General features: G+C 34.3%; 2 protein-coding genes across 5 annotated transcripts; both read left to right on the top strand.

The window, feature by feature from the left end:
• Positions 1-39376: 39376 nt before the first annotated feature.
• Positions 39377-56301, top strand: Jafrac1 (thiol peroxiredoxin). 4 transcript variants are annotated; one of them, XM_073079413.1, is made up of 7 exons: positions 39404-39535; positions 42307-42433; positions 47455-47625; positions 49032-49172; positions 52047-52186; positions 53233-53401; positions 55387-56301. In XM_073079413.1, the coding sequence occupies exons 2-7, from the start codon at positions 42330-42332 to the stop codon at positions 55532-55534; spliced, it is 873 nt and encodes a 290-aa protein (XP_072935514.1). In that variant the 5' UTR covers positions 39404-39535; positions 42307-42329; the 3' UTR covers positions 55535-56301. The 4 variants fall into 4 exon arrangements, with proteins under 4 accessions (XP_072935515.1, XP_072935514.1, XP_072935516.1 ...); XM_073079415.1 differs by lacking the exon at positions 47455-47625; XM_073079416.1 differs by lacking the exons at positions 42307-42433; positions 47455-47625 and adding an exon at positions 40003-40091 and having other exon boundaries at positions 39490-39535.
• Positions 56302-59036: 2735 nt separating this feature from the next.
• Positions 59037-64930, top strand: Nanoso (zinc finger protein NANOS-O). Its single transcript, XM_073079412.1, has 7 exons — positions 59037-59198; positions 59889-59988; positions 60218-60316; positions 60414-60566; positions 61043-61191; positions 61889-62069; positions 63215-64930. The coding sequence occupies exons 1-7, from the start codon at positions 59142-59144 to the stop codon at positions 63418-63420; spliced, it is 945 nt and encodes a 314-aa protein (XP_072935513.1). The 5' UTR covers positions 59037-59141; the 3' UTR covers positions 63421-64930.
• Positions 64931-72089: the final 7159 nt, after the last annotated feature.

The raw sequence follows: 72089 nt of genomic DNA, 5'->3' as shown, positions 1-72089 counted from the left end.
GCCTCATGCACAAATACCTGTGTCACAGAAAGGCTTGATCGAAGTTTCCTTTGGAATAAATCTTCAATCACAACAGATTTTTAGGTGAGTGGTTAATAATGTGGTCGATTATAATTATAATTTTAAAGACCAGTTGTAACAAATAACTATTAAACCAAGCTTTGCAAGTGGTTAGCTTTAAGAGTCTAATTGTATAAACACTTAAACTCATTATTCTCAAGGAATGAAGATTTTTTCAAAATATACTCGGTATGTGTGTAGAAAGACTTCTCACATCAGTGGTAACATATTGTTTACTCTTAACCAATTTTTTACAATATTATTACTTTACCATCACCTGATGATGGTGATGTTGGTTTATATTGAATATCTTGGTCTTAATCTTGAGCTTTAAATAAAGCCTGGCATTCCACTCACTACTTACTATTGTTTTCAAGAATGCATATTTGGATACTAATTCATGATTACCTTAAACAGTGTTTACATGTCTATGGTTAAATGGAAATTCTATGCATTTCAAGTTCTTTCCTTTGGTTTGAGCAGAACACTATATTAATGTTTTTACTAACCTTTTAAAAGATACAAGACCATACATAACTGATTAAGATCTAGGGACATTGTGTCAGTTATATATTTATATAACATAGTTCCTATTTGAAATGTCATAATAATGGACAAGGAACAATAACGACACTTAGTAATTTAGGATCATAGACATAATAAGCTATATCATTCTTTAGGATTTATTGGTTACTTAAAAGATAGTTTGATAATTGGAAATAATACAACTGTTAAGGTTGTTCATTGTATTATACAAGCAATGAATAAATAAAAAATGAAATTGTTTTACCATTAGATAAAAGATTAAAAATCAACACAAGGGTGAAATAAAAAGAAAAAAATATATATATATATATATAATAATAATATTAAAAAATAAAAATTATAATAAATGCAAAGATATGTATATATATATAACAATTTTAATAATGTTTATTAAAATACTATCCCTCTTACAGATAGATATAATTACAGGTGGTAGTTGTCATATTATTTTTATTATCAGGACACAATCAGTTATGTAACATATGGTCATTATTCTCGGTATTTTTGTTATTTGATTTAAATAACAAATCCGATCAACTATTTAAGGTTAAATGCAGAATTACTTGTGCTTAAAGATATTTTTTCAATAATCATCTTCAACACGGTGAAACCCTAATACGTGTAGGCAACTCCACAGTTATTTCATATAGAAACAGCATGGTGTTTAATACCCACATTTAACCGTAATATCAAGGCACATATTGGATTTATTGAGTACCCAAAAGATGTTTTTATTTCTCTAATACATTCAATAATTTCAGAATGAATTTGCTATCACTAAATCAAGATTATACATTTGGAATTAATACTTTAAAGGTTTTTAAATAGATTTATTTACTAGGAAACCTACAAGAAGTATGACTTACATGTCATGACTAAGGTTATACTATTTAAATGGAAATATTCATTTTATTTCAAATAAAATAATTGTTGTTAAAGATTATCTCTGAACGGTTGGGGAGTTTGTGGTAGTACCAGACTGGTCCAGACAGTCCTAAAAAATAGTATTAAAAGAAAAAAAAAAAATTAATAAATAAATAAACCTTTCATTTTGGAAGGGTTGCATTTTGGGTCTCATATGAATTTAAAATAAAAAAAAAAAAAAAAAAAAGATCTAAATCCATTTGTTTTTCGTCAACGCTTTACCCTGTATGTTACTCGCTTCCTCGAGGAGCGTTTCGTTTCTATACACGAATCTCAAGATTTTGTTGCTCTACAAGCAATGTTAGACGCAATAATGAAAACGTAATGCTGGTGCTTATAATATTTTGGCCTAAACAGTGTAAATAACTAGATCTATCTGTAGACTAGTTACAATATTCTTTTCATTTTGATATATATATATCTAGAATTATTTTTGTTCTTAAAATGCATATTTAGGTTTTCTATCCTCCATATCCCAAGTATGCTATTACTTGGGATAGTTACATCTGATGTATAAATATTTTTAGCGAGTTAAGTGTAAAATATTTTATATTATTTAATGGAGATGAAGAAAAAATACTATTTACTTTTTTTTGGTTATTGTAATTACTCATATAGTAAAAAAAAAATACAATAATAATATATAAGTAATATATAAAAACAATAGATATCGTATATTTTATGACGTTCACTTGGTGTAAGCCCGTGAATGCCATTATTACTACCGATTCGCCTACATCTGAGTCGAGACTTCTAAAAATTATACATAAACATAATAATAACATTATTGTATATTAACCAAATTGCTTGGCGGAAGATATTGTATATTAAATTGCCACATGAATTTAAACCTTACTATAACCAGTGTTCAAACAATCTAGTATTACCATTATTTCATAGTAATCATAGTATTTGTCCAGCACATCCTTAATAAAATTACCTAGATAGGCCTAGTAACACTTGAGAGTTACAAGAATAAGTTTATTTCTTTTATGTAATCTTATAATACAGTGACCTCCCAGACGACAGTTTCCAGATTTTATCAACCACGGAGGATGATGGCATTGATATATCATTTTTACAATACATACCATTAGAGAGCACGCATTACCACGCTACTACGCTGACGTCTAAACATATGAGTGTCAGTTAAGACCCTCTTAGAAGGATAGCTGAATGGATCAGATCTAAGTTCAATTTTGTAGTAGAGACGTTACATCAAACGTATACTTGATAACTGTAATTAATATTTAAATAGATATATTAAATTAGGAATTTTAAAAATAATAGGATTTAAATGTTTTTGTATTTTGTTTAATAGGCTCGTTATTTTACAAATCTCTAAACATCTACATGTCAACATTATCATTGAAGAGACTATGCAGTGAAGTACAATTAGAAATTAAACGAACTTACCTAAGTGAAGTTCCATTTCAATTGTACGAACTGCATAGTCTCGAAATGATATTATAACCCACCCACCCATACTTATATACGATAAGTATTACCCATAATATCATCTATGTTGTAAAATAATCGAGCTAATGAACTTACATCTTGACCCCAGGATCTCTAAACTTAATGACATTTACCGGTAGGGGGCGCTATAAGTAGGTTGGATATTGTTTTAAATTATTTGAATTCGAGGTTTTTAGCTCTGAATATACGTGACACAAGGCTGACGACTGGCGGTGTACTACATGTCAACATTATCATTTCGAGACTATGCAGTTCGTACAATTGAAATTGGAACTTCACTTAGGTAAGTTCGTTTAATTTCTAAGAATAATGCATACATGCGTACATATATACTTAAATACATAATGCTCGAAGAACGTCCCTCCGTCGGTCCGAGTACCGATAAATCATAAATGTTTATATGTAACAGTTATATTTTTTCCAAATTATCACATAATGGGTTGCACAAACACATTACGTGATAATTTAACATTCGCATGTTCTTAAAAACAGCTAATAAGTGAAATGAAAACTTGAAAACTTTTGAGTAACTTTCGGAAGCGCGGGTAAAGCTGAGAAGAGGCTGCCTTTATTAGGGAAGTTTGAACGAAACTCTCACCCCGAGGGCAGTTAAAGAAAACACTAAGTTACACCCTCAGTATCTTGCTTAACGAGATCTGACCTTAAACACTGTTTATGAAAAAATGTGGGGCAATAGTGGCAGTGGGTGACAGTGGTTTATACCAAAAGTACCACATCGCCGTAATATAGTATAAAGTATTTCTAAAATACTATATATTTTATTGTACACCACACCTGCCGGTTCGTTGTCTAAATTTTAAAAATATTTCATCTATGTTACGACGTATACATGTTGCAAATAAAAACTTCAAGCAGAGCGGCTATTTTTAATTTGTTTACTTAGTCTGTTTCATTTAAAATTACTTATAAATTGAATATGACATGTTCTTAAATTTTATTTTCATATTTTATTCTATTAATTCTTCTACCTTTCGTATTTGCATTTTTGCAACCGACAATTCTAGTTCGGCTATAATATTTTTTTTAAACGAGTATAAAATATTAATCAAAAAATATTATAAACAATTCGTCATAAGTTAATCCAATGTTCAGCATTCTATACGAAATATATTCGCAACATTTTTCGAACCGACAATTCAGGTTCGGTTGTAGCAAAATACCGTCGGCGCGTCACCGGCAGCCGGAAGTTCGCAACAAGCGGAAACGTCACGTTTCGGTGCGTCAGTCGCACGGGACATTCGGGGACACACCTGCGGGACACCTGGATACAGCGGTTAATGAATTACCTCAACGAGAATAAAATAAACAAATACGAATGGGCAATAGTCGATTTATTTAGGAATTAAAAATAACGTAAGTCAGGCCCTATGAGGACTTCTGTTTTGAATGGAATTCCTGTTAAAATAGGAATAATGATTTTCAAGATTCTCTTTTTTCATTCGTCACAAAAATAGCGGATATTTTGAAAATTTAAAACGAATTCTAAATTTAAAATAGATGGCCATTTCATTCGACTAAAGTTATTTTTATAAACGAGTGTTAAATATTAATCAAGCAATATGAACAATTCGACATAAATTAATACAATATTCAGCAATCTATACAGCAATATATTAGAAAGAATTTTCCAACCGACAATTCAGGTTCGGTTGTAGCAGAATACCGTCGGTGCGTCACAGGCAGCCGGAAGCTCGCTACGAGCGGAAAAGTCACGTTCCGGTGCGTCAGTCGCACGGGACATTCGGGGACACACCTGCGGGACACCTGGATACGGCGGTTAATGAATTACCTCAACGAAAATGAAATTGACAAATGGAAATTTAAAGGTTATTTAAAGAATTATCAATTGTAAATTATTATTGGTGAAAAATAACTTGATAACATTTCTTACGAAGACCTTCGCCGTTGAATGGAATTCTCTAGACCTTACAATCAAGATCAACGTAATACGATACGATATACGTAAGTAAATGGTAGCCATTTTTGCAGAAACTAAGAAACAACTAGTAAATATCACAAATCTTATAGGATAAGATTTTTAGAGTACAACTGTAATTGGTCAAAAAAATAATGCAACAAATGGGCATGCAGTCCACCTAATTGTACACAAACACTGCTGAGCGTGACCATCTGCAATCAACCTTAATAGAATTGCACATCTATCTGAGCTCGGTCACGGGTGCATTATTGTTTAAGATAACTAAGTTGGAATGCCTCATATGTTGCACAGCACCTTGCAACACTGCAGCTATGATACGAGTACATGCTTACGTATAAGTATACTCAGTATTGTCGCTACTCGTGTAAGGTTTATTAACATTTTAAGGTAGCCTGTAACGGCTCATGAAATGAGTGTGATTTTATTTTACCAATAAAAATATGGGAATAAACAATTCCGATTTAAAATGTACAAACATATTTTAAATATCTGAATAGGCAGTTAAATTCATTCAAATATCAAGCATTTTTGCTTTCAATTGCCGCCGGCAGTCGGATGTTTGTGAACGATCGGAAACGTGTCACGTGACGAAATTGCGCAATGGGGAGTATTGCGAATATTGCAATATTATTTTGATTTTTTTATTGGTTACAGTTAGATACGTTTTCATAACGAAGCATCATGGATCACTGGCTACTAGATTTTTTTGAGAATCCTGTAAAAAGAACATTTTTGTACAAGTCTTGATTGTCTTGTTGATTTAAAGAAATTGTGTTTTATAATTCAAATGTAATGGTAGAACTTATTGTGGTTACCTTAAAACAACAGTTGAACTCTCTTGCAGGAACTCTCGTGCAGGATTTAGTTTTTGCATCAGATGGACGTCATACCCGTCTATTAGTTTATTTTCATTAAAAAATCAAACAGGGAAATTTTAAGATAAAAACATTGCATTGAATTATACTATTTGCATGGTACACACATATATAAAAGTTGATCAAATGTTTGCCTGCACAAAAATCGAAGAGCAAACACTATAGATCGTATCTATCAGTATCTACCATTCATCTTGTCATAATACTGTAGCTACTTGAATACAGTCTGGTTGCACCACGACATTTGCGCATAAATTGGACATGAAATCAATCAGTACACAGTCAAACTAATTCCAATTCACTTGCATGGCTTGCATAATGGATGACTGGCAAACGTGCGAACAGACAACGAGTTGTGTAAGTTATGTCCTTATTCACTGACACTCTGGGGTTTTATTCCCGGACATCTGCGATTTTTTAAATTATTTGCGAATCAAAAAATAATCCCAAGTCTTATTACATAGTATTACCCTTACCTAATCTAGGTTTCAATTATAATTCATGAATATTTTTATACATTTTAACTTTTTCCACACACGCAGCACACACTAGTATAGGATATATCATAACCCAGGCGCAAAATAGAAATCTAAATTCATCATTATCTAAGTGTCTGTCTACAACGAAAATCGAACTTAGCTCCTCACCTCGACCTCATGATTAACATTACGTGATGATTGTGGTAATAACATTCTATAATCATGTAGGTACGTTACTCATATTTTCAATAAAACTACTTTTAGTACCGATAACCAGCAACTATATTATCAGCAAATATTCTTAACATGCCATCTTCTTAGCATAAAAGACATGCAAAGTAGAAACTAATCTAATTTATACTTCGTAGTAAAGTTTTTAACTACATCGCTCGGTATGCGCGGATCGACTTATCTAACTTGTTCTACCTGACGCGTCATGCTAGTTATATGCCACTTGGTGCCTGTATCTGTTTAACCATCCATGCGTAAAACATGAGGTTAAGGGAGAATGGTCCGACTTTAGCGACAACTTTAACTGCCCAATGGTAGACTTTAAAGCACTGCTGTCTTTTATTTTGAAGGTGTGCTCCATTCCAAGCATTCGTCAGCAACGCATCACTATATTGACCTATATATTTAAACCTTTTACAACTCTAATCCAGTCTGAAGTCTAACGAACTTAATTGAAACATCTCAGATAATGTTTCCATTACCGCACTCTTCAAACCAGACCACATCAGCGTTACTGCTGTTAGGCAAAAGAAGTATGGTGGTTGTTTCCGGAGTGAAACCGCACTTTTTGCTTATCGCGCACATTAATCAGTACCAAGAGGAGTCCAGCAATCTATCTATATCAGTATATTCATGTCGCAGTTAGGAGCATCTCAGTATTATCTCGACAAGCTGCGCCGATGTTGATCAAACATTCAGCACGCTGTGGAGATCAATAACCGGTTGAATTGATCAAATCTTAGTTCGAGACTTGTGTCTACTATTAGTACATCTGTTCCAAGTAGGTATACGGCAGTGATTCTGAACCTTGATTAGGGACTATAAAGATTTTACATTTATTAATATTTTGAGATACTTAGAAAATCATTGATATTAGAAACTATCGTTGATATTAGCACTTGTCACAGTGAAGAATCACCTCGTGAGGAAAACTATACACGTGAGAGTTTTTATAAAATCTCAAAGGCGTGTGTGAATTCTACCAATTCGCACTTGGCCCGCGCGATGGACTTTAGCCTAAGTCTCTCTCACTCTGGCAAGAGACCCACGACCAGCAGTGGGATAATAATGGATTGGCGACGCCGACAATTTTTGTTACTATTTATGAATATATGTATGTTGCGTATTTTAAAACAAAAAACTAAAAATAGAATCATTCGATTATAAAATAGGAGCTTAGTAGATAATAACATAAAGACTACACATTAATCCGATCGAACGCTTAAAGTAACACCACGGTGTTAAGATGTTTATCTTCGCTTATCGGAAAGCGTATCGGAAGTTACTTAGCGTAAGAACAACGTATTTTTCATTAAATTTTATTGTATGTTGTATTGAGAAAACATTTGTTTTGAGGCATAACGTAGATAAAAGTTCATTACTTGTTTCCAAATTTAAAACTTCAGGAAGATATAAAATAATCCGATGTTGCTATCTTTTACATTTTCTGTCACTATTTAAATGAAAATTTCAAGTTGTGTTTTTTTTTATAATGTAAGAGTAGCAGACGAGCATGCAGTCCACCTGATGGTAAGTGGCTACTGCCGCCCATGGACATCTGTAATCAACCCCAGATAAGATAAGATATTCCTACCTGAGGACGGCCACAGATGCGCCGCTACCCCTGAGGTCTAAGCTGGAACGCCTCGGAAAAGTCTGTCTCCCTTACCACACCATTCAAACTGGAACACAGCAGCTCCTAACACTGCTGTTATTAGGTAAAAATAGGTGTGGCGGTGGTGCCGCCGGAGTCTAACCACAAAGGGTTCTACCACCTTCAATAGATAGGAGATGGGAGAACTCAAAGAAATTCATCAACATTATTTGGTAATAATAATAATCTAATAAAAGTATTTTATATATTAAAAACCTGTACTTTAGCTTCCTAATTTCCTATCGCGTATTGTAAGACAATTAAATAGTAAAAAGTGAATAACATTAAAACTTAATTTGGTAGTCCACTTTAGAATGTTTCGTAAGCCAATGCATTCCTTTAGCCACGTTAAGGACCCAAACAACACAGCCTTATTGCGTAGAGCCAGCTCGTGAGCTTAATTTACGATTCAGCCTAACCTTCTATGCCTACAAGTAACTCTATCCTAAGTAATTAATTACTCCGCAGGTTGCGCCAGCGTCAAATTATTAAATTTATGGAGCAGTGTGTGTGTGTGTCTTTCTCTCCCATATACGCACGTACGTACATGAAGTACGTATATGTGTTTGTGACCTAAATAATGTACTTTATAATGACTATTATGAAAACGCTCAGAAGGGATTCCAGAAATACAATATATTCTTCCATAATGAACATTTACAATAATACATCTTTATCCACTACTTTATCACACTTCCATTATAAAAGACATTGAAAAAATCTGTTGACAATTAATATCTCAAAGCAAGACTGACTATTACAAATATAGGTAAAATATTTTATAAGTGACACATATTTTACATAACCAGTACTTTTGTGATCTATACATGAATCAGTGTATTGTGTAACACTATCAAAAAGCAAACGAGTGTGGTCACCAGGTGGTATGTGACCATCGACGCACATAAACATGTATGATATGCTAAGTCGATCACAATATGCCATATTACAGTTTAAAACTAGGAAACCTCGAATACATGTCTCTGCCTTACCACCAGAACACAACAGCAGTTAACTGCTGTATAAGGCAGAAATAGCTGTGGTGGTTAAGCTTGGTAAGAACTAAGGAGCACATTCCAAAATATACTATTACTATTATCATTCAGAAATGGGTTGTATATGAAGTTTTTACTAAAAGTTATTTAAAATTAAAAATTATAAAGGAGACTCTACATAATATAACTTTATTCATATATCAGGAGCAATCCCTCAGGCATAGATTATGTTTCTATTCCATCCAATAATAGAGCCATGAGTAATAAATTACGGTTATCAAGTAACACGACTCTATCACTCCGCAGGTAGAGTCTGCGTAACAAAGCAATTTAGCCTCAATTTATTTAGCCTGAAAATTATTATGAAACTTACCTACTGTACACGATAATTTATGTAACGAGACCTGAATATATCTTCTCCGTGAATGCAATCTATATTATTGTTAGGTATTCTATGAACGTTATGTATTAAAGAAACTGACAGACACGAAGGACTTGAAGGACACGTTGTCCCATGAGTTATAAAAAGTCTTGAAACATGAAAACTGTCATGAAAAATGAAAATAAATTTGAACATGGTATGGTATGAAGGTGAAGAACCCTTTGTGTTTCGACTCCGGCGGCAACACCGCCACACCTATTTCTGACTAATAACAGCAGTGTGAGGCGCTGTTGTGTTCCGATTTGAAGGGTGTGGTAAGGGAGACATACTTTTCCGAGGCTTTCTAGCTTAGTCCTCAGGGGTAGTGACGCATTTGTGGCCGACCTCAGGTAGGAATATCTAATCCTATCTGGGGTTGATTACACATGTCCATGGGCGGCAGTAGCCACTTACCATCAGGTGGACTGCATGCTCGTCTGCTACTCTTATATCATAAAATTAAGTAAACAGCGTATTTTTACGTGACAGGTATCCTGTATTTTTGAGGATATAAAAAAGTGTATAGAACTCGGGAATAATTTAGCAACATGAACAAGTAGCAAGCTAAATATGGATTTTCTTGCAACGCTTTTTCTCCGCCTTCTGGGGGCGATGGTAGTTTGTTGACGTCCAAAAAGAGTTCTTTAAGAATCAATTTTGAATAAATGCGATTCCAGGTACCCTACACCACACTACGCTATTAAAGTATAGATAGTGGTCGTAAGGCCTCTAACAAGGGTTAACAATTACAATCTCATAATAACAACCAGAGTTGGCTATATATGATTAATAATATGGTCATTTACAATTCCATTACAAAATAATGTCACGATATTGACGATATTTACATAATGTTTTAATTAACGTAACAAATTATTAGTAGCCAATTTAAATCAACCGTATAATAATATGCAACTGAATAACGATGAGTATTAAATTTCACATTAAAATAATAACACTTAATGCTAATAACTGTTTATTGTTAAATCAAAACAAAGCAGCCCGCCCTATTCAGAAAACATTCAGACTGAAAACTAACAATGAGTTTTGTTTTTCTTTCAGCCCCTGAACTAATTAGTAATTCAGGGCACAACACAAGCCGAAAATAATACAAGAGTTGTCAACGAGACTGCGAGTTGCGACGTACGTTACGTGACGTGTTTTGTCAAAACTATTTATTTGTTTACGGTACACAAAGTTGTAAACATCTTTCTGTTTTGCGCTTTCTCACAGTAAACTTCCGTCTGATAGTACGAGAGTTGATAACAACGCGCTTTGAAGAGTGATACGACGAGCAGAATGTACTCGTAATAGAGTTTATGAAAGTTACTAACATTTTAGCAATTGTAATTAAATGTAACAACTTTTTTGGATTGTCGAAAATATTACTTTGTGTTTTTTTTTTCATTTATTAACCAATTAAATAACTTTGACAAAACCCGTCTAAGGTAGGAATACCCGTAAGGGAATACACATAAATCAAAGATCTTGCCTTTTTACATTGACAGATTTTGTCAAAATTATTTATTTACACGTACCCCTGGGACTTTCTCCACTTTCAATAAACTTATTCGTTCTTTACGTAGTTGAAAGCATGCTCTGATATCTATCTGATAGATCAATCTTTTAACGCCCGAAACAGATCTTTTCTCAATTCAGGTAAATAAAAATTCTACACATATATACAACTTTGGTTGAGAAAAACTGGTTAAAATTGCTTATTAGTAACGGCCATTCATATATCCTCTAAAAATAATTCACCTAATATTTTCTTTGATTCTGTTTCATCTTCATTCGTCGTCTTAGAAACAGGAGCAAAATAATATGTCTTTCGCGGTCCATATCAAGATAATAACTGAACGATGGTTTCCCGCGGTGCACCGCACAAGGCACCGTGTCGCGTCACGACGCCGTGCCGCCACCCGGTAGCGGCACCGTATCGTTACACGGTAGCCGGTGTCACACCGTAGACATGTGCCCAAGCCCCAATGTTTTAAGTCTTTTAATCAAAACAAACACCATTCAAATTAAAAACTAACAATCACTGTTGTTTTTTGTTCAATCTCAGAAATAAACAATTAATGATTCGAAGCACAACACGAAAATAACGAAAATAGTTGACAACAACGTCTTGCGAGCTGCGAGTTGCGTCGTGACGTACGGAACGTGACGTGTGTCGTCAAACGTTTGTTTCAGATTTACCTACGCTTAGATGGATGGAGGTGTCAATCATGTGTCAGGACCAAAAAGCTACGCTTTCACTTGTACTGGTAATAAAATCGTCCGTGCAGCATTACAGTGTGAAATAAATGTTCTTACTTCAGAAATAAGTGTTCCCGTATAAGTTTCTACATAGCAATCACAGGAAAATAACGCGAACATTTTATATAGCGCTGCACGTTGTCAAACAAGTGTCTTTTCAGTCAGTTCTATATTTAAAGTCATACATACAAACTTTATTCTAATAGCTTATCACAAGGAGATAGCTGAAATGTGTACTTTATCAGTACATTATTCAGTAAAGAAATTATTTTAAGTAATGTATTAAACAGGCTGCAGCCTGCTTGTGCAATTGTCGACCTAATAATAACTGGTAACTTTTGTGCAAAAACAACCTCTTGATGGGATTGAAGTCCTGACTGAGAACAGCGATAGAGGCTTTGTTGCCCTTTAAGAATCACTTGGAACGCCCCATGTAATCCTCCAAAACTCGCTAACATTAATAATACTCGTAAGTGTCGCGGTGCCGTGAAACGCAAACCACGAGGGGCTATCACCTCTAGATTTTAATTAAAACACATGGATATACAAATCACACCTCCGGTTGAACAAATATATTTTCCGGCGATAACAAAATGGCGAGTGTCAACTGCCGCCATCCATCATGGCGCTCCCGCCAAATGAAATGCGCTTTGTACGTTAAAACGACTATGTTTCTAAACAGGCATAATGACGAGGGTACGTACATAATGACGTCATATTTCGTGACCAATTGTTTCATGTGAAAATAATAAATTCAGTCCTTTACTAAAAGTTAAATTCTGCAGGTGTGGTCTCACGGCAGGGGCATAAACAGTTTTTGTTTTGTTAGCTAAAGGATATTTACGGAATATCCCAATAGAACAGTATTACAGATGTGTTAACCTCTGAGGACTAACTTTATGTACCACATATAAAGCATTTCACTAAACTTACTACAGGTTTCATGCCAGAGTACAATAATAAATAAACCACAACGAGTTCTATCATTTGTTTTAATTAAAATATATTTTCTTATAATTCTGTTACTGAAAATTAGAAAACTCAGATAATTAATTATGAACTTGAATACTTTTTAGGATCAAAATATCTGGAGTTCTTGGGCCAAAATCAAAAAATGTGCGAGAGAATGCACGTGTGCGGAGAGTTGCGATGAGTCTTTTAAATACAAATAACAAAATTACTCAAATCTTTTAAAACATTAACATTAATTCAAATATGATAAATAAAAAAAAAACAACGGGAAAGATAAAAGATATTAGCGTATAAACAGAACTATATTATAACTTATGTGAGATACGGCGAAGTTTGTCGTTTTACGGCACATATTCCTCCTCTTTTGAGAAACGGAGAAACGGGCTAATAAGTGCAGCGTGAAAGTAGCTCGAGCGGAAGTTTATTGCAGCTTTTAATTAATTTACACATCCCTCAGCCAACTCGCATCCAAGTTTTGCCACAGTTCATTTGTTCAAACATCTGTTTATATATACGCGGAGCCTAATTATGTTTATGTGGCGTGGAATTTCGGTTTTCGTACTTTAGTAAATAATTTATTAAGTATAACTTTCATACTTGCGAGCGGTTTTAAGATTTTCGTAGTTATTTTAAATTTTGTAAGTCAGAACAAAGGACATTTTTTGCTACGCTTCGAAATATGTTCCATTTAATTTTCTGCTATTGTTGAAGTCACTAAGTATAGATAGAGACAAAGTACATTTTTTATCGGATTTATATTTTTGTTAGCTTACAAATTAGTTAATGAAATTTGTATAAAAAACTTGTTTTCAATCTTAACAAACAATTAGTTATAAGCTCTACATTATTTTTGTTCCATCAAAATCTGAGCCTAAAAAAACTTTTAATGAAAATCTCGCAATTGCTGAAACTAACGCCAAACTTGCCCGCCCTGCTTGATGCCTTCGGCCCTTCTTGATTTCTCCAAATCATTAACATAATTTGTTATAAACAAATCCATATTCAGCTTATACCCATAAACTATCGTAGTATTCAAATAAGAAGCTCTAAACGCAACTTACCAACACTAATTCGGCCTAAAACACTTGAAAGTTGTTACAATCGCACTACTTAGTTGTCGGGCGGAATAACCGCAAAGTGGCACTTCAGCTATATTGACTGGCGACAGGGAAAATCCATTTGCTGGCGCGTGGGCGACAGACCGAATTACGTCCTCGGCTCTCTTAAAACAGTGTACGATACGAAATAAAACTAAACAGCTGAAGCTTAAGCACCTTGGAACAACACTTAAGATGTTGATATTCCCATAACAACTTGAGGCTTTTTTTACGAAATTTTAGTAGCTAAAGAACATGACTGTTGACTCCGCCGTAAATACGAGTACCTATACCATTGGACACAAAAGTAAAAAGAAATATTACAATAACTTAAACTTATGCAGTCAAGAAGTTGTTGTCATTTTAATTTAGATAATAAAACATTAGGTTTTTTTTACAATATAGAATTAGCAGACGAGCAGTCCATCTAATGATAAGTGGCTACTGTCGCTTATGAACATCTGTAATTAACCCCAGATAGGATTACATATACCTGAGGTCGGCGTCAATGCGCCGGTATCCCTGAGGACTAAGCTTGAACGCCTCGGAAAAGTATATTAGGGTTGGATTGCGTTGCTACGTAAGCACTGAGACACATCCTCTGAACAAAAACAAGTTTTGAAAAAAATACTCAAGGATAAAACAATAGTCTCAGTGGCCAAAATTACGTTAAAACCAATTCTATTTCCCTCGTCATTATGTCGCCTCAGATACATGGTCCATTTCAGCGAACAAAGCGCATTTCGCGCGGGCGCCATGATGGATGGCCACGGTTGACAGGTGACGTTGCCCGCCATTTTGTAATGCCGTGTCGCCGGAAAAATTATGTTTGTAAATACGGGAAACGGTACAGTGCCTTGTTTTCTTATTACAATTGAGTTGGGCATTTTTTTAAGCAAAAAATGTCATCCGTGCTTTTAGCTAATGTTAAAAATAGGCCTCGTGCATAAATATGTTTTAAAAACAGTTGTTGTTGGTGTTGTACAGTTTAAAAGTTATATTTAAGTATGTAATAAATATAAATAAATACAAGAATAGATGTATCAAGTCTCATTGTTACTATTGTCCATCTAAGAATATGATATTATATTTATGCTCTACATCAATCAAATTATTATAGGTATACTTCTTAAGCGTTACACTCTTGTCAGAGCGGTTGTGGTCATTATTTGGTCTTCGTGGCACGCTTAACAAGACGCCGCCACTCGTTTCTTGTCGCCGCCTTCCTGTTACATTCATGTAGTAGGGCGTTCACCATAGTCTTGATTTGGTCAGTCCATCGCATAGGTGATCTGCCTCGAGGTCTTGTACCCTGGATTTTGCCTTGCACTACAAGTCTTTCAATGGACACACTACCCCGTCGTGAAACGTGACCAAAGAAAGTAAAAATGCGAGCTTGTACGGTACTGGATAAGCGCTCGTCGATCCTCAGTTTCTTGAGAATAGACTTGTTGGTGCGGAAGAAGTTCCAGGATATTCCCAGCATTCTCCGCCGACACCACATTTCAAAAGCGTCTATTTTCCGCTTATTAGTTTCTCGCAAGGTCCACGTTTCCGCTGCGTAGAGGAATATGGGGAATATTAGCGTTTGGACTAAACGAGTCTTTGTAGCTTTAGTTATGTTGCGATTCCTCCATATTCTCCTTATCCTGACCATTGCAAACCGACTAATCGCCATGCGGCGCTTAATTTCTTCCACACATCCAGCAGTCGTGATCAGTGTGCCCAGGTAAACGTAAGATTGAACTACCTGACAGTTAGCAATTTGTGTAACTTCGGGCCAGTTTTCATTTGCACGGGCTACAATAATTACCTTTGTCTTGGCGCGGTTGATCTGGAGACCAAACCGAAGGCTGATGTTCTCTAACTTGCATAAAAGGTCTTCCAGATTGCGAGGACTTGTTGCGAATAAGGTGGTATCATCCGCGTATCGCAAGTTTGATATTTTTATGCCACCAATCGAAATCCACTTTGTTACAAATTGTGTGAAACATGCGTTATATATAGGTATACATGCGTCTATAAAAGCAAAAACACATTTTCATTAAATACTATTCTTGCATAAATTTCAATTTCGAGCGCCAGCGCCCCAAGTTATATGATTTTAATTTAAATTCTAATTCTTAGCGAACAACTTTTATTAATTAAAGTGAATTTTTAAAAGTTCGTAGTCAGGATCTACTTGTACTTTAGAAATATTCACTCCACTTAGTCTAAAAGCTACGTGTCCATAAATAGTGTAGTTAATTATTTTATTATTTTATTTTATTTTATTCGGAAAACATACAGTGCTTAAAAACTAAGTTACTTACATACTACACCATTTAATAGTTTTAGCATATTACAGCTAATGTGCTTGTTTGCTTCAAAGTTTATTCTAACGTTTTCAAAATTGAAATATTTCAAAGCTCATGAGAATAAAATTTAGGTTCGTTTAGCTACAAAATAATAACCGTGGAGTAAATATCCATAAAATTTTAGTCTATCTTTAATTTCAAAATTACAGGTATTTTCTAACCTCTTAATAAAATTTACTGTCACGATATAAAATATAAAAAATAATACGTTAAGTGAGAAGAGAACTGGCCAATTTAAACAACAGTATGTATTAGTTCCTTAAACAGTGCGTAATTTAAACTATTAGCGTTTGCTATGACCATCTATCCCAAAATTATGTGGGTTTTCTGCGCAACAATCGAAATAACGTGAAGCAAGGACGCACACGAAACCTCCCGGAGATACACGTATTACACATGGAAATTATTGTTGAAACATTAAAATATAATACTTGCTGATCCGTCACACATTCATCTTTCCGGTCGATGGCGTGATGGATTTATTTCTTTACCTACTTACATTTTAGTCTCGTTTATGTCTTTCGCAATTGGAAAGAATTTAAATTTGGAATTTATTCATTAGTGAACCACAGTCCAAGTCGCTCGATACATTTCGTTGGATAACGATGTAAACAGCGTGTCTAATATGAGCGCCGACTTCAGAAATATGTACTAAACCAAGATTTATTTGAATTATTTTTTACTTTGTAGTGACATAGAAGTCGGTTGTATTTTTTGTTAAAAAATTTATTTCACCCTTTTTAGTGATGACATAATAAAATTTATATTAATACAGCTACCGCGCCGTGCTCGCTTAGTTTTATATTGTCTTATATGTTCCAACCTAACCTAACTAAATAGTCAATGATGAACTGGCTTTGCAATTTCATTAAAACCTACACCAAATATCTTCAAACACAACTCAATTATTCCCATAGGTTGAGGAGTTACATATTTTGTCTCCGAGCCACATTATCAGACCCTTAAATAGTCAATGATGAACTGGCTTTGCAATTTCATTAGAATCTACACCAAATATCTTCAAACACAACTCAATTATTCCCATAGGTTGAGGAGTTACATATTTTGTCTCCGAGCCACATTATCAGACCCTTAAATAGTCAATGATGAACTGGCTTTGCAATTTCATTAGAATCTACACCAAATATCTTCAAACACAACTCAATTATTCCCATCGGTTGAGGAGTTACATATTTTGTCTCCGAGCCACATTATCAGACCCTTAAATAGTCAATGATGAACTGGCTTTGTAATTTCATTAGAACCTACATCAAATATCTTCAAACACAACTCAACTATTCGCATCGGTTGAGGAGTTACATATTTTGTCTCCGAGCCACATTATCAGACCCTTAAATAGTCAATGATAAACTGGTTTTGCAATTTCATTAGAACCTACACCAAATATCTTCAAACAAAACTCAATTATACCCATCGGTTGAGGAGTTAGATATTTAGTCTCCAGAACCCACTCCGATCCTCATCATATTTAAATGGGACCAACTTCCAGCTCGTCTTTACACAATAAAAAAAGAAATATTAAAATCGGTTTACTAACGGCGGAGTAATACATACATAATATATATATATATATATATATATATATATATATATATATATATATATATATATATATATACCGGCCGAATTGATAACCACCTCCTTTTTGAAGTCGGTTAATAATATCTGATTTCGCTGATTCCAAGGTGAGGGTGCTTTAGGAATGTATAAAAATACTCGTGTAGACCTAGGCCTAGATAAAATATAGACCAAGGATAACTTAAAAGAAATTGGCTAAAGGGACTTAACCATGCCGCAGTGGTATGACTGGACGGTGTTCTGTCGTAATTCGATATAATTAGAAATTAAACCAACTTACCTAAGTGAAGTTCCATTTCAATTGTACGAACTGCATAGTCTCGAAATGATAATGTTGACATGTAGTACACCGCCAGTCGCCAGCCTTGTGTCACGTATATTCAGAGCTAAAAACCTCGAATTCAAATAATTTAAAACAATATCCAACCTACTTATAGCGCCCCCTACCGGTAAATGTCATTAAGTTTAGAGATCCTGGGGTCAAGATGTAAGTTCATTAGCTCGATTATTTTACAACATAGATGATATTATGGGTAATACTTATCGTATATAAGTATGGGTGGGTGGGTTATAATATCATTTCGAGACTATGCAGTTCGTACAATTGAAATGGAACTTCACTTAGGTAAGTTCGTTTAATTTCTAATTGTACTTCACTGCATAGTCTCTTCAATGATAATGTTGACATGTAGATGTTTAGAGATTTGTAAAATAACGAGCATATTAAACAAAATACAAAAACATTTAAATCCTACTATTTTTAAAATTCCTAATTTAATTTATCTATTTAAATATTAATTACAGTCATCAAGTATACGTTTGATGTAACGTCTCTACTACAAAATTGAACTTAGATCTGATCCATTCAGCTATCCTTCTAAGAGGGTCTTAACTGACACTCATATGTTTAGACGTCAGCGTAGCAGCGTGGTAATGCGTGCTCTCTAATGGTATGTATTGTAAAAAATGATATATCAATGCCATCATCTTCCGTGGTTGATAAAATCTAGAAACTGTCGTCTGGAAGGTCACTGTATTATAAGATTACATAAAAGAAATAAACTTATTCTTGCAACTCTCAAGTGTTACTAGGCCTATCTAGGTAATATAATTATTAAGGATGTGCTGGACAAATACTATGATTACTATGAAATAATGGTAATACTAGATTGCTTGAACACTGGTTATAGAAAGGTTTAAATTCATGTGGCAATTTAATATACAATATCTTCCGACAAGCAATTTGGTTAATATACAATAATGTTATTATTATGTTTATGTATACTTTTTAGAAGTCTCGACTCAGATAGGCGAATCGGTAGTAATAATGGCATTCACGGGCTTACACCAAGTGAACGTCATAATATATACGATATCTATTGTTTTTATATATTACTTATATATATATATATATTACTTATTATTGTTTTTTTTTCTTTTTTTTTTCTTTTTACTCTATGAGTAATTACAATAACCAAAAAAAGTAAATAGTATTTTTTCTTCATCTCCACTAAATAATATATAATATTTTACACTTAACTCGCTAAAAATATTTATACATCAGATGTAACTATCCCAAGTAATAGCATACTTGGGATATGGAGGATAGAAAACCTAAATATGCATTTTAAGAACAAAAATAATTCTAGATACATATATATATATCAAAATGAAAAGAATATTGTAACCAGTCTACAGATAGATCTAGTTATTTACACTGTTTAGGCCAAAATATTATAAGCACCAGCATCACGTTTTCATTATTGCGTCTAACATTGCTTGTAGAGCAACAAAATCTTGAGATTCGTGTATAGAAACGAAACGCTCCTCGAGGAAGCGAGTAACATACAGGGTAAAGCGTTGACGAAAAACAATTGGATTTAGATCTTTTTTTATTTTTTATTTTTATTTATTTATTTTTTCTTAAATTCATATGAGACCCAAAATGCAACCCTTCCAAAATGAAAGGTTTATTTATTTATTTATTTTTTTTTTTTTTTTAATACTATTTTTTAGGACTGTCTGGACCAGTCTGGTACTACCACAAACTCCCCAACCGTTCAGAGATATTCTTTAACAACAATTATTTTATTAGAAATAAAATGAATATTTCCATTTAAAGTATAACCTTAGTCATGACATGTAAGTCATACTTCTTGTAGGTTTCCTAGTAAATAAATCTATTTAAAAAACCTTCAAAGTGTTAATTCGCAATGTATAATCTTGATTTAGTGATAGCAAATTCATTCTGAAATTATTGAATGTATTATGGAAATAAAAACATTTTTTGGGTATTCAATAAATCCAATATGTGCCTTGATATTACGGTTAAATGTGGGTATTAAACACCATGCTGTATCTATATGAAATAACTGTGGAGTTGCCTACAGGTATTAGGGTTTCACCGTGTTGAAGATGATTATTGAAAAAATATCTTTAAGCACAAGTAACGCTGCATTTAACTTTAAATAGTTGATCGGATTTGTTATTTAAATCAAATAACAAAAATACCGAGAATAATGACCATATGTTACATAACTGATTGTGTCCCGATAGTAAAAATAATATGACAACTACCACCTGTAATTATATCTATCTGTAAGAGGGATAGTATTTTAATAAACATTATTAAAATTGTTATATATATATATACATATCTTTGCATTTATTATAATTTTTATTTTTTAATATTATTATTATATATATTTTTTTATTTTTTTTTCTTTTTATTTCACCCTTGTGTTGATTTTTAATCTTTTATCTAATGGTAAAGCAATTTGATTTTTTATTTATTTATTGCTTGTATAATACAACCTTAACAGTTGTATTATTTCCAATTATCAAACTATCTTTTAAGTAACCAATAAATCCTAAAGAATGATATAGCTTTTTATGTCTATGATCCTAAATTACTAAGTGTCGTTATTGTTCCTTGTCCATTATTATGACATTTCAAATAGGAACTATGTTATATAAATATATAACTGACACAATGTCCCTAGATCTTAATCAGTTATGTATGGTCTTGTATCTTTTAAAAGGTTAGTAAAAACATAAATATAGTGTTCTGCTCAAACCAAAGGAAAGAACTTGAAATGCATAGAATTTCCATTTAACCATAGACATGTAAACACTGTTTAAGGTAATCATGAATTAGTATCCAAATATGCTTTCTTGAAAACAATAGTAAGTAGTGAGTGGAATGCCAGGCTTTATTTAAAGCTCAAGATTAAGACCAAGATATTCAATATAAACCAACATCACCATCATCAGGTGTTGGTAAAGTAAAAATATTGTAAAAAATTGGTTAAGAGTAAACAATATGTTACCACTGATGTGAGAAGTCTTTCTACACACATACCGAGTATATTTTGAAAAAATCTACATTCCTTGAGAATAATGAGATTAAGTGTTTATACAAATAGACTCTTAAAGCTAACCACTTGCAAAGCTTGGGTCAATAGTTATTTGTTACAACTGGTCTTTAAAATTATAATTATAATCGACCACATTATTAACCACTCACCTAAAAATCTGTTGTGATTGAAGATTTATTCCAAAGGAAACTTCGATCAAGCCTTTCTGTGACACAGGTATTTGTGCATGAGGCTTGTTGTAAGTCAGATAATGACCCTATTTGGTATGAGTATCTCAAACTTTTGGATGAAGTTTATCATAGGATGAAGTGTAAATATCTTCGTTATATTTGTTATTATAAAATATTGTACTATATATATATGAATTGAACAATCATTGTTTCTTAAACCATTTTTCCGATCATTTGTTCCAGTACTTGTACTATGAAATTTCTTCTTATTATTTATTATACATAATAAATGACCAGCACCAGTAATAAGATAATTGATAGCAAATTATCTTTATAAAGGCATATAATTTAAAATTATTAAGAAACAATCATGTCCAATGCTCGAGAGCAGTAAGCATTCGCCTGATGTGGCATGGCTTTTGACTCTTTACAGTAATAGTAACTGCGACTTGTGCAACTTTTAAAGTCTAATCATGTGTTATCCGTCCCACAGTTTCCTAGAGGCTAGTGTTCTTCCTTTAAACTATTTTTTCCTTTAGTCTATCTATCACCATCTAGATAGATAGATAGTTCCTTTAGTAAATTACTCTTTAATATGCTGATCTACCTAGATACCAAATTCTTATGAATGGTTAAACCAAATTTAGGTTCTTCTAGAGTATTACAAAAGGATATAAATTGTCATCTCTATATCCTGTATCATGTACATTATTAATCTGAATGATTCTTCAATAAAATGTTCATTCATTAAAATCATTACATCCACTCGATGGTAATAGTTGTGTCTATCTACTGATTATTAGTATTTTGTTATATGGGTTATTTACCCAATGTAAAGGACATAATACCCTATTAGAATGGGTGAATATCCGTTGTATCCGTCTACTTAATAGTAGTATCTTGTTATACTTGTTATATAGGTAAATATCCAATATGTAAGGGTCCCTTATTTGAACGGATGAATATCCATTAGGTATATTCTACTCAATAGTAGATTATTTTATGTGAGTAAATACTCAATATAAATAGGTTAGTATCCACGAACGGGGCTAAATAGCACCCTATTTCTTGTAATGTAGATAAATATCCAATATGTAAGGGTCATAACCTTATTTGAACGGGTGAATACCCATTAGGTATATTCTACTCAATAGTAGATTCTTTTATGTGAGTAAATACTCAGTATAAACGGGTTAGTACCCATGCACGGGGCTAAATAGCACCCTATTTCTATGTTCATAGCTTTATGTAAGCGAGATTTATATAAGGATTTAAATAAGCGAGATCACCTAAATAGGTGACAAGCTTAGTTAATGAACATAAGACGTCAAATTCCTTGCTACAGAACAATATGGTAATCTAAAAATCCTTTGCTTGGAAAAATATATATGTAAAAATTTACCTTGTCATTCCTCATTAATATATAAGATTATCATCTTATCTTTAATAAATGAAAATAATACATTTTCAATTTGCGACGGCATTCGTAATGGCCGCCTAGTACAAATCTTCAGAATAATTTCGTCAAAATTCTTTATTTTCCATTGTAACTTTTCTGCACAATATATCACACCTACGTCTTTTATAAATTATTAATTGAAATATTTGTTATAAATTAACAATTTTTACTATAAATTACTTATTTTATTTCTTATTTTGAAAAATCATAAATGTACACAGGCTGCACGAAAAACGATAATGACATTTACCGGTAGGGGGCGCTATAAGTAGGTTGGATATTGTTTTAAATTATTTGAATTCGAGGTTTTTAGCTCTGAATATACGTGACACAAGGCTGGCGACTGGCGGTGTACTACATGTCAACATTATCATTGAAGAGACTATGCAGTGAAGTACAATTTGGAGTAGTCAATATTTCACTTCACTATCACTATCAATCACACTATATCACATATCACAATCAAAATGTTCACATAAATCACTTGGTTTTATTAACTTTTCGACGAGGGTGAAGAGTTAAAGACAATAGTCGTTGGCGCCGTTGGCACCGTCGCCGGGGTGGCGCCGCGTACGCGTTGGTGTTGAGCAGGGCAATCATATACGAAGGAAAGGGACAGGAATAGTGCATCTTCGCACCGTAAAGATCGCTTACTAAATATGTTACTTATTTATATTAATTTTATTATTTCATACTTGGATGTTTCAGTAAAAGTGGCTACTGCCGCCCATGGACATCTATAATCAACTCCAGATAGGATAAAATATTTCTACCTGAGATCGGCCACAGATGCGCCGCTACCCTTGAGGACTAACTAAGTTGGAACGTTGGTGTGGCGGTGGTGCCGCTGGAGTCGAACCCCAAAGGGTTCTACCACCTTCAAATAAAGCAATATCCCTGCGAAACAAATATTTTGTATGAATATGCTATCAATCGATCAAGTTTTACAAATTACCGAATTACCTACTAACATAGGTACCTATATACAAATCACATAAACATACACAAATATATAAAGATAGTTATGTACACACATGTATCACGTCAAATTAAAGTTAGTTCAAACCTAGATGTAACAACACATAGTTGCACAACTATATCAAAGTTGGTCACGGCGTCCGCGGACCACATATGAACGAAGTTTGCAACAGCGGAACTTTCTTGGACAAATACTTCCTTGAATTCTAGTCTTTGTGCACCACAAGTATGTGTTAACCTCAAGGTTTTCCCACCTTTGTTAGTAATTCGGACAGGTGGTCTTAAGTTATGTCATTTGTTGGTACAAAGCTAAATTAAAGATTTTATATAGGTTTAATTATATAATAGTATGTTTCAGTAAAGAAACTAATGAAATATTTATGTTCTAAAAATTTCTACAATTTCACCATAAGGAATTGGTCGTTTTTTACTTCGAAACAATATTTAAATTATGATATTATTTGAAAATGTCTGTTACGAGGTATCGTTTCAGTACCTTTCAGCTACGATTAAATGGAAACTAAATGTGTTTTCGTTTACTTGAAGGTTGTAGAACCTTGTGTGAGTCAACCCCGTGTGCCCGGGGGCACCACCACCACGCCTATTGCCGCTAAATAAAAGTCTTCAACGTTACTGTATTCTTGATTGAACGGTGTGGTAAAGGAGACATACATCATGAAGGCACATATAACTTATGTAAGGATATATTTTCAAACCAATACTTTTTAGTTAATTAATGTTAACAAGAGTCTATTTAATTGCTGGTGAGAAGCAATGTAGCGGGAAACTATATAAAAAGAAAGAAGCATATTTTTGTTTTTTGAAACATAAGATGTTTTTAGAGAATAAGATGTCATGAAATGAATTACGAGTATCAGAGAAAATAAATAATGGAGTTGTAATTGAATCCTTTATTATATAAAATATTATTTCAGGAATACTTAAGTGTAACTTAAGTATCATAATAAAATTAATGTTTATACCCACAAGGTTCTCTAGGTACATGGAAAACCTTTTGAATAATAATTTTGTAGTTAGCAAATAGTGACGTCATGCACACGGCCAATAAATCAAATTCCCAACAAATTAGAACATACCTAGCAGCACTGAAAGCAATTTGCGATTTTGTAAACTAGTTATTTTGTTGTTCTGTCGAATGTACGGTTTAGTGTCCAACTTTATACTATTGTCTCACTACGTACCAGTAAACTATAAGCGATGAACAGTTTTTTATTTAGAAGAATTAATAAATATATTATTTCAAATATTCTATTTTTTTGGCAAATTTACGGTAACGTAAAGAATTGTTGTTGTCACTGAAATATTTAATGTATTCGTATTTGTCTTGCTAAATATACATTTACGTATTGTTATTATTGTTAGTTAAAGAATTTATAACATAAATAGCGAAATGATCGCTACTGACCTTACACTCATAAGAATTTAATCATTTAATGGCAACCTTGTGGCAATGTGGCAATGAGTTGTGGCAACAATGTGGCAATGAGTTGTCTGGTGCAAAAATGTGAACTTGCATCGATCCAACTATACTTCATCATCAGACCAGTTGTATGTACTAGATTACTGCTAATTTTAAATTTATTAAATTATTTCTATATTACTCGTATTATTTAGAGTTTCATATTTTTTTAACTTTACTCTAGATCTAAACTACATATCGATACCTTAATTCGCAAATCAGCCAACTTCACTTTTTGTCAAAATGTTTTTTTTTATTTATTTTGATTTCGTTTAACGCCATTTACTATTAAAATAAATAAAAAAAACATTTTGACAAAAAGTGGAATTGGCTGGTTTGCGAATTAAGGTTTCGGTATATCGAATGTCCTAATTGTACCTTGTTATGCTATCAAGTGAAAGTTTTACTCTTTAAACGTTTGCGGTGAAACAGTTCCTACAGCATCCAACTTTAATCTATTTTCATACCAGCCATGCAAAATAAACTTCCTAGCGAAATATAATAGTTTCCGAAAGTTCCCACGGGATAATACTGCTCAGTAATTAGTTGCTAAAATCCCTGCTATTATACAAGCTCAAATAACAATGGCTTAAATATTAATTTATTATTACTGAACTATAAATTTATAACAAAAGCGAAAAACTCGAAAAATAAATTGTGATATGTTATAATGCCACAATTAAGATAAATCACCTATTTCTACCTAATAACAGCAGTGTTGTGCGCTGCTGTGTTCTGGTTTGAAGGGTGTGGTAAGGGAGACAGGCTTTTCCGAGGCGTTCCAGCTTAGTCCTCAGGGGTAGCGGCGCATCTGTGGCCGACCTCAGGTAGGAGTATCTAATCCTATCTGAGGTTGATTACAGATGTCCATGGGCGGCAGAACCCACTTACCATCAGGTGGACAGCATGCTCGTTTGCTACCCTTATATTATAAAAAAAAAAATCCAACTACTCGTCATGTGTCAAAATCGGTCGAGCTGTGTGGGCTGCAGGGATTGCTAAAGAATTAGACAAACATAGATATGTGCGCTCGAAAAACATTACTCTTCCCAGTTATTAAGTTAGGTAAAACCAACCTATATAATAATATGTACTAACAAAAGGAACAGAAAAAGCAGTGATAGCGTAGTGGTTAAGAAACTCGGCCTCTCGATCGAGGGGTCTGAGGTTCAAATCCCAGGCACGTCTGATTTTTCAAAATTATGTGCGTATTAGAAAACGAGCTTTGAAATAAATTGTAATTGGAAATAATTATTTTTCATGTACCTAGTATTGAAAAAATCCTCGCTAGTATTAGACAAATCCACATTGAAATATATACAGACCTATTAATAGGGATCACTTTTTGACAGGGTTCTAAAGAAAAAACATTTCCCAGCGTTGATTTTTACATTTTTTAAGATACCGTACGCAGCGCGCGTACGTGCCGTAAATAAATTGGACTTATCAGCCAGGTATCTTACCGAGACGTCTGACAGCAGACGAAAAGATATAAACGATAAGCTATAAACAATATGTATGTAGCTATAAAGTATGTAAAGCCGCATACTGTATTTTAAGAACATTGTAATTTGGAAATAGATTCTATTTATAAGGTACTTAATTTAATTTTAAGGACAGTAATGTATGTCTGATTGACTTTAACAGCTTGACTTAAGCTTTGTCTTATCGTTGTATTGGTAAAAAACACAAAATGTGGAGAGTCACAAAACTTTAAGTTTGTGTTTCAATCAAATTAAAGACTATAAGTGAGAAATATGTTGCTGAAAAAAAAGCTGTCATACCTATAACCTTGCGGTAGATCAGTCTGACAACTAACACCTAACGAAAGCGCAGCCAACATTATCGCGTATTGATGATGTCATTATTAATCGCTTTAATCCTTATTCGCCAGCCATGCAACAGGTCCTTTAGTATTAGATACCGTAACGTGTGGGAATATTTTTTTGACGGCAGACGGATAAATTACTGCTTTTATTTACGGGAATAAAAGGATTTCTCCCTTACATCTCTGACGTTACTTACTTTTTATTGGACTTCATTTAAATTAGGTTAGACCACTCCCCAGTGTACGGTGAATAATAAAAATTGAAAGGTATCGTTGGTGTTTCATTTGTTTTGTTCCTAAAACCATTCATAGTTCGACTGCAGTTATACCACCCTCTGAGCTATCGCTGCCTTACAACAGAAGTTATAAACACTATTTCATCTAGGTTTCTAAGGTGTGGTAAGACATGCTCCTTTACTACTTCTATTTGATAAGAAACACTTAAACAGGTTGAATTGCATGCGACGTTCCCATTTAGTCCTCAAAAGTAGGAACACATCCCACAACAACACAACTGAACTCAGAGTTACCATTATCCATATCTCATTACCTACCACTGACTATTGATTACTGGAAAAGTATGTCTCCCTTACCACTAAGCCTCCCTTACGCAAGTACATGCAATTGGTAAGGGAGACATACTTTTCCGAGACGTTCCAACTTAGTGCTCAGGTGTGGCGGCGCATCTGTGGCCGACCTTAGGTAGGAATCCTATCCGGGGTTGATTACAGATGTCTTTGGGCGGCAGTAGCCACTTACTATCAGGTGGACTGCATGCTCGTCTCCTACTCCTATTTTATAAAAAAAAATATAAAGGCGATGGCCATAGTCTACCACACGTACCAAGTATGGATAGTTCAGAACTACAGGACAGCTTTCCATGGTTATGGTCCGTAGCGGTGCCACGGAACCACAACACATCCATTCCAGCTGCACAGAGGCTGCCATTTATTTTCATAAAAAGCTCCCGAGTACAGTGACTCACTGCGTTTCTAACTGAATAATGGTTCCTGTTGAGTTGCACTAAGAAACGAGACCCTGTCAGAGTAAGTAACGAGGGCGCTGCGAGTGACGACGTGTGGGATACAGAGATACTAGATACCTATATAACTAGATACCGCGTTGCAGAATAAGTGGCGTGAACATGAACTTTTTAAAATTGATGTGACCTTATGTGTGATAATATTTTTGATAGCCTGTTGGTTGAAACTCAGCCTCTTAATCGAAGGCCTGAAAAAGAACCCAAAGCGTGCGTATACTATTTTCGGAGTTATGTTACCTACATAAAAATTAAATATCATTTGTTAAATTGGTAAAGAAAAACATCTTAAGAAAAGCTACACGCCTGAGAGTTCTTTAAAAAAACTCAAAGGTCTTTTGTAAAGTCTACCAATTCGCACTCGGCCTGTGTGGTGGACTATGCTCTAAACTCTCACTCTAGGATTAGACCTGTGTCCAGCAGTAGGACTATAATGGGTGTACTATGACGACGAGGACTTATCATGTCCCAGTCGATTCGCGTGATTGAGTGGTCACCGTACAGTTACTTTCGGGTTCGATTCCTGGCCAAACAGACATCTTAGTTATAAATTCCGGTTTTATCTGGATCTCGATGTTTGTGTATGTCCATTGCGCTCACGACACAGGAAAAATGCAAGCGCGATATCATGGATGTAGAAGGTGATAACATAATTGTGCAATATCTGAAGGAGCCCACGCCACGTCACATCGCATACTTTACCACATTGCTCCAATGCGGATTTCGGGAGGGTAGAGGATAAATAGTGTCGGATGTTTTAAATCGCCTAGGAGGCTTCTAACAAAGCTTCATGATTGCTCAGCTACAGCTTAACTCCCGACTGACATTATTTAGCTTAGTAGGTGAATCAGTTACGATCGACACAACTTGTGCTGCAATGCTCGTTCCACGGGTTTTTGTAAATCTTCATCGCCCATTATCGTGATCATGACCGGCATGTATCTTTTATTGCAGTGCAGTCCATCTGATGATAAGTGGATGCTACCGCCCATGGACATATGTAATCAAACCCAGGTAAGAAATCTGACCTACCTGGTTAGTCACAGATGCGATACTATAAAGACAAACTTGAAACGACTCGGAAAAATATGTCTCCCTACCACACCCATCAAACGACGTAACACTGCAGTGACGGTGATACCTCTGGAGTCGAACCACAAAGGGTTCTACGATCTTCAAAATGTGGAATAGCTAAATAAGTAGCACATTGCCACCAAATTCTAAACACGAAAGGTTTTGCCAACTTGAACTAATTTAAAATGTTTGAACAATATAACCGAGCATACAGAAGGAATGATATTAACGAAACACAGTCCTTGTTTAAATGTCACGTAATTATTATAATACACATTAATAACACTGCTATTGTTTTAATGATAATGTTTCAACGTCGCCCTAAAAACCACAAGAGTAATATAAATCGTTCGGGCGATAATAGTACAGATAATTTTGACTAATAGCCGAGCTGTGTTACCAAACATATTAATATCTAAAAGCATATTTTCGAGAATAGTAACACCTATGGTGAATAGATAAGGGCTTCACCACACTTACCATCCTATTTTTTTTTTCATATAAGAAGTTGACATCCAATTCTAACTTTACATTACTAATATGATAGCATCATTGCACGGCATGCCGTAACTTAGAGATTCAAAAATAGTCTTACTACCTACTTCTTAGTACCTTGGATTACTACCGTTTGGCGCCGCTAAGAGAGGCAATTGCAAAAAAACACCATTTTATACATCAGCACATCATGTGAATCTGATTAAATATCATGTAGTTTTTAACCGATTACCCCATATGTACTTACGGTAACATTTTCAAATGCATCATTATCATAATATATTTCTCTTTCGTAGGCTTCGTAGTCTAATTATTTGCCATGGGCCTGCATTACATGTGCCAGAAAGCGTGTATTTTTTATACAAATGTAGGCCTTGCTCTTGTTTGTGTAGTTACATAACTTAGTTTCTTACAATAGCTTGATTATAGCTACTAATATATAACAAAAACTGCTTCATATGATTTGGCTGCAACTCCATGTCCATCTCACACTAAATAAAAAACTAACTAAATATAAAATCAAGTAACCGTATGTAGAAGCGCCCTTATACCACACGAGGAAAATTATTAAGATAAATGTTTGTATCGCGAAGAATGAATGATGTAACACGTTGCGGATTATATCCATTGACCCGAAATCTGTATTTGTACATAATGTAGCTTAGGCTATAGCCGTAATAACTTAAGGCGAGATTTGGAAAGGTCTTCAGGTATATTTCAGACCTTTAAGTGCCATTCTGTTTGCTACGATTGAATCGTTAGCGGTAGGGACGGTATTAGGTGTAAGCCTTCGAGGGCCGGACCTAAGGTTGCAAAAATAATGTTAGTAAAGGTTAAATAGGTTTTATGTACTGAACAGAATGAAGATGTAGAGATAGTAGAAGTCTTTATTGCTCGATTCTAGAAACATAAACTAGTTTTAATGTATATCGAGTTCCTACTTACTACCATTATTAAAAATCAACCTATCTCATATTTTGTCTAACAAATATCGACATTTCACATGTCTTCATACTAGACCTTGTCGAATTTCGATCATTCAGGTATAACTGTGAAATTTGAATTGCATTTCTGCTTATTACAGATGGCTTATTACTCCTGATTACAGACATTAGGTATGTGTCTCCACCACAAATACTATCGACTTTCAAAATAATTTCGAAAAGCCTCGAGGACATCCTTACAACGTAGACTACGTTACATATTTATTCTACACGGTAGCGTCAAATAATTTTTCACCGGATCCGAAGCAAGGATATCCGTCAGCACAAAATGCCAGCGGTTACGTGGAGCTGGTCGTGATAAACGATCTTCGAGACATAAACGGTTGCTGATGCTTCGGACAGTATCATAATGTCTAAAACACTGGCAAACTGTCAAGGAATATAATAATAAATTCACGTTTGCTTTTTATAATAAAAATGCAAACAAACTTGCAATCCAATTGATACTAATGTGTTGTTACACCTTAGTTAGTTGTCCTTAGTTGGATCGTCTCGCTTAACTCTGCTATTATTAGTCAGAAATATGTAGTAGGTAGTGTCTTTTGCATGTCAGGCCAGTACAATAACTATTCCTCCACAGATATCGTTAATATAATTAAAAAATAATAAACTTCAAAATCATAACATGGGTCTTATAAATCAGTAACAGATAGAAGAGATCTATTACACGGTATTTACCGTTAAAAAAAATCAAACAAATTTAGTTTAAGAATCCAGAATTCTAATTCTGAACATTACCTGTAAATGCAGGTACAGCTAATTCCACCCACGCCTCAGGGTAAAAGATTCCCAACCAGTACCCTTACCATGAGTTTTCAAAACATCCTACAATTTTAAGTTACGTCTACTCAATACATTATTCTGTTCCGTTTGCTTCAGTGGACTGAGTAATAATAATAATAATAATATATACTTTATTGTACCCATAAACAGAATCAAAACACATGGAAAATTAATAATTTAAAAAAAACAAATGGCGGCCTTATCGCTCAGCAGCGATCTCTTCCAGGCAACCTTTAGGTGCGGAGTTAAAGTGAAAAGATATAGAATGATAGGTAGGGTGCAAATAACAGATTGTAGAATTTGGCATAAAATACAAATTTTGGAACAAATTATACGTATTTAAAAAGAAAGGAGCAAGATTTAAAAGAGTTGTGACAGATTTAAAATTTAAATAAACACAGACAGATTTAAGATTTAAATAAACAAAGATATTAAATTACAGATAGCAAAAGCATATGGAAAGGAAAAGAAACAGAGATAGAGTTAGAGCTGAAGATAATGACATTTCACCAGATATTTGAAGGAGTATAGGGATTGAGCATTGCGAATGTTTACAGGAAGAGAGTTCCACAGACGGATAGCGGATACAGTAAAGGATTTCCTGTAGAAGGATGTTGAGTGGAGTGGAGTAAGGAGAGCATGGTTTTCAGTGGAGCGAAGGGATCGGTCATGGGACAGATGGAGAAACTGAAATCGTTGCTTGAGGTATGGAGGAGAAGTCGGAGTAAACGTAACAATAAGTAAGTGCTCAAGTCTTTTTGTCTAACTCATATGTTTGCAAAAAGGAGAGACAAAACATAAAGCGCCATTTTGTCAATTTAGACATTTAATGTTACGTTACTGACACTATAGTTCTGATAATCCGCTAGGTGCGCTGATTGGAATTTGTATATGCAAATACGTAAACAAATACAAAAACAGTCATATTAGTTAAAACGTAAAAACTCGTGGTAAGGGTACAGATTAGATGTAACAAGATTCGTTTGGGCCACCTTAAAATTAAGCGCAAACCCAATCAACAGGAGCCATCTTTCATTTTCCGCGCAAACGCGCATACGGTGCTACGTAGCCACGGGTAAGTGAACATTCGCAACGCCTCATCAGATGTTGGCAGATTAACAGCTGTTCCATAATATGATGAGGATATTAGGCAATTTTATGAGTATTTTTATTTTATCTGTGAATTTATTTATTTATTTTATTTATTTATTTAGTCAATTAGTACGGATTACTCCAATTACACTAATGAACAATGATTGATAAAAATTACAATTTGAATAATTAACATAAATACATTAAAATAGTAATAATAAAAACTGATCGTAAAATTCAAAACCAAGATAATAATAATAATTAAAACAATGTCCATGAGAAAACAAAAAACAAAGAAAGAAAGAAAGTAAGTACAGTACCATAGAATAGAAAAATCGATAAATAATATACAGTACATAAATGTCGAAATTAAACCTATTAAACCAAATTCCAAGTCCAGTCCAAATTAAACCTATCGAAATATATTATTATATGTCAGTTTATTATACCATTCATTCATCGCGCATTCGTTTCACAGACTACTGTGAAACGAATGCGCGATGAATGCATGCAGGCATTCTGATAAGATTGTCTTCCATTCATCTGCAAACAAGTCAACATGAGGATGAAGTCAACATGAGGGTGAAGATGTTTTGGTTATGATTTTTATCGTTCTTCGCTATTTGCCGATCTCCTCGTACCTAAAGCAGCAACTGAGCACTAAAAACACGCCATATAAGCAGTCACTGCTGCTATAAAATAAATTTCTTAAAATTTACACCTAGTAGGTTGGAAGTCCTATCTAAGTTTGCGTTTCTACCTATGACAATAAGGAATTCATATTCAAATTCTACATACTTAGGTATATTATGACAATAAAGAAGATATCTTTTAGTTACCTACTTCTTCCTTACCACAACCTTAAAACCAGAAAAAAATAGGAATGAACACTGTTCAAAACTGATTTCTAATCAAACAGCGACATCTTGATGGCAGAAGTAACGTTATTAAGAATTCATAATCAGTACAATATTTTTACGAATACTGCCAGCATAATACAAGCTTCGTAGCGAAAGTACGGTTTGAGAAAGTTAAAAACCTACGACATAGCCCTACCTATGTATTCGAAGCAATTTCCATCCTTTCGGGTGTAAAAAAATTTCAGGTGACAAAAAGCGGAGCGAGACCGCCCTTTCGGAATATTAATCATCGTCCCAAAATAAAGGAGAGTACACCCGAAAACCAGTAATTACGGGAGAACAAAGGTAGCTTCGACAGGACCGAAAATGTCTGCCTTGCGCTCAAGCTTAGACGCTTTTTTGTTCTAATTGTACGACATTATGCGTATTGTTATGCAATACAGTGTAATGACTTTTTGTAGCGGATTCTGTATTATGTACTAGAATATATTGGCCCTAAATGCTTATATGTTCATTTTTTAATCTATCACTAATCTATCAGACGTGTGGGAGTTATTGAATAAACGGAAATGAGATTCAATTAAATACATAGGTATATAGGTACATACACAAACAAATTAAACTAACGAAAACATGTTAAAACAGACTTCAAAACCTATTTCCGATAAATTGTTATATTTAATACCGTATCTACATTAAAAGATTTGAAAAATATCTTAATGAAAGTGGGGAAATAAAATTTTGAATAGGTATTATAAATTATCAGATAACTCAAATCATTATAATTAATTCATTTACATTGAAAAATTAGAGGCGGGTCTGTTATTTGAAGGCCGAAGGAGCCAAAAAACAATGGTGGTGAAAATGTTCCCCATCATTGCTTTTAACGCCAATAATAAGCTTCAATTATTCGCCAATAAAGTAAACAATTATCTGAAGCGACTAATACCTAATTGAACAAAACCCCGCCATTACGGTCACGGGTCATTTTGCACCGGAAGCAACGTAATCGTTCCCTACCGGAAGTACTCCTGTTGTTTGTTACGTTCTAATGCAGCGATAGCTTTTATTGCTCCCGTTTCCCCTTGTATTGTCGTTTGCTGGAAGAGGAAATAGCCTAAGTTTCCTGGACTAAAGGATATTGTGGGTTTGTTGGTATATTTTCTGAAGATTTCTACATGTGGGTGCTTCTACATCCTAGGAAAAATGGCCACCGCTATGCCAAGTCCCATCGGGAATGTCTTGTAAACAATATTTTTATTAATTATTAACACTCATTTCGAAATCACATAGTTTTGTAATTTTGTACTTATAGATAAAAAATATTTTAGGTGTGTAACAGCGTTACTACTGCTGCACCATAATTTTCCAAATAGTAATGTTATAAGAGTGTAGTAAAACTATACAACACAACATAAGATTAGGCAATTAGAAGGCATACTCGCTACCGTAGTACTCTCGTACTTTAATAACTAATGGAGCTCAAAGAACTTCTGTCTGAACTGACATAGTTTATAATCCACAACACCAGACTGCTATATATGTGGCGACTATCCGCAATTCGTAAAGAGATGGCGTTACAAGTATCCTAAATCACGCTATCGAAGTTTTCAACATTTGTTCGACTCATCGAAATCATCGGAGCACGATCGCTCTTACGACATGATCATCGCCAAGTACTTATAAGATCTCTATTTGCCAAACACCAAACATAATACGAATTAAAGGAACATAAACCTGCAACACAGATATATTATCGGAAAATGAAGTTAAATCTCTCACCGCAGTTTGCATTAGCTCCAATATGTAGGGAAGCCAATTTATTACATGGACATGCATCGCGACGGTTAACCTCCAAATGTATTTCATGTTGAATTCTGACATTCGACCGCAGTGTTGTGGTAGCTATATTGTTTTGACCGAATTGCTTTTTGTTTATAAGTAGCTGTTTGCAAATTGTTTTCCACCGAACCATACTGGTTCGTACGTACCTATGTACTTAGTCAGATTCTATTAAATTCTATTTAACGAATCAGAATCTCGATCGCTCTAACGCGGCTGAGGTAACACAATTATTTTATTCGTGTTTCCAAAACAGTGAAATAACTCTTTAATGTAACTAAAACTTTAAATAACGGAATATTTTTTGCTCAGTCAATGTATATTTATGGAGCAGTGACTACGTAGTGGTTGAAACTGGAGCCTCGACCGTGGAGGTCCGAGTTTCAAGCCCTAGGTACATACCCCTGATTTTTCAAAGTTATGCGCGTATAAGAAATTTATTGTCAGTTGCTTAAAAGGTGAAGCGAGACATCGTGAAGGGAAAAGAAACGTGCCGGAGAGTCCTTTAAAAAAACTTCTCAAAGTCTACCAATTCGCAGTTGGCCAGCGCGGTGGACTAAAATATTCTCACTTCGATTTTTATGATTCTGAACCCTGGTTGAAAAGAATGAAGAAAGCCTAGGGCGTACTCTACCGAGATGCCCATGTGCGAATTGGTGGAGACTTAGATCTTAAATATGTAAATGATTATGCAAATAACCCGACACTCATTACTTAAATTTAACACGTTTCCTTGCGCCCAAAAGATCTAAAATGTAACTTATTACCTAGCCTAGGTGCGACATTTTAGCCATTTGACTGCGAGAGCACGTTCGTTACACATATTTCTGTCTACTTAAAACCCAAAATATTGTGTTTTGTCGAGATACAACGAGATACGAAGAATGGCTCGACTTTTAAACTAAGGTGTCAAAATCGATGAGGCTTTAATGGATACCGTAAGTACGTTCTATTACACAATATTACTTAAATATATATTTTGCTTATTTTAACCCGCCCCCGACGGGTTTCCTTTCTTATTGAGGGGATTCTAGGCTATAGTGCACTGCGGCACCGCCCTGACCAAGTGCGAACATCCAAGCATAATAATATGATTATAATGATATCCTGCAAATACCTATAATGTAATATTAGAGTATATAGAGCTAAGATATTGTTTAGTTTGTTGAACCGCTTAGAACAGAACACAGATGATAAAAAATAATAATAATTAAAACGAATGAAAATAATAATAGCTCCTATAGTAGAAAACGATGGTATAGAAAAATGCATCAACTGCAGTGACCCCATAATCATATTCAGCGCGCCGTGTTTCATAATCAACATAAAAAACCTTTAATAAAAATAACCGTAACATTTTTCACAGCACCACACAAAAAACGTAATAAATCTGCCAGAATTACTAAGATATTAACTTTCTGGTCGCTTCTTCCTTGTCACAGATAAAAAATAATTGCTTTAATCAGGCGAAGATAAATTAGTGGCGACTGGCTACACACATCGGTCTTCCGGACGTGTTGTAAACAAACGTAAGTGGCCAATCCGTCTTGCGGTTATATGAATTACTGGATTAACATTTTTTGTTTTGATTTCCTTCCAGATAAACGCTCATCAGCCCTAAATTCCCGTTTTTATCTACACACGTTCATAGTGTTCGGCACTGGCAATTTTTTTGACAAACACGGTCTGTGACTGCGCGGTCTATGTCTACCACAGACCTTTGGGTACAAACACAGATCTGTGATGTCTACGTTAGATTAGTACGGCTAGATAGGTACGGGTGAGGCAATACTTTTTTGCCTACTCCAGCACGCGTCTAACACTCTTTGTCTGTAAAGTAAATGAACTCCAAGAAATCCACGGCTATACATAAACTTCCCCGAAATAATGGGGGATAAAACCCCCATTATTCATTAGTCATCGCATTTGGCTGTATATAAATAAATTTGCTGGAAGCTGTTGCTGCCCCGCTCCTGATTTTAATCCATTATTACCTCCTACTACACTTACGGAAATCTATCATAAAGCGTTGCTAATTAGGAAAGTATCATATGAAAAGACGTACTAATTTAGAGAGCTTAGGTACAATAAAAAATGTTGATACAAACTTTTCAAAATAACAATTTAATAATAATTATTTACTTATTGAAATTATTTCTTACTCAAAGCTATTTAGTTTAAGAATAATAATTTTCATTGTTCTTCCTATAGACTTCCGAACAATGCTAGTTTTGACTAAAATAAAGCCTTCCGTAATATAACGTTCCGCTCCAAATCGTTCGGCGGTCAAGCGGCCGCTCGTCGTAGATTTACGTCCAACCCGCTGAGTTCCGACGTTACTACGGGAACTGCTATTTATTATGAGCTACCTTTTGTGACGGAAGTAGGGCTAAGCAATCCACTTGGGAACTGGTAAGTAACTTGACACCTGTCACTACGTCCGAATAGGAGGACACTTGAAGTAGAATTTTGGTGAAGTCAGCCATTATTAAAGTAATACCACCTACTCGTATATAGCCAGATAGGCAGTACCCTAAACTGAACATTTCCCAAGAATTATGGCAGATACAGATTACAGAACTCTGCAATAGTCTTTGTCTATACTCATAGAAAGTAATGCGGCACTTCTGTAACCTGTCATAGGAAGATCAATAATTGTATTCCAAGATTCAATTTTATCTATCGGACTCTCATAAATATCCTTATCCCTAAAAAGTACGAATTCTACGTAGAAAGTTAAAATCGTAAAGGTAAGTAGGTATAATGTCGGATATCCCCAAATCAGATAAAAGCCAAGCGGTCAAAAGGAATAGATTTACTGCGTACCGAGGCAAACTATTCGAGGATAAATAATATCTATTTATTTTATTGAAACCAATCAGTGGAAAAAGCTCAGTCCTTACTCCCAGATACGTAAGCTTTTATCCAGTGTAATTTAATAGCTTTACCAATTTATATTATTCCTATAAGAAAGAGCAATCTTTCTACTATGCTGTCACACTTCCCAGTGATGGAAAAATACCCGTGGCCAACAAGGAAACATAAAAAGCGTCACAGTCAAATAAATATGATACCTACGAGTTTTTATAGTAGCAACTACACTAACTATAAAAGAGAAAAATATTGAGCACGTTATTACAGCAAGCTCGTGGAATTAACGCGGTCATTAAACGATGGACAAAATTACGAGAGGGTAATGCGGGCTAAGACGGATTTACCGGTTAACGTATCCGGAATTACCGGAAGACAAAAGATTTCCGCATCCTTTATTTTTTAACTATGATATTCATATTATTAGCTAATTAAATTAAAATGTTTTAACTTACTTCATAAAAGGAGAAGGGTAGGACTGGTAAAGGCAGTGAGATGTGTTTGTTTAATGTTTTTTAATATAATTTTTAAGAGTTTACATAAACTTATGAATACTTGAAGCCTCTAATTTTATAATTATATTTAATGATATTACATTTACCTACATTATAACTTAACTTGTTGTATATGCCAATTTATCTATAGGATCAATAAAATACTACTTCAAGGCCAAAAATATTGTATTTTGTAATATGACTGTATTATAGAAAATAGTAGAAATTGCGATTGAAAAAAAAATATGTCAGAATTTTTATCTTAGGATGTGTTTGGATAAAAAATGTGGCCTTAACATACGTAAATACTATAATTTATGAATAAGAAAGTTCTCTGCTCAACGGCACTGTGACACGGCCTGCTCGTGAGTCGTGACGTAGGTACCTATTATCTTTAAAATTATTGAAGTAAGCGCCATCTATTTAAGCGTTATTTAACTATCTCATAGAAAGTATCTAAAGAACAAGGTGGAAATGAGTAAGCAATTTAATAAAATTTACACACTCTGCTGTTTCATTACTTCAACATAGATTACGTGTTATATTTTAGAATAATTTGTTTATACCAGAGTTGCATCACTGGCTGAATACGTATTCATAGTTTTTATCTGTGACAACTTGCGGCTAATGGCACCGGTATGCCAAACAAATGTCAGCTCGGTTGTCAAGTAAATCTATTAACATCTGACAGTTTCTTTGCGAATAAGAATAAATTGTCATTTCCACGCCAACGTTTATTGAGTGCGTTTGTTTTTTTGAGCACCAAACTTCATTTCCTGTAAGTACCAATTATTTTCTTTCTTAAACATTTTTTTTACTTGTGACCAATATTTTTTATCATTTAATTTTGTGTCAAGTTGAATTATATGAAGCGCATATTCATAAGAACTACGTATTACTAATTTACGTCGCTTACCGGTAATGCGAAGATTCATCTAGAATCCCTTTCATAAACCGCAACGCCTCTCTAAGCGTCGTAAGTCGAGTTAAGTTTAACTAGTATTATTTAGGATCTGGAGAAGTCTTTAGACACGTTAAATAAGTAATAACTGTTGTGCAATATGTCTAGCGGCTTATTTTGTAATGGCCGACAGCCCACATTCGTCTGAATTAACGTCTATTTGACTAAAGTACCTTCATTTTTATTTATTTTGTTACTTTATGAGACCTCATGGCTTTAAATGCCTTTGTAGGTTATTACGTCGTTTTATTCTCATTTTGGTAATTTCGCACTTTGTATCAAAGGTTAAGATGCAAGAAGAATTTAATAGGAAAAGAGTTCGCAGTGAGTCTGACTCAATGAACGGAAATATTGCGAAAAAGTTTTTGCCAAGGTCAGTACTGGGTACAGGGTACTGCATGATACGAAAAATTTATTGAACAAGTTGAAATTCATGAAATATTGGCCTAGAAGGTGATGGTATTTTCAAATTAAATGCAATAGGATACCTTTATAGAAGAAACAGATATTTCAGCAATAATTTATATAGCATTAACTTTCTTTATTACCAAGAGCTATTAAACCTCCTATGCAAGTATTATATTAGTGTTGATTTTAGTTTTTTGAAATGACTCCCCAAAGAAAAGATTATTGACAGACAATTTTTGGTTAATGTTACAACAATATTTTCAAACTTAAATCAAGATCAAACAATTTTAATAATAATTAATAGTTACATGGGCAATTTTACAAAATATCAGTAGAATTTATATTTTTTTACTTTTCTTCTGTTTTAAATCTAAATGACTTCAATTTTATTTAAAAAATAATGTTAGCAGTAACAATTTACCATCGGAAGGCATGCTTGGCTGTTTTTTCATATGTTTCAAACCATTGAAATAATTACACTGCATTTGCTACTTGCCGATGTCTTATATTTAGATTACACAGACAGATTAGACATTACACAGATGCGGTTTAAGTATTCATATGTGCAAAAATTAAAATAGATATAACAAGGGTATTGACATTACTATTTGATACTTGAAATGCAAATGATATATAAGGAAATATAGGGTTTATAAAAACAACTACATTTACAGTAATGAATTCCAGCTAAAAACTAATTTGCTTTTAAGTAAAAAACTCAATATTTCTTTAAAGAGGTTAAAAAGTCAATGTAAATGTATGTATTACAACGACCTGAATATTTATACAAATGTAATTGACTATTGTTTTCATTCAAATGTTATTTGTTAATGTAAATTGGTATTGCACTATGTCTTACACTGAATTATTTCCCTTTCCATGTAGTAATTTTATACATGCCCTTAAAGATACTATTAAGATATTTACCTGTATATGTACTACCTTTTGCCAGTAACTGCATATGCCTAAATACCATAACATAATATTTAAAAAAAATTAACTTTAAAATTTGGACAAAATTTTACCTTTACTATTTACAATAGTTTAGGCTCCGTGATGAAGAATCAGTCGAACAAGTCTTTTTATAAGTATAGATATGTTTCAGTGAAACAGTATTTGCTGTCAATCTGTTTAAGCTTAAGCTTATAGTTTCAATTATTGCATGTGTTATCATATAATGCTTTGTGTTGTTTCCTGCAAGTTATATTAAACACTATTAAATGAAAAAATAAATGCCGGGACTTAATTCTTCTAAATGTATAATTATAGTTATTATCTTTTGTAATTTCTGATCAGTTATTGACCTCAAATACGATTTTGTTTTATCTGTAGTTCATTGACACAGAAAATATGATTCCAAGTAACTGTAACAAGTATTTGTGATATGATTACAGTCATTTTACAGGCTAAAATGGTAGTGGAAATAAGTTATACTGAAGTCTATTTGTAAATCTCCATACAGATATTTCTCGTTAGTTCTATATTTGTGATAATTGATTTTATATTGAAATATTGCATGCAACTGTAACATTATACAGTTATTCTAGCTTTGATTGACATTAATTGCATGGACTGCAAATAAAATATGCAAATTAAGTTAAGTAATTTAATAAAATGGTGAATACAGTTATCCGGTATTTTGTTTCTATGCTTTCAATTTTATTAATATTCAAGTACTTATTGTTTCAATGATATTTAATTATATTTACCTAAATTGTGGGGGGTAATATGCATAATATTAAAATTTAACATTTGCATAGATAAATTATATTTTCTAATATTCTAGATTTTAATAAATATTTTCAATTTCTGGATTATTTACTAGTTTGATATTTATTTTTATTATTTACGAAAAACCCAGAAGAATTTACTATTAAGTTGTGTAAGTAATATTCAAATACATATATTGATGAGCCATTGTACTGAGCGGAATGAATCAATTAATGGGTTAATTTATTTGTGGAACATGAGTATTTAATTAGAGCATTGGTGCAGTTACTCACTTCAATTATTATTGATTTTTTTTTTTGAAATCCATAGAATGTTAATTTGCAATTATGGTTATAAGCTGACTTTCTTGAAAAATTTTCCCTACTAAACTATATCCTATCCTGACATAACCTAACCTATTCTATTAATCCACATCACATCCTATATAACCTTAATCCCTTTTTATCCAGCCATATAAATTACCAAGTGGAAGATGTCGATGGAACACAAGTGTTACTGCCGCGGTGACGAGGTCACAAGCTTGGACCTCAATAAGCCTGAACACCTGATGCCCATGATGAGGCCTTTCTCTATGAGGTTCTTTATTATTTATAGTATTTAGTATGTGTCCTAGAATGTAGAATTGAAGTAAAAATGGTAGTAGGTTAGTATGGTACTGTATATGCCAATATCAAGAACACACTGTTGTAATGTAAATTTCAGTTACATTTATATTTCAGTAGTAGGTAATGTAGAGAACGTGGGGAGGACATGTGTGATCCATGACTTATTGCCAATTGGTAACAGGTCTATTTTATATGTCGACCATCGTCAACTGCGTCGTTCGGGTTTTTGCATGTAAATGTTAAAGTGTAAAATATTTAGTAAATTCTTTATTTCTTTCTAAATCTCTTTGCATTTATACATACGTAAAAACATACATTTCATTCTATTTGTTGCTTATAGGCACTTCAGGATACGAATGCAAGAGCACTTAGTAAGGGTAAATAAAATTTGTAGATACTCAACCCAACATAATTTAATAAATTGTTCCTTCCTCAAGGAAAAACTAGACTCAGTCGTAACATCGTAATTGACGTATGTATTAAGTATTAATGAGAATCAATAACGTGTAAATAAATAATGAATACGTCGTACGTATTGCCGCCTACTATTACAGTAACACGCAGGCTATTTTACGGCACATTCTATGTTTTTTTAACTTTACTTACGTAAACCAATAAATAACAATATTGATAAAATAAAGTATGTAGCGATTTAGAATTGTTAATGTGATTTATCATTATTTTATTCCTTGTTACAACATCTTTATTTTGTCAATCGGTTTGTTTGTCGCGTACAAGATTTCTGAAGGAATTTCTTTCTGTGTAGAAATATTTTTGTTGTTAATTATTTAAAACGTGTCTAGTGTTGAACCAGTCCAATCCCTTTATATAAATTTTCTGAACCTAATGTGTTCTATATCCATCTCGAGGTCTACTTGTGTACGGAATCTGTAATTTCGGTTATGGTCTCTTTTAGATCGAATTCATCAAGAATAAACTACTTATCTGCTGGCTAATTCCACACTGTATTGCTCTGTAAGGATGTCGATGTACTTTGAGATATACCTTATAAGTTAAGTCAATCCTAAACGTGAACTGCATACCAGTTTAGTACGTATGTACACCGAGTCATAGTTCATGGGAACTTTGTACCTACTATAAAGATTAAGTACGGTGTACGACTGACTACATCATACAAATTGTTGCACAATATATTGTAAGGTGTACTTCCGTAACGCAACAAGTTTTTTTTTTATAATACTGATGTAGCAAACTATAGTCGATAGGACGGTGAGTGGCTTCCGCCGCTCATGTACAACGGTAATCAATCTCTGATTGGAACCTATCTTAGGTTGGCCATAAATGCATTCCTGCCCCCCTAAGGAGGCAGGAGGTCGCTATTACCACCCATCAAAGCTGATTAAAGCAGCTCTGAATACTGCTGTTATTAGACAGAAATAGGTGTGGCGATAGTGCCGCCGGAGTCGAAACCCAAAGATTCTGCCATCTTAAAAATATCTCACGGTTATGTTATATTGAAGTACATGTACATAATAAAGTTGCTACAATGTACTTAAAATTGAATATATTAAGCGAGTTTTTAATTAATGCAGGTACGCGTGCAAACGATAGTGCAAACAATAAATAATCAATTTACGACCCTTGTGTAGGTTCAACAATATGTGGCTGGAATAAAATTAATTAAGCAATTTATTTAAACTAACAATAGTTATAGTAGATGAAACAATAAAAGCGAATAGTTTTTTATATTATAAGAAGGCGGAAGTGTAGGAAGATGTGCTGGAAAACAACTTGTTCTTGCAAATTTATTAACGCATTAAGTAATAATTGCTATTCCAGTGATCATTAATATCGGAAGATTTCGAACCATAAATAGTGAATACTTATCTTTTAAACGACTTTTTATAGCAGTTTATAATTATCTCGAGATGACTTGCAGGTTTCCTTTATATCTGAATATAGCTCATTATTTGATCAATATGCATATCTCCATGACATGCGCGTTGCACTGATTAGATCAGAGATGGGATAAATTAATTAGCTGATTGCATACAATGCAGTTGATAACGATACGATTGTTCTACACAGACACCAAGATATTATCCGATTGTTTGAATGCAATGCGATTATCCAGTAATCAAGCAACAGCAACCTACTTAATGTTACATTAGGTATTATGGGAAATCATTAAATAATTATCCAAAATATGGACCGATTTTGAGGAGGAGAACTTCGCTAACAGTTAGATAATAAGGAATAACCTAATATGAGTCCGTTTCCGAAAACAACAATGAAGGATTTTCTAACGGAACCAGAAAAAACTACGTCGTCCTCAATTTTACACGGTTGAAACCGCCAGTCACAGCTACTGATAGACCATAACTAGGTACTCCAAGCAAGCGGAACCAAGGCCACAGTCTGTGACAGTAAAAGTAATTACTTAAAATAAATACTATAATATCATTTAATAAAGCTATTTATGTAAACGTTTTTAAATGAATATCAACAAAGAAACACGCACATACCGTAATCAGTACCTAATCGTGCAGTCAATCAAATTACAAATTACTATACTAAACGTAATTCCTTTGATTGCCTTGATAAAGTTTTTACAAACAAGCACGTGTTGGAATTAAGGACAGAATGTGTTTTTATCAAATTTACTGATTACTTTTGTATGATTTATCAACTCGATAAAGTAAATAAATCATCATTTAGGTACATATTTTTCAAAATGTCTATCGAATTATTTCTAATTTAGACAACATATAAATCACGTCGTGACTTTTACGATAAACATAATTAATAATTATTTTGGAATGGCATATTCTTAAGACCTGCTAAAAAATTTTATGAAAAAAAATTGATTGCTTGAACGTCAGTGGTTTAACATAGTAGTTTAGTTACATAGTAATGAATAATACTAATTAGAAAATCTCAATGCCAGTAGAATATAAATTTGCACTTATGTAGCACTATTAGTACAGGATCCCTAGTATAGTTTTCATCATTTATTAATAACAAGCTGATTTTTCGTGAGTAGCTTCGTTTCGACAAGACGCCCAACATTTTTCCTTACAGCAATGTTGGTAAATGGTAGCTTGATGGGGCAGCAAGGATAAAATATGTTGACCGGACGAATTCTAAAAATTTATTACTAACCAAATTTTTCTTTGTTAATTATCAAGATAATTATTTAAATAACGTGAAAAAATATTTGTCCTACAAAATATAAGGTTTTTATTAAGGCGTCCCCCCTCTCCAACATGTATCATAAACAAGGTCATGAAAAATAATTACTAACCAGCTGATTTTTTTTTTATTGGCTGTCTACCATTTACATAGTCTACCATGCACATTGTCCTACAAATTACATGGTATGTCATCTCGGACCTACACTTAAAAGTTGTAGTACTAATACTTAATGTAAAAATAATTAGTATCAAGCTGAGTGTTCCAGAATAGCTTCGTTTCAATGAGACGCCCAACAAATTCTCGTACGAAAGTTCTCGATTGTGGTTTATAACTAAAATAATAGGGATGAAATATGTTGATTTGACGAATCAAAAAAAAATATTACTAACCGATTATTTTTTTATTAATTATCGAGACAATTATCTAAATAACGTGAAAAAATATTTGTCGTACAAAATATAAGGTTTTTTTTAAGGCGTCCCCCGTCTCCAACATGTATCATAAACAAGGTCATGAAAAATAATTACTAACCAGCTGATTTTTTTTTTTATTAGCTGTCTAACATTTACACAGCTTACTACCCACATTGTCCTACAAATTGCGAAGTACGTTATTCCAGTCCGCCAGTTTTATAGTTTATTTATATTATATTATAGTTAAATTACAAATCTTGTAGGATTAATAAAAGTTACCCTTTTTTTTGTAGGACATTGTTTTATTTAGATAAAAATTATATTATCCTATCACGTGATACCTTTGTCCTACAGTTACTAATAAAAAAAATAATCCTGCGGAATTAACATCTTTTCAGCGTAGGTCCGAGATGACATACCATGCAATTTGTAGGACAATGTGCATGGTAGACTATGTAAATGGTAGACAGCCAATAAAAAAAAAATCAGCTGGTTAGTAATTATTTTTCATGACCTTGTTTATGATACATGTTGGAGAGGGGGGACGCCTTAATAAAAACCTTATATTTTGTAGGACAAATATTTTTTCACGTTATTTAAATAATTATCTTGATAATTAACAAAGAAAAATTTGGTTAGTAATAAATTTTTAGAATTCGTCCGGTCAACATATTTTATCCTTGCTGCCCCATCAAGCTACCATTTACCAACATTGCTGTAAGGAAAAATGTTGGGCGTCTTGTCGAAACGAAGCTACTCACGAAAAATCAGCTTGTTATTAATAAATGATGAAAACTATACTAGGGATCCTGTACCATATGGAATACGATCATTACGATTTTTATTTCCATAAATTAAGGTATATCTGCTACAGATATATATTCAGAGAATTTTCTTTCTTAGTGATACTTTTACATCTCTATGAATGAATATGTATCTCATATGAATGAATACATGAATATCTGAGAACTGACGCCGTAGCTTGACCCAGTGCGGTCTATCGTATTACACGTGCATGTTACATTTCGCCTTTCACTTATTGATTCTACGAATAGTACATTGTTGTACAGCTGGCATCATGATCACATGACACTATACGCGAACAAGTTAGTTTACCCTAAGTGAAATTGAAATTTACTTCATAATTGTCTTCTAAAAATTTACTATGTCAGCCGTTTCAGATGTTGATACCTAATTGGTATGAATTATCTATCATTGCTTATTATTGTTATTATATCTGCCACTAGGTATTGATGGTGTAAAGACAATTTGTTACACGCTGTATATTAGGGTTTTGGGCTCTTTATACGGGGGTACATTTTTTCTAGTAGGGCTCTCGCGCTACCTATAACCAGCAGGCATTTTACCAAGCGGCTTAAATAAAAGTAGTTCAAATCTAAACCGTGAGTCCCATTGTCCCCAGGGTCAGTAACCTCACAGCGGTTCTCACGAACATGCTGACATGCGGTCTCCTAACCGACTATATGTACAACGGCGATGGGAACTGTCTAGTGCGGGTGTGGCGAACCGTGCCCTTAGATCAACCAGTGTATGTCTTGAGATATGGGGTTGAATGCGAGAACTCTTCCGACCGGTTCGTCCAATTATGATTGTAGCTGTCGTGGGTAGTTACATCTTGTAGGTTCATCATGATATGCGGAACTAGCATAGTAACATGAATATCGATGCGTATTGAAGGAAAGTCATCTTGTTATTTGGCGGAAAAAAAATACTGCAGAATGGGGAAGTTTTTCCTAATTGTTAGGCGTGGCAGCTTTGCATCTCGCGAATAATATTTTGAATTAAGTCGTATGTTCGCTTTGTTAAGTAGTTTGAATAAAGTGGTCACCACGAGAATATTATAATTGACTTCATATCAATTTGCATTGTATCAGTAGTAAAAGACTTCATAAAATATCAATTAACAAATTTATCTGTTCAATCTTTTTGCCGGAATAATAACTTAGCGATTTGTTTTTATTCTAAGCTGTATAGAATACAACTGTCGATAGTAATATCAGTAGTAAGTAACATGTAGATATCGGTTAACCTTCGATAGTGAAGTTTATGTAATTGACGAACATTCTAGCGCAATAACAGTGGTTATTAATAATATTAGATATCACGACTTTAAACATAATAATATTCAAGTAAATCGTTTTCTGTTTGTAAAAACAGTGAGAAACACTTTAGGAAGTCCAAGTTCAGAGGAAGTTATGATAACTAAAAGTAGTGATTGAAACTAAGCAATATAAATTTGATTATGACTTTCAGATGATAGCTGATGATAGATAAATCTTACCTGTGTGTCATATTCAAACATAACGCGAGCCATAGACTTGATCTGTTATCATTTCCCCGATAACACTAAACTTCTCTAAAGTGACTTAAATCCTAACTTTCGAGAATTCATGAACACTTGCAATAATATTCGTTATCTCTAAGATAAATTGTCGAAATACTCCTAAGCATGCATAAACATGCATAGTATTTCGCAAACATCACGTGAGACATAATCTTGTCAATAAAAGACATTCATTATATTTTATACTCATTCCCAAAATATTATTTTTAAGATGGTATACCGGGTATTGAATTGGTGTACATTGTAACCAAAGGCACGAAACTCTGCAATGAACAATCCAAAAAGATCACTATCCAATCCACGAGTCGTGAACGTTACTTCATATTTACACGTTGGACACTGTAGTTCAATAGTACACTTCGTCTCCTTGCTTGTCACAGGCACAAGCACAGGCCACAGGACATGTCACGTAGGACGGCATGTACCTGTAAGCCATCAGTTCTGACTTATGATGGGATAACAATCATAAATCTAACCTAAACCTAAAGGACATTAGAGAAGCGTGGAATACGCACCTCATAGCCCCCAGTTTTGGGAGAAACGTGTCCGACAAAAAGACAAACCTACTCGAAATAAACACAAAATCTTCTAACACCCCGTTGCTATGCATTAACAGCAAACCTTACCGTTTCCAGTTTCAACAAGATGCCTCTGCAGCTGACGAAGCCCGCGCCCCAGTTCAAGACCACCGCGGTGGTGAACGGCGAGTTCAAGGATGTCTCCCTCTCCGACTACAAGGGGAAGTACGTCGTGCTGTTCTTCTACCCGCTCGACTTGTGAGTATTACAGTTTTGATTATCTTACCTGATAATTGTTGCCGTGATAGACATAGTACTAATATAAATGTAGCGCAGTGCGAAGCGTAATTGGCTTATCTATTTTTTATCGTCTGCAGCTATTATTAAATGGTTACTTTGCTGCCACTTTTCGGCTATTTCTATACTATAATATTATAAAGAGGAAAACTTTGTTTGTTTGATTGTAATGAATAGGCTAAAAAACTACTGGACCTATTTTAAAAATTCTTTCACCATTCAAAAGCTACATTATCTACGAGTAACATAGGCTATATTTTATATTAATATATTTGATAAATAGATTTTGAGGCGGTACAAAGTTTGCCGGGTCAGCTAGTCTAACACAACATTGCTTTTATGAAGTAAAAACATTTTACACACATTTAAACGTGCCAAGTAATCTTTACATGTTTTTTTTTTAAATTTACATTCGAATTAATTATATACTTTTAATAATATGCAAGACCCAAGCAATTATATGTATTTGTAACAATTGAGCGACCCAAATGAAACTGTAACTGCCGAAAACCCGTTCTAACGGACTTGAACCGGTTAAGCGTTTTTCTTACACCTCGTTCGGTTGTTAGGTGGCATTTATTTGTATTATTTTATATTTATCTCGTCTCGTATAAAATGTCTTCAATTGTGACTGTGGTATATAAATTTTAGGCTCCGTATTAATGATTCGCAGTGTTGAAGACTGAAAAAAATGTTGAAAAGAAAGGAAGACCCCATAATCTCTTTGAAAATCTCAAATAATTACTTTAGAATATTTCCAAGATTAATATGACCACAAAAAAACATATTTTTTGTTTCGGTGTCACACCAGAGCTGTGAGCTTAGAAATCCCTAGTCATTCTTAAATCATGTAAGCACTTTAATTTTATTACCATATAAAATATTTGATATAATACTAAGATATTACTCATACATAGATAAGAAGTAATAAGTACCTAACTTAAATATGACTGATATGTCGCCACTAAAACCTCAATATCACTTCACACAAAAATTATATCGTATTTTTATGTTTACCACTGCAATTCATTACAATTTAAACAATATATTTTTATAACGGCATTTCTAATCTACTAAATTATATCCTAAAAAATCTAATCTAACATTTTATCGCCGGAACGTTACAGCTTAGTGATTCAGCCATGAAATGAATTAGGAATATTATAAAACGCCATTGAAGAAAATATACCTCTAGAGGTTATTGTAGTAACGATCTATGGTTAAACTATCAATTGTCGATTTGCCCATAAAATATTTTGTATTATTTTCTATTAAAGATAGCTACAAAATATAGTAGGTAGGTATATTTAATGAAATATGTAAAAAGGCATATTATAATGTAAATCGCTATTTAAATAATAAATGAGCATGTTATGACACACCTACCTCCAATTTCACCATAAATAAATTCTTTTATTACCACTTGTGTAATTGTTACTTTTCAAAAGATGCAAATATGTACACGTTTGGAGTTTCTTGCGCCGCTTCTCCATAGCGAAATACTGTCCGAATCGGTAGTAGATATTTGAATCAATTTTGAATAAATGCTTTTTAAATTTGAACATGATCTATGTTATTCTAGTGAGATCTTATCGAACATATCAGAATTGATTTACATGTTTGAATATCGATGCTAATAAATGCGTTGCTAAGAAACTTTATACATATATTGCATCAGTTTTCTTTGGATATATTTTTTGTGAATTTGGTAATAATCCCGAAGTTTTCTGGTTACTATGTGGAAGAAATAACATATACTTGAGCATAAATAAACAAGGTATTAAGATAAAGTATGAATCGATGAAGAAATGTCATAACACTCGAAAATGATAAGCTACATTGCGACTGAAGCCGTTTTAATCTAGAGTAGGTACTATTGGAACAGATGTTTTCGATACGGTTCTATAAATATCATAAGTTAAGGATTAATTATTATCGTTTGCTATAACAGTGGTGAAAAACATCGTAAGGAAACCTACTTATCTGTATGTATATATATAGTGGTGTCAAAGGTATAAAGACTACTTAATCAGGCAGAACCGTTATAATGGAATATCATTAGCGTACATTATTTTTTCCATCTGAAGTTTTCCCGAAACAATAGGTCGGTAAATATAACGATTTAAAATAATATTTTGAGGGTGTTAAAACTCTTCGTGGTTAGACTGCTGCTGGGGTTTTCATATGCCTTATGCCATATACCTAACATATTGCTCGACGTTCCATTTCACTCCTTAGGGGTAATAACTGTTCAACTTCAGGTAGTACTCCTGATCTACGTGGAGTTGATCCTCGATGTGACATGTGATAACGAGATGCCTGCAAGCTCGTTTACTTTTACTATTAAAATATGTCGGAAATCATATTTTGTTTTTAAAACTTAATTGATAAGGATGTAGGGTCGTGTAATATCTGTGTTTTACACGTGTTATATACTGATAAAAGTGTATTTTACATGTTGACACTATAAAGTTTCTTGACCTAAAGATAATTATTGGCCAACTCGCAAACGGAGGATTCCGTACTATAATTTCTTAAAGTTTATTATTTTTTGTCACATTAACTATGAAAATTTAAGATGTCTACCTTTTACGGTTCAGTAGAAAAAACAAAGAACGCCGAAAACACCAGCCTTTTTAGAATTTGTTGTTATAACATCCATAGTTAACATAGACTGTAAAACATTAAAATATTTAGAGGATACGGAACCCTAAAAAAGTAACGCTTTATCAATCTGCCAAAAGAAGGAGGATATTACATAATATTCTATTCGACTTGTATATTTATTTGATGGTTTCAAGTAAATAATAATAAAACGTATCTTAATTTCCACAGTACGTTCGTGTGCCCCACCGAGATCATCGCATTTTCCGAACGCGCCGATGACTTCCGCAAGATCGGCTGCGAAGTAATCGCCGCCTCCACCGACTCGCACTTCACCCATCTGGCCTGGATCAACACCCCGCGTAAACAGGGTGAGTTTTATAACTTATGGAACCATAACTTTAGCACTATAGACTCTAACGTAATGTCTTGGTCTAAAAGGCTTTTTGTCTTCATTGTCTTGATACCCCTAACATGAAGCATAATAGAACCATATTTTGGAATTGTATTCCAAAGTAAACCGATTTATATGTATTTCGAAAAAACAAACAGAACTCTCTGGAGAGAAGTCGGTCTCGGACATAATATTATTCTGTTTCTATGAACGAAAATGCTAAATTATTTTCACTTTTGATTTAGTGCAAACAAAAATAATTGGCATATTTTATTTACATAGCGACTAGAAAATCTTGGCTTGAAATGCAACTCAGGATCCCGCTCGGTAAATTGGCATGGTGCCACTCTGCTACATAGTACATGTAGTCAAAATATTTAATAATCACTAACGATTGCTTCAATAGTATTAACATGTAGGCATAAGTATGATTTAAAGTGTACATTCAACATTTATTATAATTATTTGTAACAATATACAAGAAGCAAACAATGAAACTGTCCATCTGGTGGCTAAAGTGGCTACTGCCGCCGATGGACATCTTTAATCACCTGAGTTCGGCTAAAGAAGCGTTGCTCCTTCTGGGGATTAAGTTAGAACATCTATTATAAGTAATCAAATCAAATCATTTTTTTTTATTCAAAATAGGTTCTTTACAGAGCACTTTCTGAATGTTAATACAACTACCACCAAGTTGTTTCGTTATGGAGAAGAAGCGGCGAAAGAAACTCTATAACACACATCTTTAAAAAAAATATGTCTCCCTTCCCACACCTATCAAAGCAGAACACAGCAGCACTTAACACTTCTGTTATAATGCAGTGTGGTGTCCTTCATTGACCGCTACACTTGATGATGAAAACACATAGATATGTTGAAAGATTTATTGTCCTTGATGATACTAATCCTACATTGATTTATGTGTAATAAGTGTGACGATGGTACCGGGAGTGGTAGATAGAGTGTGGTGTGAGAGTGTGCGAGAGAGAGAGAGAGCTAAATTTATTTTATTTTATTTTCCAGGTGGTCTCGGGCCAATGAACATCCCGATCATATCGGACAAGTCTCACCGCATCGCGCGCGACTACGGCGTGCTGGACGACGAGACCGGCATCCCCTTCCGCGGCCTCTTCATCATCGACGACAAACAGAACCTGCGACAGATCACCGTCAACGACCTGCCCGTTGGACGGTGAGACCATTCAGCTGTTACCAGTAACTAACTGACAAAATACCTTCCTGGAACATAGGCTGTCAGAATATAGATGCTTGTAGATGCTAGCTAGCTTTTCCTATCAAGTAGAAGTGGCAAACGAGCAGTTCTGGCAAGTAAATGCCGCTTACGGACATCAGTTGTCAACCCCAAATAAGAGTCATCACTGAGGTTGACCACAGTTTCTTTGCTATCCTAGGGACATACTAAACTAAACGAGAACGCAGCAGCACTCAACTTTGCTGTAATTAAGAAGAAAAAGTGTAGCATTTGTACCTCACGGAGTCTAACTACATCAGAGAGAGTCCTACAACTTTACTTACTAACTTTACTCCTACTACTTGTATTTAATAAAACAAGCTTACAACCCGACTCCAATTAGCTACTTACAGACATTAAATTTGTTGACGTAAATGGTGAAATTAAAATTTTATTTACTCATGATTAAGCAAAATGATAGTGATCGATAATGGAATGCTAATTTAATAGATAAAAGGATTTTTCAATTAGATAAAGAAGCAAATATAATTATGGATTTCGATAATTTTTATTTTCGTAATATTTGACAAATCTGTGTAACTTACTATGATTGATCACGAGGCGGATTTTCTTGGGAATTTAATAAATTGTTATCTTTGTCTGGCACTGTTATAATAAAATGGTTAATGCCCACGGAACTTTTAGAAGTAAAACAAGAATCTGGTGGATATTTTTCTGTATCGCCTCTTGCATTTGACCAAAATGTTTATCTTTGAGTTCGTAAAATAATTATTACATCAGACAAGTATGTTTCTTTTTATATTGGGCTGTGAGAAGTGTGGCGGCACCACTGCTAATCCTATTTTTGTAATTTATACCAACAATGTCAAACGCTGTTGTGTTCTGGTTTTGAGGGTATGGCAAGTTACACTTGTATAAGGTTCCAACTCATTCTTCAGACGTAACAATATACATTTTTTATTTTTCCAAGTAATACTGTAATAACTGTCAGATGCCCTTCATTCTCGTTTCGTATTTTATAAAAAGAAATCTAAATTGGGTCAATTATCGTATCATTAGCAGACACGTGATAATCAATATTTTATCACAGTCATGCAGCCATCACGCCTATTACAGTTACTACATCGTCATACCTTTATCAGCTTTGTCATGTATTGAGGCGACCCGATAATTGATTTAGCACTGTGTCATTGTGACTTGCCCTTACTACAATTTGCACCTCTTAGAACTTTTTTTTACATATGTACATAGTTATGTGCTAGTTCTAATTTCTTTGCATAACAATGTGGTAATGTAATGTTTTTATTGCCTAACGTTTTTTGGGTAATTGAACTGTAAACGACCATGCGGCCCACCTGATATTAAATAGTCACTGCTGTGTTGTTATTTTGCTTAAAAAGAACTGAACTCAGGAAAGGGTTAATGAAATCATAACAATATTTCTGCCATCAAACTAAATGTCATACATAAATGGCTGACAACACTATTTCATAAAGCAAAAATTGGTGATACCGTGGTGCCATCCCAGTCAAAGCACAAAAATTCTACTGCCTCATATTTTAGTATTTTAATTAATTACTTATATTTTTGTATAAGGCTGTGATAGCCTATTGGTTAAGAAACTCGGCCTCTCGATCGAGGGGTCCGAGGTTCAAATCCCAGGCACGCACCTCTAATTTTTAAAATTATGTGCGTATTATAAAAAAAAATTATCACTAGCTAAACGGTGAAGGAAAACATCGTAAGGAAACCTGCATACCTGAAAGATTTATAAAAAAAATCTCAAAGGTATGGGAAGTCTACCAATACGCACTTGGCCAGCCCGGTGGACTGTGGCCTAATCCGTCTCATTCTGGGAGGAGACGCGTGCCCAGCAGTGGGTCAGTAACGGGTTGATGATGATGATAATTTTTGTATTTCCTGTTTCCAACTTTACCTGTAATTCCTTTAATTTTTGTCAACAGATCAGTTGAGGAGACTCTTAGGCTGGTGCAAGCATTCCAATACACTGACAAGTATGGAGAAGTGTGCCCTGCCAACTGGCAGCCTGGCTCCAAGACGATCAAGCCTGACACCAAGGCTGCCAAGGAATACTTTGGAGATGCCAACTGAAATGCTGGATGGGCCTTTGAAAAATAATATGTTGAGGCGCTTTTAATAAACTTTTTCCTTATTATTGTATCGTCTGAATATTTTCTATTCAAGTATAAAAAACTAGGTACATTCTTGTTATGTTTAAGTTCATCCCTCCAGTTTTATTTAAATGAACATTAAAGTGAAGGACAATAACATTTTATTGTTACATTTATAAGTATTAACCGCCTTCAACATATTATTTTTAATACCAAGTAGTAATAGTTTGCATTTGTTCCCTTTCACTGGAATTATCAACCGTTGATCGGTTATAAATCGAATGTTAATGCGAGTAAGTTTTATATTCTTGTTTGAATGTTGTCAAGTTTCATATCAATGGATATCGGGTAATCAAGATGTGTGAGAATCTCGTGGCGTTGCATTGTTAGCTTTATCTTAACGCTTGGAGATAGTATGGTGACATTTTGTTGATAAATTGACACTCGAAAAATTAACTATGCCTGAATTACACTGAGTACCTCTTAAAGAATGATGTCAGTCAACATTTTACAAAGAAAAGGAATATTTTTTCAACTTTGTAAGAACTTTAAAAGTTGTTAGATTTTGTGAGTTGATAGAATTGGTATGAGTTACATTTAGCAAGCAAAGTGTTGTCATATTATTGAAGTATTGCAATTAGTGGTTAATCGCTGTAGACATACATCTTGTTGTAAATCAATCAGTATTTGACAGAGATCCTACACGTTGTTGAAACGAGGCTGTAATAAATAATAATATGTGGTAAATTGTTGTTTTATTTCATATCCTTATCCAGGTTATTTTTTTTATATAATCCATTATTTTTCATAACTTGCTTGTTAACACGCTTTTATTAGATTGGGTTGTACGTACGTAACAGTAACGGAATCTTTGAACCCGATTTCTATCCACTTTGAACATTCAGTTTAATTCAAAATTTTGAAAAATTATTAAAAACCGATGACAATACACGATTTTAATAATTTTGTACCATTGTCCTTATGAACATCCTCAGGATTAACGATTTTCGAGGCGAGAGAAAGCGCCTTAGGGAGAGTTCAGGCAAAGTTACTAGATTGATTTTTAGTTTTGAAAAATAATGTTATTTCCCTATAACTCAATTGTACTGAAACATATCTATAATGCCATCTTGTAGAATGATTTTTAGTATTCCGTACTCAAAGGGTAAAACGAAACCTTCCGTGGTCACAGGGCTTTATCTCTAAACCGTAATACATAGACACTTGATTTTTTTACAGACGATGCATAATGATGGTCACAATAACAACAAATACTAAAAATTAAAGCATATAGTAAAGCACCCCACACTTTCCACAATTATACTATTTACTGTTACTTAATTGATTCCTAGATTGAAAATTATTTTTTACTTTTTAGTTGAGTTTATCATAAAAGCGTGTTTTTTAGTTTTTTGAACTATATTTATATTTTAATAACTTGTTCTAAGTTCAAGTTAAAATCCTAGCAACGCCATCTACGTGCTCATGAAAATGTACGTAACACCGAATGTATATGAATGCGAAGTGACGACACACTTTTTAATATTGTACACAGATGGCGCTTTTTCCAAAAAAATTGACGAGTGGAATTTTAATGATGATCCTAACAAAAAAAATGGAATTCTTTATTTCATAGGGAACAGAAATTAACAGAATAAAACATTCGTCGTTCGAGACAATTTCGTGGATATTATACAGGCACAAATAAAAATATAGAAACACTTAGTCAAAACAGAAATTTTAATTCATCATTTAAGTTTATCTGCTTAGTCGGGGATTCTATCCAAGATTTTTCGTAAGGTCGAAAGATGTTGACGCGGTGATGGCGGCGCCATGGGATATTTAAGAATGATAAAGCACTTGAGTTTTTTTACAAGGTGTTGATTCTCAAAACTCCATCTCCGATTGCGGCTATCATATTATTGTCGATCTACTTAAGATTTCGGGAGGAATTTGAACTCAAAACCCTACGAATTACGACATTGATTACGAGTATGATGTCACCTCTAATTTATAAAGAATGGATACTATTGTTAATTAAATGCCGCTTTGTGATTTGATATCAAAGCGACGTTTACAAAGAGTCTGTTGTTAATTAAATAATTTATTGCGAGTACCTATTACACAGGTACAATACGAATAGTCAATAAAAATCGACTTGTGGTATATTGCACTTTATAAAACAAAGAAAAAACTGTTTAGATTTTTTTCTCTTTTGTTTTTCAACCGACCCTGTTATTGGTATTAAAAAATGAGAAACAATTATTAGATTCGAATTTCGAATCAGTAGGTATAGGACTAATCTGTGGTATAGGACGAAACTCGTAAATTAAATAAGTAACTCGTAAAAAGCTGTAAGCACGTTACCTTTATTATCTAGTAGGTATGTGCTAAGTTTTAAACACAACTTACCTATCCTTACATGATCCTTACCTATCTACCCCCATAATCCAGTATTACATAAATGCTTTTTATTTTATCAACAACTCGAACTCATTCCATAAGTACGTCAAATAAAGCTGAGAACAGACGGAGGAGAGTGCCAACGAATTCCTACCGTTCAGCGACGAACATTTGTCGCTATAATAATGACACTTCGTTGTCACCTATAGCTGGACAGCTATAATTTATTTGACAAAAATCACGTTAGATAGATAGTCCGGAATAATTTCAAATTGGAAATAAAATCTGTTAAATGTTTAATAGCAAATGAGTCATTAGAAATAAACAAAAAATTATCGATTAATTATAAAAAAATTAACTAACGCGACGACTCGCGTGGCGGAGCGGTCACCATGCCGGTCTGACGCGCAGTGTCCCGGGCAAAGAGTATAGTAACCTAAATAGGAAGTCCCGGGTTTGATCCCCGGCCAGACAGATTTCTAAATGATGAATTTAGATTTCTGTTTCTGTGTCTGGGTGTTTGTGTATTTGTCTCTGTGTATGTCCATAACACCCACGATGCAGGGAATGCTAGTATGGGGCAGTGAGTGTAGAAAACGTTTTTAATCGATTCGACAATAACACAGTTGACAATTATTACAAACAACCACAAGATGACAATTATTGCAAAGTGTTTTATTAATTCAAATGTTATATATCATAATTATGTATCTCCTTACATGTAATATTACTGCGATGATGATCTTTTATTTCACTTACAAAGTAAGTCCCCACGTATTTATTTGCTTTAAATCGTGCACTTTCAGCTGGCCCGTCTGCTTATTTTATTTATATACCAATTGCTTAAGTATGTACGTAAAAATATATATTACTTAAGTTAATTCGACAAACAAAACAAAATTAAATTAAATTATCAATTATCCCAGTCTGTTTAGGCCCTAACATAGCTTAATATTGTAGAATATACCTTGCGCCCTACACAATTAGATTCAAGCGCGCAGTTTGTTTACATTGAATTAGAAATTATTATTTCGCTAGCCACCTGAACCGCCGCCATTATTGTTTTTAACAATCGACCAATGAGAGTCGCGCAATGCTGCGTTCGACTTAAGAGGATGTTTTTTGTTCCATTTTATTTTTAAGTTACGCGTCGTAGGAATCACACGAAATTTATTTTTTTAAATATGGGACTTAATAATAATTTTAGTGATTATGGCAGTGGCAGTGGGAGTTCAGAAAAAGTAAGTTATTTCTTATTTTTATTTATTGACATGTTTATTCGTAATGTAAGTAATGTACTTTGGCACCTAAGTACCTACTCGGCATGTGATTATTTGTGAAAGCAAATATTTTACCTACCTCCATTTAATTAAATCTTACGTCATTAATCTACTGAACGACATTTTTTAACTGTGATTATGATATGATGGGAGAAATAATGGGAGTATTCCACTCCACTTAACACCACTAAACACAATGTAATTTCTACGACCCCTATTGTCATTATCAACCCATTGCTGTCTCACTACACTACCGGGCACTCATTCCCTAATTAAGAGGGATTTGGGTCACATCCACCGAGCTGGCCAAGTACGACGTGGTTACTTTCATACACCTTTGAGAACTTTTTTAAGAACTCCCAGGCGTGTAGGTTTATTCAAGATTTTTTCTTACGCCGTTGTATTAAATGACAATAATTATTTTCTTAGACACATATTTTTGAAAAATCAGAAACCAGTTAGAAACTCTGGGATACGAACCTCGGACCTTTCGATTGAAAAAAGTTTCAACGACTAGACTATTTCTGTTTTAACCTGTCTAGATGACTACATACCTAAGTTTATTTAATACTCAGTAATCGTATCGTGTTAAAAATATAAGCTATTTGTAAACCAAAAAGTTTTTAATGTAAATATTTTTTCCGTGTACAGTTTTCGTTATGGGGTAGTTCCGACACGTGGTCCGCCTTCCAAACACGGCTCCAAGAAGCAGAACTGCCTTCGAGGACCAGATCATCCAGCTTTATTGAAGGTACTTATTTAAATTATAAAGCGACGAAGGGACATTGTTTAATGATAAATATTCGGGGACATTGGGGACAGTAGGACACGTTAATTGGATAATATTATTATTGCACTATTGCAGGCTTGGTTAAACTTGACAAATACAAAAAAAAAAATGGTACTTGTCATAAGATCCGTTAAACTGGTGTAAGAACATAAATATTAGGAGTATTGTTGCTATTGTTTTCTTTCTTCAGGAACAACCAAAGGCTTGGATGCTGTAATGCAAGAGTTCAGGATGAACGGTTCTGATTCTCCCTATGAACCAGAGGAAGATGTTTTATCTAATCGAAGAGGTAAAATATAGAAACCAAGCCGTAACCATTTTATATACCAAAAAATATATATCTTACAAAGAACGTCGAAAGTTTGAACCACCGTTTATAATTCTAGGGTTAACGGGCATGGGTCCATCCAGCGCGTACTTGCGGCAGAAGTCCTGGCCCGCGCCCGACAGCTCGCCGGCAGTGCGCCTGCCGCGCGCACAGCCGTGGCCCCCGGCGGCGGCCGGCGCTACTGACGTCACTTCTACTAGACTTACTGAAGGTAGATTTTGAAATTTGTTAGTTACTTTGATCGTAACGTAAAATTTCGGATATGTTTAGAACTATTATTCGAATCTTCTTTTAGATTTTTTTAGCTACATAGGCTACCACGCTGGCCCAAATATAGATTTATTATATAAACATTTTTCAAAAATCATGTAAAGTTAACGATATCTTCAATTGACCGATGAACCACCACGCGAGTCGCGTGGTGGAGCGGTCCCTATACCGGTCTGACGCGCAGTGTCCCGGGTTCGTTCCCCGGCCAGACAAGTATCTAAATGATGAATTTAAGTTTCTCTATCTGGGTCTACGTGTATGTGTATTTGTCTCTATGTGTGTCCATCGCACCCACGATACAGATAATCTTAGTGTGTGAGTGTGGAGCTGTGAGTGTAGAAAGCATTATTGGCCAATAAATTGAATTGCCAAAACAGAATTGTGTGCCGAACATAAGAGTTTTTTTCTTTCTTTCAGTCCCCACAGTGCCCGAATCTCATGTTGCTCAAGAGGTGATAACTGAGCAGCAGATGCGGGTGCTGCGCTCGCTGCCCAACGCCGTGCTGTACCCGCTGTTGCGGGAGCTCGAGCAGAGCCGCCAGACAGCTAGGGGGTGGAAGCAAGAGGTAAGGGATGGCACTCGGCAAATTTTTTTATATGTTTTTTATATGTAATATAGGAGCAGCAGACGAGCATGCAGTCCACCTGATGGTAAGTGGTTACTGCCGCCTATGGACGTATTTACTCAACTCCAGATAAGATTAGTTACCTTCCTGAGGTCGGTCACTAATACGCCGCTAAGCTTGAACGCCTCGGTTTAGTATTTCTCCCTTACCACACCCTTCAAATTAGAACATAGCAGCGCCTGACCCTATTGTTAATAGACAAATATATTTATTATGTACTAGCTGACCCGGCAAACTTTGTACCGTCTCAAAATCTATTTATCAAATATATTTCATATAAAATATAGCCTATGTTACTCGTGGATAATGTAGCTTTTGAATGGTGAAAGAATTTTTAAAATCGGTCCAGTAGTTTTTGAGCCTATTCATTATAATCAAACAAACAAAGTTTTCCTCTATATAATATTAGTATAGATAGGCCAACGGCGGCACTTACAAATTGTCAGTTAGAATATTTTTCTTAAACTACTACGGGATCGATAGACAGAAATAGGTGTGGCTGTGGTGCCGCTGGAGTTGAACCAATTTAAATCTTGATACGATAGCCCAAATTTAAAATATACATTTAACAATAATATGTCTGAGAATGGAACCCAGGGTCGGTCGCACGTCACAGTCACCTCGCTCTCCCCGCCAGGAGGTGGAGTGCCGCTTCTGCAAGAACAACGGCGAGCGGCCCGCGTACTACCGCTCGCACGCGCTGCGCGCCGGCGGCCGCGTGGCGTGCCCCGTGCTGCGCGCCTTCGTGTGCCGCCGCTGCGGCGCGCGGGGCGACGCCGCGCACACGCTCAAGTACTGCCCGCTCACCACCGCCGAAGGTACCTCAGTAGTAAACATGGCGATCGAGTCGAATCGAACTGAGATAAATCGATTCACAGGAATCGAGGTTCGAATAATCCATTCTGCAAAATCGATCTTCGATAATTTCAGCTCCAAAAGGTCATCGGGTACCCTTGCCGTGAGTTTTCAAAACATCCCATAATTTTACGTTACGTTTACTCAATCCATTATTCTATTCCGTTTGTTTCAGTAGACTGAGAAAACGTAACAATAAGTGAGTGCTCAAGTGACTAGGTATGAACTTTTTGTCTACCTCACATGTTCGCAAAAAGAGAGATAAACATAAAGGACAATATAGTTCTGATACTATCCGCTAGGGGCGCTGATTGGAAATTGTATGGGCAAATACATAAAAAATACCAAAACAATCATATTTGTCAAAACGTAAAACCTCATGGTAAGGGTACAGGACCAAACGAGCACTGAAATTCGTATCCGTCAGCAAAAAATATTTATAACACATTTGATTACGTTCAATCAACTGATGAAATGGACGAAAGATCGATTCACTGAAAAGATCCATTGCTGGAGATCGATTAAAATATTTTTTTTTTTTTTGGTATAAAAATCGATTCTTCGATTAATGGATCTCAGATCACCATCCCTACTCATAAATCATTAATGTTAATATGTATATTGTATGATATGTTTAACCAAATTACGTTAATATAATAAATTTATTTGGTAAAAACATACAAACAAGCAGAGGATGAAATTCGTAACACATATTTTTGTTACGAATTTCCTGTCGCGCAAGTTTATGCTAACATCACATCACTGAAAATCTCAAGAACCCCAAGAATATGCTGGTTATTGTCCTAGGCTGAAAACTAAATTTTCTTCTTTTCTTGAATTACATAACACAGACAAACCTATAGGCAAACAGACAAAAATGATAAAATGTTGTTTTCAGTTAGATCATCTCATAGATTAGTACATACCTACTTATCTATGGAGCAACTACAAAGTTTTACTTGCAGAATGACCCTTTTTACAATTTTATTTAAATTATAAAATAACCAAATAATATATTTTCATACAAATATTTGTTAAGATTTTCTACGATTTCATTAAGATGGGTTAATAACGTATTTTACATTCACATTAATATTTTAAATTGTAGAACGAACAAAATCCGCGGCAATGATGCGTAGCCTGCGCATGACGTCGGGCCGCCGCCGACAAGCGCCATCTAGCGACACTCAGGAATATGTGATGTTTGGGGACAGAACGCCATCTGTTATCGCAGACGGGAACATGTACAACAAATACGAGTCTCTCCCGCTTGACCCTATTTGGGCTGCTTTGGAACAAAAACTGATGTTGTAAGGTTGCAGTGCTCAAATTATTCCTACATAAATATTAAAAACATCCTTTCTTCTTTCTATCAACCAGTTATTAGAAATTTGTTAAGCTATAATTAATTGTAATACCTACACGGTAATTTCGGCTTTCTTATAACCCTTTACTTAATTTACTTAATATCTTAATTTAACTAAGGATTTAAAGAAAAATTAGTGTTTAATATTACATTAGACCCAGTGAACGCGATTATTACTTGTAGCAATGTTACTAGTAGTTCTCATAGATGGCGCTAGTAAATAGTTCCTTACATTATTAAAAGATGGCACTAGCGGTTATATATCTGGATATTATTTTCTAGTACATCTGTTACTATTCTAAAAATTAAAAATATTTGTTAATTGTTGATTATTATTATTACATACTTATTGAATAAACTTTCCATGATGGAAAGTTTAATTGAAATCATGTTCTACAAGACTATTGTAGATGATATTATAATTTTTATTTTTTGAATTTTGACTATTATAAAACGAGGTAAGCCTCGAAATTGTATTCATATAAACTAAGCTAATTTTACTATAAAGTTATTTTGAATACAAACATTGTGTAAAGCAAAAATTTGGACTACTATACATTTTGCACTATTTCATACATAATTATGTTTTCTTTGAAATATTGGTATATATTTTCTAATCAATTATTTTTAATTTGAACTTTGTATTAACATAATGAAGACATCCTTCTTATTATATTTTGACCAGCAAGAAAATGTTAATAAAATACTAAGTACCTATTATACGAAGATCAGATGACATGATGAGGAAGTTTAACCACAAAAAAATAAAATGTTTTTTCATATTATTGTATATTATAAATCGTGTTATTACACTTATCAATTGTTTTTTATAATAGCACTTTCGTTTTCTCGACAATTTACACATTTCAATACATTCATTTTCTTTGTCTATTCTTATTTTTTACATTTTTCCATTTAAAACAGAATAGTAATATTGGATTATTAGGTATTCTGTTTATTTGTTTTTTAAATATGTTTCCTTACAGGATTATAATACAAAATGTAATCTGCTCTTATTTATCACAAATATTTTGAGAAATATTCAAGATAAATATTTTTTCCATACATTACAAAAAAAAAATTGGAGGAAAAATAAATTAACTACTTCGCATGTCACTATCATGTTATTAAATTGTTTTATAGGTATCTGTTTCATTTTGTTATACATATTATTGGAATTAAGTAAATATATTTGTAAAGTACTTATAGTTTTCTTAATTTAGTGTTTTATGTAATTACATAAAAGAATTATGTTTATTCAGTGTTAAAACTAAGATTCTGTTAAGTATAGGTATCTTAATTTACTATTTTGGATTCTATAAAAATATACTTTATTGTTGATTATTATGTGCGAAGAAGTTTCGCTTTACTTTTTCTATGATGCTATATTTTGACATACTTTTTGGGACATTTTCATGGTGTTGGTGTCTTTGGGTCAATAAATCTTACTGATCGTAATGTTCTGCTTTATTTTTATTTTTTTGTGTTAAGTTATATTGAACACCTGTTGGATATACCCCCTTGTAGTTGATATAAACAAAAGCTATAAAGTACAGGTTCTCAGAAGGGCCACCTGATTCGGGTGTCAATTGATAAATATTTTTATAGTTGCGTATTTAAATCGAGTGAGTGTCGAATCAACCCAATGCAAGTGTGTACTTGGGAGAATATTCAGCGCGTTTAACGGAGTAAGAGTGTTCCAGACTTACGGCGTTTTGTTGCGGTGCGGACGAATTGCAATTATATAGTAAATTAAAATTTATAGAAAGAAGATAGCAAGCTTACTAGTGTACAATGTTGAGACTAACGTTGGTTATAGCTGCCCCTAAGCCTCTATATAATGGGTATGGCGGTTTTCGTATCATTAGAGTATTTTGACGGATTGATCGTTAACTAAGTTTTTTCTGTAATGATGTGAATATGATGCACGGACTATGTTACTATAAATTTTACGTTTATCGCGCTTCTTAATTTTAGTTTTTTTATTACATGATATTACACATTTAAACCCTAACTTGTATGGGTGACAATATAGCTATAGTAGTAGTAGTAGTATATATCAAGGTAGAAATGTTTCCAACAGAACCACCATTAATCTAATGAAATATGTAGTTTGAATGTATGAACGTAATAAACGCTGCGTTTTAACCGCTTCTCGTACAACGCCCCGAAGCAGCCGTTCTTCGCCCACGACGCCGCCCAATCCGGATTGCCCGCAGCCATCCGCTTCGATTCCCGGTCAAGTGGGCTCTTTGCTTGGCTAATACACTAACTAATTAGTTATTCTTTTCCTCAGTATATAATAGGTGGTTAATATAAAGTAATTTTTAGATATACACCTAGGTCTTCGATAAACATTATCAACATACCTACATAATCCATTGGTATTATTGATCGAGACCTAGGTATTCCACAGGTCCGGGGTTCAGATCCCAGGCATTATAATTTTTCAAAATGATGTGCGTATTAAAAATTAATTATGGCTTTCTTTAACAGTGAAGGAAATCACGAAGGAACCTGCATATTTAAGTGATTAAAAATATACATTTTTAACTGTACCTATGTAAAGTCTACCAATCCGCACTAAGGTAGACTATGAACTATTTCTTCACGTTCTGAGGGGAAATCCGTACCCAGCAGTGGGACACTAATGGGTTGAATATAATGATGACGTTTATTTTGCACTGTACTAAAGAAGCGTAGTGTTTTTTCTCCACGACACATCAAAATGACGGGAACTATATCACTTACTAATTAAATGCTTACCCTAACGTATAAGTTCCACTATACCACCACCACGAAGCATGAAGCGCTAATCTTGCTACCACGAATAATTAATTAACCTAGAACGACCACCAAGAAAATAAAAGTGTACTTACAAATACAAATATTGATTCTATCCGCTTCGTACTGTGACATATTGGAGTGTCTGACGATTAATAACAGGCTGTATTTGTATTCTGAAAGGGTTCATAGTTTAGTTAAGAAAGCCTTTCCCAAGAAATTAGTTCCGTCTATCTTTAAAACAAAAAGGGTTCTGTAATAATAATAGCAACTTCTTTTTGTAATATAAAAATAGTTTGTAGGTATCCATAATAGACGGGTTGTATAAATATTTTATTAAGGCATCTTAATTAAGTAATAAACTTTTAAATATTTTAATAAATAGTATATTAAGACGACGAATTTTACAAACCCTAATTTAACTCGAAACTTACTTCAACTGAGTTACCGCTTTGGTGCATCTGAGGGTAGAATAGGTAAGTAAGTGGTGCAACCGGAGTCGAACCACGAAGCAGTTCAGCACTTTACAAATTAGTAAAAATTAAAAGTCATCTAAGATAGATTTATCCTCCAAAAAAATGCCTAAGGAACTCTAAAAAGCGTCCAATATTTGTGTACGCGCGTCGAGACACGACGTACCGTTTCTGAATTCATTGACCAGAATCCTTTTGTTTGAAAACCAACTGTAAGTTCTGGCCATACGATCCACTTTCACTAGTCTCCCATTTCGTATACCGAATTCATTATGCTTTATTACTGGGTATTAAGGTTGTTTTTATCGCAAATTAATAGCCCAAAATCTAGGTTATATTCCGGTTGATTTTTGGGTATGTGTGTCAGTGATGTAGCGCAGATTTGGAGGGGGGAGGTTGTGGGGGGATACAGATGTAATAGTCAAAGGTTAAGTTAATCGATTGGTTATGTCAGTTATTCTATAAAACATAGACGGTGAAAGTAATTTAAAAAATTATTTTTGTCGATTTTAGTGTTTATTTATTTTTTAATTAAAGAAGAAAATAATCTCGAAAAAGGTAAGAATAGTATTATTCTTACCTTGACGATTGAATGATGTCCTTTTATACTAACCTAATATTTTTTTTATCAATAGTCTTACAAAGGATACTGTTTTCCAAATGAGAAAATTTAAGCCATAATGTAAATATTGGTAGATTTGTCATACTTTTGACAACATTTCCTAGAAAACTCTCTCAAATAGAGGTTTCCTCTCGATAAATCTTCCAGCTTAAACATGTAATAAATAATTAATTTCTAATAGGAATGTTGCTTCGCAGAATTAGAAGCATGGGATTTACCATTCACATGAGATGTCGACATTTATAACACCATTACTCTACCTACCTCTGGTCTTTTACACAATATCTTTAATGTAAGGATTTATAGGAATAGGAACGGAAGGATAGGATATGTATACAATGTTAATTCGAAAACATCTAAATAAGTAAATACCAGTGGCGGTATCCGCGTGGCGGCGCGATCATCATACCGGTCTGACTCACATAGGGGTTCCGGGTTCGATCCCCGGCCAAACAGACACCTGAAATTGAGACATCTGTTCTATATGTGGATGTTTGTGTATGTCCATGGCACGCACGACACAGGGAATCCTAGTGTGGGGCTGTGATTGTAGAAAGCGTCTATTATTATACACTTCTCTCATGGATAAATCAGGTAACCTACCATTCTGACAGCAATATTAATACCTATCTCAGCTACCGTGTCTGACTGTCACAGCTCAGCTGTGTGACCGTTAATTTTCAGGTCACGAGTTAATTAACCACTCCCACAGATGACTGTGTAAAATTCGTTCATTTACATACGTGAGGTTAGACGGTGTGGGCAGGACGGCGATTAGCTGTTGTGCAACTATGGGGTGTTATCCTCATGCATAGGCAAATAGGCACAGGCTTAGGAATTACTGGAGTTTATTCTTGGGTTAGTATATTAAGTTTAGATAAGATGTTGGAGCTGTTTATGGTTTGGCAGAGGCAAAGCATTGTCACCGTCATACGGACTGGTGATTCTACGATCTTCATTTGGGACGGGCTTAATCTATGTTGATGAAAGCAGGCTTTGTTGTCTTGCATAGAGCAAAGAAAAAAAGCTCATGCTTTAGCAATGTAGGTATGCAGTATCTAAATTTATAAAACGGTCCTTAAATTTACAGATGAACTTAAGTTGGTATATTCCGCGCCAAACTGCTAGTCCACTTTGAAGTTATTGCAAGCAGGTGTAGTTATACAATTTGCTATGGCGACGCGACTCATTTCTATATTCAGAGCGGACTAGCAGTTTTATGCGAACTATACATGAATTCAGATTTAGTAGAGACCTAAGTTACCTTTAATTCCCCCGTCCCAAAATAAACTGCGTAATAACAGGGTAGGGGTAAGCAATATTTTATTCTAGTTTGAAGGCTGTGTTGAGTGGAATGTATTTTGCATTTCTATTTCAGCATTGAGGCATTATTACTAATATACATCAGTCTATTTAAGTTAAAAGTAGGTCCAACTGTTATACAAATCGACAAATAGACATAAATATAATCACTATCATATATCATCAACCCATTAACGTCCCACTGCTGGGCACGGGTCTCCTCTCATAATGAGAAGGATAAGGCCATAGTCCACCGCGCTGGCCAAGTGCGTATTGGTAGACTTCACATACCTTTGAGATTATTTTTAAGTCTCTCAGATAATTAATTTCTAATACACACATAACTTTGAAAAATCAGAGGTGCGTGCCTGGGATTTCAACCTCGGACCCCTCTATCGAGAGGCCGAGTTTCTTAACCACTAACTAGGCTATCACTGCTTATAATCACTATACACTATACACTCTATAACCTTAGGTTTCCACATTTGTTTAGGTATATTAGTATCATATTGCCCTAAGTTTTTTTTTTTTTTTTTTTTTTTTTTTTTTATATATTTAACCTAACGATAAGGCAGACGGGCTACCTGATGGAAAGCAGTCACCGTCGCCTATGGACATTTGCAACACAAGAGGAGTCGCCAATGCATCGCCGGCTTTGAAGGAGAGATCTTTTTACACCCCTCTTGAAGAGCCCCATGTCATAGTCCTGAGGGAATACCTCAGGACCTAAGTATAAAAGAAGGATAAAAATATTAGGTCATCTACAGTAACAACAATGTAAATAAGGTCCTGCATCAACATATGATCAAAATTACAAGAAAGGTTGTTTTTATTAATAACTGCGCGTGACTAAATTCAAGTGAATTTTTGATCTCCTTGGACAGGTACCAAATGACTCATGAGTAAGCTTTATTGGAAATATATTTTAGCAATATATTAAGTGTATTTTTTGTTCTTAAATACAGACAGATAGATAGTCGCCAAGGAAATAATAATTTTGTCATGTGTTAAAAGTTTTACATCTAAATGTGAAATGAAATGTGCTTATCATTTTCAGTACAAAAGGTATAGTTTTAATGATAAAACTGTATTTTGGTGTTATAAAAGCCGCGTTAAGATGTTGTTAAGCTGCTGTCGTCAGTTTTGATGGGTATATAACAAATGGTGGATTATCTTCCTTGGGATGTTTTCCCCCGCCCTTAAAACAAGCGAATCATTTTAACTCGCACATAACTTCCAAAAATCATTCTTGGATTCGAACTCCGCTCTCCCAGTTACCGGCCGAAATTACTAGGCTTATAAATTCCACCCGAGCTGTACGTTATCGAAACTGGCTACGTAACTACGGCATGGCCTACGCGGCGTAGCGAGAGAAATGGCGGCCTTGTTTCTTGACCCACTGCCGACGTCGCCGCCGAGCACCGCGCGAGCCTGTTCTACTGGCGTTTAGGCTTCTTGCAGATTAGGGAGCTTTGCAATGTGGTTGTAGTTTTTTTAAGAATTATATTCACGGATTTTTTTAAAAGTCACTATTATGAGTGTAAAAGGCAAATTGACTATAGACGGAAAAAAAATCTTTGTAACGTGAGTGAGATAACTAATCTCTGAGCTTAAACGTAAATACATTATTTACATGCTTGCCTAACTAGGAATAAAACCCAAATTAGTAGTTGTGTGTGGGACGACGTTGTTACACTCCAATGCAAACTTTTCCTAATTTAATATAAGACTTTAGTCCATTTAAAGATTAGTGTTAAAGGTTTAAACCAAATATATCTACATAGAAACCTTAAAATATTCAGTAATAAGTTTTCAGTAAGCCTCAAGCTAGCGGTGTAATATACTCCCTTGGAAGTTTAGGTTAGGCATTAAAACATTTTAGAACTAAAAAATAAAAAAAATGTCTAAGCTTTATATCCGGAGGTTCCTGCGTCCTGCGTTCCTGCGTGGAGCTACAATTCACAATTTAAAAGAGGAAAATACCTTCGAGTCATATCTCTGGAGTCATCCACCCTATCAAGTCCACCCTCTCTCAAAGAACTCCTTCAAGATTTGCCATCAAGGTCCTAGATGCCATTAAGGATGCTAGGTTAGGACACGCATAACCAAAAATAAATAAACATTCAACGAATCATCACAGTATCATACATCAATGTAGTTTACATATCGTACCAGTTATTTAGTGGTTATCCTTAATATTACTCAACACCAATTTAAACTTGCATCTTCTAAGAAACAAAATAAGTTAAAAGACATTTTAAATATTTCTAAAAATTTAAGTAAAACATAGCATATTCGATTAGTCACATTGTGCAAGGCAAACAGAAGCGACGTCATGCGAGTACATGTACTCACGGATGATGCTAATATGTTCTGTCCATAAATAAACGAGCGCTTACCATCAGTAAGTAGTGATAGCCTAGTAGTTTAAAACTAGTCAAAATTAGTTTAAATTTAATTTAGAATCAAAGGCAAACATCTCTGAATTTTCGAAGTCGAAATCGAAGTGTGTATAATACCTCAATTATAACATATTTTAACGATTGAAGGAATTGTCGTGACGAAACTTATGTAACTATGGGTTCTCTAAAAAAGTCCTTAAAGTCGTGAAGTTTTACAATGCATGTACATTTAGGCAGTGTATGGGGTTAGAATATGATTTAATGTCTTTTCACTCTGAATAATAAGCAGCGTGGTGGACTATGGCCTAATCCTTCTCATTCTGAGAGGAGACCCGTGCCCAGCAGTGGGACAGTAATGGGTTGCTGATGAATAATACATCCTCGGCCGACGTGTCTTCTGAATGACCGTCTCAGATCCGCTAAGCGGTCGGTTTGTCGGGTGCCCCTAATGCAGCCTTCAGAGGCTTATTAATGATGAACTTGACAGCTCGAGGCCTACTTATTGATGATAAAATACAATGCCGTGTATAGTGTTAGGAGGCTCTACAAATTGTGTTGAGTAGCTATTTGTTCTAAATAAAATTGATAAGCGAGCTTGCAATCCAACTGGTGTTAAGAGGTTACTACTAATGATGTCTATAGGCAACCTCCTTATTATGATATTGTAGTAGAAAACAAGCATGCATTCTGAGTGACTAGTACGGTATAATAAGTGACTAGTACCGCCCATGAACATCCTTAATCAACATCAGATAATACTAGATTTAAACCGAAATGCGTTGCTACCCTCCGAGTTACAATTCCGGTCCCCTCCGAGAAAAACGACTTCCTTACCATACCCGTCAAAGCGGAACACACCAGCACTTAACACTGCCGTTATAAGGCCGAAATACTTAGATAGGTAGGTAGGTATAGTGAGTAGGTGCTCGTAGATATGGCGGTTGTGCCTCCGAAGTCGAACCACAATATTTCATAATATTCATAATCTCCTCATATAAGATAAGATAAAGGACTAAGAGTTTATATCATATATC

The sequence above is a fragment of the Epargyreus clarus genome, unplaced genomic scaffold, assembly GCF_041222505.1.
Source record: "Epargyreus clarus isolate Ecla_fem2 unplaced genomic scaffold, WU_Ecla_fem_2.2 ptg000014l, whole genome shotgun sequence".
NCBI lineage: Eukaryota > Metazoa > Arthropoda > Insecta > Lepidoptera > Hesperiidae > Epargyreus > Epargyreus clarus.
Note: the sequence above shows the minus strand (reverse complement) of the source record. Positions and strands in the feature narration are given on the sequence as shown.

What these genes read in the sequence shown, in the direction of transcription:
- Nanoso (XM_073079412.1), top strand. Translation starts at nt 59,142, where the DNA reads ATGGGACTTAATAATAATTTTAGTGATTATGGCAGTGGCAGTGGGAGT. An exon ending in GCAGTGGGAGTTCAGAAAAA is followed by an intron (nt 59,199 to 59,888) that starts GTAAGTTATTTC and finishes TTCCGTGTACAG; the next exon opens with TTTTCGTTATGGGGTAGTTC. An exon ending in CCCGCTCACCACCGCCGAAG is followed by an intron (nt 62,070 to 63,214) that starts GTACCTCAGTAG and finishes TTTAAATTGTAG; the next exon opens with AACGAACAAAATCCGCGGCA.
- Jafrac1 (XM_073079413.1), top strand. Translation starts at nt 42,330, where the DNA reads ATGTCGATGGAACACAAGTGTTACTGCCGCGGTGACGAGGTCACAAGC. An exon ending in ATGAGGCCTTTCTCTATGAG is followed by an intron (nt 42,434 to 47,454) that starts GTTCTTTATTAT and finishes CATTGTCCCCAG; the next exon opens with GGTCAGTAACCTCACAGCGG. An exon ending in TGCGAGAACTCTTCCGACCG is followed by an intron (nt 47,626 to 49,031) that starts GTTCGTCCAATT and finishes TACCGTTTCCAG; the next exon opens with TTTCAACAAGATGCCTCTGC.